At 35.9% G+C, this 68,624-nt stretch overlaps 9 protein-coding genes and 1 pseudogene across 14 annotated transcripts; 8 read left to right on the top strand and 2 right to left on the bottom strand.

Moving 5' to 3' along the window:
- Positions 1-5,647: 5,647 nt before the first annotated feature.
- On the top strand, positions 5,648-10,411 carry LOC125201724 (MLO-like protein 4). 4 transcript variants are annotated; one of them, XM_048099953.2, is made up of 15 exons: positions 5,648-6,075; positions 6,196-6,253; positions 6,358-6,590; positions 7,091-7,207; positions 7,297-7,375; positions 7,452-7,561; positions 8,068-8,142; positions 8,250-8,335; positions 8,810-8,859; positions 9,067-9,107; positions 9,190-9,360; positions 9,461-9,496; positions 9,604-9,671; positions 9,745-9,805; positions 9,877-10,411. In XM_048099953.2, exons 1-15 carry the CDS (start codon positions 5,956-5,958, stop codon positions 10,138-10,140), a joined length of 1,569 nt encoding a protein of 522 aa, XP_047955910.1. In that variant the 5' UTR covers positions 5,648-5,955; the 3' UTR covers positions 10,141-10,411. The 4 variants fall into 4 exon arrangements, with proteins under 4 accessions (XP_047955910.1, XP_047955913.1, XP_047955911.1 ...); XM_048099956.2 differs by having other exon boundaries at positions 5,649-6,075; positions 6,187-6,253; XM_048099954.2 differs by having other exon boundaries at positions 5,649-6,075; positions 7,455-7,561.
- Positions 10,412-11,439: 1,028 nt separating this feature from the next.
- LOC125201742 (26S proteasome non-ATPase regulatory subunit 4 homolog) lies at positions 11,440-15,491 on the top strand. The gene is made up of 11 exons (XM_048099980.2): positions 11,440-11,589; positions 11,703-11,816; positions 12,017-12,122; positions 12,490-12,604; positions 12,684-12,893; positions 12,972-13,269; positions 13,888-14,011; positions 14,139-14,242; positions 14,386-14,454; positions 15,092-15,165; positions 15,266-15,491. The coding sequence occupies exons 1-10, from the start codon at positions 11,578-11,580 to the stop codon at positions 15,134-15,136; spliced, it is 1,197 nt and encodes a 398-aa protein (XP_047955937.1). The 5' UTR covers positions 11,440-11,577; the 3' UTR covers positions 15,137-15,165; positions 15,266-15,491.
- A 1,693-nt stretch (positions 15,492-17,184) lies between these two features.
- Positions 17,185-18,970, bottom strand: LOC125201913 (epoxide hydrolase 3-like). Its single transcript, XM_048100209.2, has 2 exons — positions 18,434-18,970; positions 17,185-17,864 (listed from the first exon to the last, which is right to left on the bottom strand). Exons 1-2 carry the CDS (start codon positions 18,902-18,904, stop codon positions 17,376-17,378), a joined length of 960 nt encoding a protein of 319 aa, XP_047956166.1. The 5' UTR covers positions 18,905-18,970; the 3' UTR covers positions 17,185-17,375.
- A 10,444-nt stretch (positions 18,971-29,414) lies between these two features.
- LOC125211209 (Tetratricopeptide repeat (TPR)-like superfamily protein) lies at positions 29,415-31,462 on the top strand. The gene is made up of 4 exons (XM_048110930.2): positions 29,415-29,739; positions 29,817-30,029; positions 30,118-30,273; positions 30,364-31,462. The coding sequence occupies exons 1-4, from the start codon at positions 29,572-29,574 to the stop codon at positions 31,267-31,269; spliced, it is 1,443 nt and encodes a 480-aa protein (XP_047966887.2). The 5' UTR covers positions 29,415-29,571; the 3' UTR covers positions 31,270-31,462.
- Positions 31,463-36,594: 5,132 nt separating this feature from the next.
- LOC125223139 (protein ALTERED PHOSPHATE STARVATION RESPONSE 1-like) lies at positions 36,595-40,019 on the top strand. The gene is made up of 5 exons (XM_048126146.2): positions 36,595-36,731; positions 36,841-37,837; positions 38,113-38,315; positions 38,503-38,726; positions 38,929-40,019. The coding sequence occupies exons 2-5, from the start codon at positions 37,144-37,146 to the stop codon at positions 39,710-39,712; spliced, it is 1,905 nt and encodes a 634-aa protein (XP_047982103.1). The 5' UTR covers positions 36,595-36,731; positions 36,841-37,143; the 3' UTR covers positions 39,713-40,019.
- Positions 40,020-41,110: 1,091 nt separating this feature from the next.
- Positions 41,111-44,103, top strand: LOC125223149 (3-dehydroquinate synthase). Its single transcript, XM_048126157.2, has 8 exons — positions 41,111-41,601; positions 41,966-42,116; positions 42,217-42,384; positions 42,473-42,699; positions 43,084-43,207; positions 43,422-43,484; positions 43,562-43,705; positions 43,785-44,103. Exons 1-8 carry the CDS (start codon positions 41,276-41,278, stop codon positions 43,914-43,916), a joined length of 1,335 nt encoding a protein of 444 aa, XP_047982114.1. The 5' UTR covers positions 41,111-41,275; the 3' UTR covers positions 43,917-44,103.
- Positions 44,104-45,538: 1,435 nt separating this feature from the next.
- Positions 45,539-48,833, top strand: LOC125223158 (rac-like GTP-binding protein RHO1). 2 transcript variants are annotated; one of them, XM_048126169.1, is made up of 8 exons: positions 45,539-45,647; positions 45,862-46,004; positions 46,740-46,827; positions 46,962-47,071; positions 47,193-47,256; positions 48,035-48,099; positions 48,200-48,265; positions 48,347-48,833. In XM_048126169.1, exons 2-8 carry the CDS (start codon positions 45,906-45,908, stop codon positions 48,446-48,448), a joined length of 594 nt encoding a protein of 197 aa, XP_047982126.1. In that variant the 5' UTR covers positions 45,539-45,647; positions 45,862-45,905; the 3' UTR covers positions 48,449-48,833. The 2 variants fall into 2 exon arrangements, with proteins under 2 accessions (XP_047982126.1, XP_047982134.1); XM_048126177.1 differs by having other exon boundaries at positions 45,562-45,647; positions 45,826-46,004.
- Positions 48,834-49,468: 635 nt separating this feature from the next.
- On the top strand, positions 49,469-50,454 carry LOC125223172 (ubiquitin-conjugating enzyme E2 10-like). Its single transcript, XM_048126190.2, has 4 exons — positions 49,469-49,626; positions 49,704-49,831; positions 49,895-49,999; positions 50,092-50,454. Exons 1-4 carry the CDS (start codon positions 49,557-49,559, stop codon positions 50,233-50,235), a joined length of 447 nt encoding a protein of 148 aa, XP_047982147.1. The 5' UTR covers positions 49,469-49,556; the 3' UTR covers positions 50,236-50,454.
- A 412-nt stretch (positions 50,455-50,866) lies between these two features.
- Positions 50,867-58,061, bottom strand: LOC125201328 (vacuolar protein sorting-associated protein 35A-like). Of its 2 annotated transcripts, XM_048099390.2 has the most exons (22): positions 57,874-58,061; positions 57,697-57,793; positions 57,477-57,600; positions 56,830-57,015; positions 56,211-56,298; positions 55,966-56,022; positions 55,791-55,880; positions 55,592-55,714; positions 55,359-55,433; positions 55,222-55,281; positions 54,583-54,699; positions 53,724-53,963; positions 53,586-53,651; positions 53,353-53,439; positions 52,836-52,925; positions 52,678-52,767; positions 52,320-52,388; positions 52,160-52,240; positions 51,944-52,051; positions 51,681-51,784; positions 51,489-51,602; positions 50,867-51,412 (listed from the first exon to the last, which is right to left on the bottom strand). In XM_048099390.2, the coding sequence occupies exons 1-22, from the start codon at positions 57,967-57,969 to the stop codon at positions 51,199-51,201; spliced, it is 2,376 nt and encodes a 791-aa protein (XP_047955347.1). In that variant the 5' UTR covers positions 57,970-58,061; the 3' UTR covers positions 50,867-51,198. The 2 variants fall into 2 exon arrangements, 1 of the variants encoding a protein (XP_047955347.1); XR_007172875.2 differs by lacking the exon at positions 50,867-51,412 and having other exon boundaries at positions 51,934-52,051.
- Positions 58,062-62,865: 4,804 nt separating this feature from the next.
- On the top strand, positions 62,866-63,665 carry LOC148931614 (uncharacterized; annotated as a pseudogene).
- The last annotated feature ends 4,959 nt before the right edge of the window (positions 63,666-68,624 follow it).

The raw sequence follows: 68,624 nt of genomic DNA on the forward strand, positions 1-68,624 counted from the left end.
TTAATTTTATTATTTTACTAATTATACATAAAAATGTGTATTACTGTAAATATTATTTATTTTTAATAATAAAATGAATACTAGTAATCTATTTATTTTTTTTATATTTTTAAAACTAGGGACACTTAATAGGGATGGAGAGGGAAGGAACTGAGGAAAGAGTAATTGGTAAGTTAGTGAAAATTTTAAATTTTCTATTTATAGTATTTCTTGTATTAGATGAAAGTTGTAGTACATCAAAATTGCCCAAAGGAGTTATCTCAACACTCATTTAATAATAACTAGTACTCCTACTATATAATTATCACTACTCTTCCGTATAATACAAATGGGGTGGGGCACTTGCCCATGAATGTGTTTAAATGATAAATTCTCATTAGAGTCGTCGTTTTCATCTCAAACTCAAAAAGCAATTTCGTAACGTATTCCTTTCTTCGTCCATATCAGAGTCCAACTTTAATTATTATATGATATTGAAAGTTAATGGAACATGAGTCGTAATTTTATATACTTTTTTCATTTAACTGAAGATTATTTATTTTCCTTTTTAGTTTGATCAAACCAAGATGACTCATTACTAAAAGAATACAAATACTTTTATCTCTACTATATTCTCTTCACATAACATACAAAATTAAATTGCATAAAATCTGAGAAAGGGTCATCTTTCTTTCTTAGGATGAAGAAAGTATTAGTTTTATAGTAATAAAATTTGAGTGAGAATAAATTAGTGGAATGTGAAGTTCATGATTAAAAATAATAATAGATAAATTTGATAAGTATCGACGAATAACTAAAAATAAAAACTAATGACGGAGTACTTGTACATATGTCAAATAATATTAATGCAATATCCAAGTACTAAAAATGTAGTAGTTCTTTCTAAATTTTAAGAAAACCACATTTTACTTTTAAAAAACTAGTAAGTACGTACTACGTATTTTGATAGAGGCATAGAGCATGTTTGTGGTGGGGGAGCGATCATGTATTTGACTAAATTAAAACAAATGATAGCAGAAAATTATGTGAAAGAAAGACATAAATAATTAGGCTTAATTAATAGTAATACAATTTGCTATAGTTATTTGAGGGTATGATTTGGACATAATTTGCTTTGGATTTTGTAAATACTTGAAATAAGTATAAATTACTTAACTTATTCAGATAAATAACCTCTGATTTTAGGATCTAGCCATGTTCAGTTTGAACTATAAAATTAATTTCTATTTGTAATGAGACACGGATGGAAAGGCCACAAGAGTATTGCTATATAAGGCCCAAATGTAAATACAGAATATTAAAAAAATATCCTTTTTATGAACATTATCTAAAAAAATATTAGTATTAAGATTCAAACTTCAAGTTCATAAAAAAATAAAAAATAATCATTTTCAATTTTGTTAAAAAAATCAAACTTCAGCCTACGAGGAGTTAGTGATGGGGCAGAGATTGCCAAATTTTATACAAGGTGGCGAATCTGGAAATGGTACGGGCCAAAGTTATTTTTTTGGCTTCTTCTGAGTGATAGGTGTGTTGTATAATGAGGAAAGCGCAGCTTTCTTCATCAGGTTCTTGTTGTATGTGTGGTTATATATCTGAGAGTGGACTTCATATGTTGCGTGATTGTTCTAAAGTGACGCGAACATGGTCTGGCCTGGTAAGGCATGGTGGAACGAAAGACTTTTTTGACAAGTTCTTAAACTTGATTGACTGGGTGATCCGGAATATCAGCTCCAAAAATGTGATGGGTAATGTCTTAAGTGGTGTACTGTATTTAGCGTTGATTGTTGGTATATTTGGAAGAAATGATGTGGATTTATTTTCAAAGAGGAAAAAGTATGCCCAGAAGTGATTATGAGACATATTATCAATATGGCTCCGTATATAGAGGAGACTCACTCGATAGAATGTGCAAGGATGGGAGCCTCGCGATCGCCTATATTGATAAGTTGTAAACCTCCATTGAGTGATGCTCTTAAAATGAATACAGATGCCTCTCTTGGAGGAGAGTCGAGAAAAGCATTTGGGGGAGATTTATTTCGTGATGAGCTCGGAACATGGAAGTTTGGGTTTGTTGTCAAAATTGGAGTGTGCTACATTTTGACAGCAGAATTTTGGTGCTTATTCTATGGATTACAGTTAGCAAAGTCACGAGGAATTAGAAAGCTAGAAGTGGAGAGTGATAGCCTTGTTGAGTCATTATGATTCTAGAAAATTTTGATATCTCTGTCAATTGTCACTCCATAGCACACAAGGTATGAGACCTACTCCAGAATTTCGAGTTTGGTGTGGTCCGTCATGTAAAAAAATCGGAAAGGATCACCTAATTCTTTTCCTAATGCATTTTCTAATCCATCCCTCACAAACATATAATATGATGGTGGGATCCATTTTACGGAAAAAAATCAAACTTCAATTAAGCTTTCCAAATCATTCGGCTTCTGTGAAATAGGGCCTGATAAGATACTTTTGTTCGTCTAAAATTTGCATATTTTAGAAGTTAACAATATCACTATTTGGGAGTAATAATCTGGGGGTAGTTAAACAATATCTGGGGTAATTATTTGACAGTGGGGCCATCTTAATATGTATTTAATATCCAATCTACAACGATTAAATCTAAAAATGAATGGATGAAATTAAAGCATGTATTTCAATAAATAGTATAAATAAAATATCAACAAAAGAGTGAAATTAACATAATAATTTTTACGGTTTTTTATATCAAAATAGCGTTTTACAATTTACAAATATCAATATGGTGACGTGAGAAACACAAGTACCACAAAATATCAATACGGTTTTATTGATATTGTGCATTCATTATATTGAGATTGTTTGATGCATTTATTGATATAAAATCTGATTATCAACATATACGAAAATTGAATTTTTTTAAATAAAATTTCATCATCCGATAATCGTCGGAACATATACAATTGATATCTCGTTAGAATCCTTATGAAATTACCTTTAATTTGATACATTTTTTTACAAAAAAATATTTTAAATCGAAAGAGTTACGTAAATTTAAAATTTTAAAATGATTTTGAGGAGAGAGAAAGTGGTTAATTTTAACTAAAATTACCTTTTAAATTTATTTTAGTAATTTTTAATTCAAACTATAATCACAATTAGTTAGCAATTTATATATCATCCAATCATAAATGTGATCATAGGGGAGTGTTATATTGCTAACTCAATACCTAATTGCTAACTACAACTAAATAATAGCAATTAGATATTCAAATTAAGGGCCTAGATCATCAACCACGAAATGTCAATACGATCAACAAAAAACGTCAATAAAACCATAGGATTAGTTCCATAAAATATCAATAGGGGTATTAATGTCAATTAACTACATGTTTAGTTATAACTAACTTTTAAAAGAAATCCCAAAACGTTAAATTCATATAACATATATCAAATTAAAGATAAATTTTATAAGGATTCCAACGATATCATACATGCATATGTTCCGACGTCAAAATTTTAAAAAAAAATCGAAATTTTTTCAATTTTTTCGTAAAGCAGAAATGTCAACATACTATATAAAATATGTCAATATAATACATGTAGAATGTCAATATAAGCAATGGGTTAACATTCTTAAAGCATTGTGTTGACATTCTCAAAGCATTGTGTTGATATTTCCGAAACACTATATTGACATTTTCATCTAAAACTCTAATTTGACGTTTTTTTTATCTTTTTTGATTTTATTAATAAAAACGAAAATTATACGCGGCAAATTATAGACCACACGTTTTCTAAAATCCTATGGCCTTAAATTAGTTGTAGTTAGCAATTAAGTGATGAGTTAGCAATTGATCACTCCCCTGTAATCATGTACCACGTCGAAAATAAGTGAAATTGCAAACAATTAAATTACGCCAATTACCAACGGTGACATTGGTTGGTATTTTTACCCCCTTTGGCATTACAAAGGGATTTGCCGTTGTTAATTGTTGATTTTTGTTTCAAATTGCCATAATTTGTGTCAGTACTCTTTTGTTCTTCTATGTATCTGTATATCATATGCATAGCTAAATCATGAAATTAATAAGAGAATCTCTAAGGGAATGGGTAAATGGAGGGGTAAAGGATATAACTACCATATTTATCTTTTCTATATAAAAAGTTACTCCCTTCGTCTGCGAATAGGAGTCCTGTTTTGCCATTTTAGTCCGTCCGCGAATAGGAGTCACGATTCACTTTTACCATAAATGATAATAGGGTCCACCTTCCACTAATTCATATCTCTCACATTTCATTCAAAACTATATACTAGTGGGACCCATGTTCCACTAACTTTTTCCCCTCACTTTGCGTAACATTTCTTAGAACTCGTGCCACCAAGAAATGGTACTCCTAATGGCGAACGGAGGGAGTATTCTTCAAGAGAAGGGGTATTTGAGAAGCTACTTTAATTTTGAGAAGGTACTTTCTTTAATTTTAAGAAGGTATCTTTACCTCAGTAAAAAGTTAGTTATTTCTATTTACCTTTCAATTTACCTTCTTCTCTTGGAATTCGTTACTCCCTCCGTCCCAAGGAAGATGACTCCTTCTTTGGGCGGCATGAGATTTTATGCAACTTTATTTTGTGTGTTAAGTGGAGGATATAAAGTAAGAGAGAGTGAATAAAGTAGAGATAAAAAAAGGTGTTTTTATTTTTAGTAATGAGTCATCATAGTTAGGGACAAACTAAAAAGAAAAGTGAATCATCTTCAATAGGACGAAATGATTACTTTTTAAGAAGATATAATAATCTTAAGAGAAGGTAAATGAGAAATATAACTTCTCAATTTATCTTTTTCCTTTAAAACATTTCCAAGGGGAAAGGTAAATGAGGAGGTAAAGTCATATAACTGCTATATTTATCTTTTTTTATGAAAAATTATTTTCCAATGAGAAAAGGTATTTGGAAGATATTATTGGAAAATATTATACATTTTCCTAATTTGAGGAGGTATCTTTACCTCTCCATCAATGGAGAGGTAAAATCCTATAACTTGTCTTCTTTTCATGTAAAAACTATTCTCTAATGGGGAAGCCGGAAGGTATTTGAGAAAATATTACACTTTATATTTTTTTTAATGCATTTTAGACAATTATTTTATTTTTTAAAAATAATTTACCTTTCTGTATATACTCCACATTTTTTCCCTTGATACGTGATACTTTTTGAAATTGTATATTTCACTTTTTTATGAGGTAAATAAGTTATATACGTCTTTCATTTACCTTTCCTTGTTCGAGATGCTCTAACCGCTAATAAAATAAAAATCTTAATAACCAAAACCTTAAAAATATTAGTCAAAACATAGTCAACAAACCAAGCAAATAGACAAAATAATAAGCAAGAAACAAGCCGCGGAAATTTGTGAAATTCAAATTACTTCACACCATGTCAAAAAAATGTATAGAAGACAACTGTATAACAAAATAATTTTATTTTATTTAACTTTAATGATGGCTTTTAGTGAACAACCTACTGCCTGCCAAGTTAGGAATTAGATGTAGGCATGTAGCAATAATTTAATCGAGAAAAATGGCAATAATTCAGCAGATCATTGATTTCCACGTTACAAGAGTTAGTAGAGTTAGTTGAGGTGAAAAGTCAGAAATTCAATAAGCAGTAGCAGAGCTAATGCTTTAGAACCCAACAATTTTCCACAATCCTATTGATAAAATTTGGAGCTAACCAAATTTGACGAAGAAGGGGCCCCATTTTGCATCGTGCTCCACTTTTTAGCAGCACTCCATGCAGCCAATTTTTAATGCTGAAGGCGCCATGGTCGACATATAAACAAAACAATTATGATTCCATAAATGGCTTCGTCTAATCGCCCAATTACTCGACTCCCTTTTGGCAAGATTCTCTTTTTCGGAACCCGTTTTGCTGAGACTCGGTAAAAGATTCTTCTTTTTTTTTTTTTAATTGATTGTGAGATGAAAAGTAGGGAGGGGAGATCTTTGGCAGGGACGCCCACCTGGGCTGTTGCCACTGTTATCTCCCTTTTGGTTGCCATTGGCTTCTTGCTCCATGGAGGCTTGAAGAAGTTTGGGAAGGTTAGTGTTAATTTCTGCCTCTTTATATGTGTGTGTGATGGTGATGGATTTTGAAGTGTTCATGATTCTTGAATTGTTAATGATTATGTAGTGTGTTCTTGTGTGTGTGAGTTTGTATAGTGGTTGGATAGGACTAAAAGGAAGCATCTTCTTGCTGCCTTGGATAAAATCAAAGAAGGTGAGAAGATGAGGTCTTCTAAGGTTTATTTGTTGTTGGATTTTTGATGTTATTGTTGAATTTAAAGTTTTGGTTTTATGAGATGCTTCTTTGGTGTGAACCAGAGTTAATGGTATTTGGGCTCCTGTCATTGTTGATGGGTCATTGGATTGCCTTTGTGGCCAAAATTTGTGTGAAGCCGTCGGCATTGATGAGCAGCCGGTTCTATCCATGTTCTCCCACTAAAGTTGCCGAACAACAAGCTCTTGCTAGACATGCGGTTGTTTTTAGGACTGATCATTTTAATTCCTCAATTTCACGGTTGTTGGAAGGCCAAAATCACAATTATTGCCCCGAGGTATTTCTTTCACGCTGTATAGATAGTTTCTTATTTCAGTTTCATCATGGATCTGGATTTTAAGCCTACTTACTCAACAGCTTTGTGTGCTGTTAATAGTTGTGTTTAATGTATCTATCAGGATTATTTATCTTCCTTAATTGATAGATCCGAGTTCATAGACATGTAGGACATGATTTTTTGTTTTTAATGATGTGCTTTGGAGTTTCATTCCCGTATTTGATTTTAGATTGAATGCATTTTGCACTCTCGAATGAAGTTGTATTAATAGCATTCTGAATTTTAATATTTGCCTCAAATTCAAATTCTCATATCTTGCTAAAATTTAAGAAAACCATATTAGATGCATCAGAGTAATATCTGTCTTCATCATTATTGATGTTTAGATGAATGTTTCTCATCTCTAGTGTGAAATGCCAGCTAGTTAATGTAACAACTAAGGTTGTTTTTCTGGCTCCAATTCCAAAGGGAGGTGCTAAGTATCTACCTCTTTCTTCCAGGATCGTGAACCATTTGCTTCACACGAGAGCCTTGAGCAGCTCCATCGGTTCTTGTTTGTTTTGGGTGTTACCCATGTCTCATATAGTTTCTTAGCCATTGCACTAGCCATGATCAAGGTGGGCATTTTCAGTGTCATAGTAACCTCCCACAACTCTTGCAGCATTGCTTCAGTCAACATGCTCAAAATTTGCTGTCCTGAATGCAGATCTATAGCTGGAGAACATGGGAAAATAATGCCAAGACATTGGCTCTTCGAGGCCTGCTAACTGCGGATACGTCTGCTGGTAGTTGATATGATCCTACTTTATGTTGGAAAGTTTTATTCTCGTCACCAATAATTATTTCCTTGCAATATTGAAGCAGATTCTCAAGACGCCGGAACAGATGGTGTGCCAATAAGGCGCCTATCGAGTTTCGTTGCTCATCATACATCCCATCCTTGGAGTCAGAACAGACTTCTTGTTTGGCTGGTATGCACACACAAAGTCTCGTAGGTTTACTCAAATGATTGCTTCGAGTCATCACATACTTCATGTTTGGATGAAATCCACATATCAAGAGTCTCATATGCATTACTAATTGACTTCTTAGTTAAGATTCTGTTGGTATATAGATCAAACTGGTCTGCATAGAGCTGTCTTGATATCTTCGCGATGTTACTGAATAGTTGCCTATTGAATGTGTACATCTAGTAATGATAGATATATTAACATGAGTTAGAAAGAAACAAGGTCAATCTGCTATTTAGGACTTATCTTGTACATCAAATATGTTACCTTATGTAAATGCTGCATTATGAGATTCAGTCGTTAGGAACTTGACATGAGTGATACCAAAGTCTTATTGACAACTCTACAAAATCGCTTGGTTTCACTACCTACTTCATGTACTCTGCAACATAATTTTGAGTCATTATCCTTTGTGTGTATGTTTGTGAGTTGGCACTTGAACATTTCATAAGCCAGTTTATGCTCAGCTTTGTTTCAGCCGCCAGTTTTGGAGTTCTATAAGCCAAGCTGACTATATGGCACTACGACTAGGCTTCATTACTGTAAGTTATCTCCTAAGTTCAATTGGTCGGATCCTACTGCTGATTGCATAACGTAGTTTGGATGGATTCATAACTTTCTGTTTCTTTATTATGGCTTACATTTTCAGACCCATCAATTACCTTTCACTTATGATTTCCACAATTACATGCTTCGGAGCATGGAGGAAGAGTTCCGAGATATTGTTGGCATTAGGTACAAGAATATTCATTGGTTGCTAATATCTCTTATAACAATTATTATCCTGTTTCTAATATATTACTCATCTACATGACTCCGATGTGTAATTTTTTTACATATATGCTATACACTATAAGTAGTCTATAAGTATATTATCTCGTAATTCATTCACAAATTTAGATGGATTTCCAGCAGCATTTAAGCTTCATGGGTCGACTTCTTGAATGCGTTCAACAGTGAACTTTTTTTAGATCTATTGACCGATGATGCTCACTATTCTCTCTTAACGCTGCATCTGTCTATTTTTTACTTTCTAAAAAAGATGGTAAATATCATTTGTAAAGGGTTCTATAAAAATGGATCTTTTGGCTCGCCTTATTCACTGAAGAGAGTAAAACGCTTCAGTTTCCAGCAATGATTAGTCTATGAAGCTACGTTAGCTGTAGAAATTAAATGAAGTATCTAATATTTCTTCCTTATCTTTTGTAGTATCCCGCTATGGGTTTTCGCTATTACCTGCATTGTTCTAGGATTTCATGGTAAGATCTTACCGAAATGAATATTGTTTATGAATCTGTAATTAATGAATTGTTCCTGTCTTACTCGCTTGAATGCATGTGTTTGGCATTGGTTATTTCTTGTTGCTGATGAACCTCATAGCATTGATATGGGACATCGTGAATCGTAATCGATTCTGGTCTTCTGTTACTGTTCTAAAGTGTATTGTTATACTTATCTGGCATCAGGAACAAATATATACTTCTGGCTCTCTTTCCTTCCCACCGTTGTAAGTTGAAGACTTTCTTTTTGGGCTTTCTGAACCTTCCAGATGTATCGTTTGCTTACATATCTGATTTACGCTTGAGCAGTTGATCCTTCTACTCGGTACAAAGCTACACCGCATAGTTGTCAAGCTGGCCGTTGAAATCATGGAGTCAAGTCAGTGGACAGAAGTCCGCACGTTCAATCTGAGGGATGAGCTCTTCTGGTTTGGCAACCCCAGGCTGCTTCTCCGGTTGATACAATTCGTATCATTTCAGGTTGCTCAACACATGTTATTTCGTGGCTTGGATTTAGATTTAAAAGAAAAGAAGCAATATAGGTCACATTCATCACCAATACTGTTGTATGTTTTTGCAGAATGCATTCGAAATGACAACGTATATATGGTCACTAGTAAGACTTCACCAATCCAATCCGATCTTCTTGTTTCCGATAAACAAGTTTATAATGTCGATATATAACTCAGTTGGATGCAATCTGTTTTGGTGTATTTAATCCAGTGGGAGATAAAGGCATCGTCGTGCTACACTGAAGACCGCACTTTCCTGGTGATTCGCTTGACATTCGGGTATGCTGTGGCTTGCTATCTTTGCAGTGATTGTCTGTTGTGGTGTCTAAAGTAAAATGGTGCATCGGTGCAGGGTGATCTCGCAGTTCTGGTGCAGCTTCATCACTTTCCCTCTCTATGTCATTATAGCCCAGGTAGGTAGAGTTCTCGTGTGCTGGCCTCATGCATCAATTTCCATTCGCGTGTTTTAACACAGTCGTTGCAGATGGGGTCAAAGTTCAAGAGGACCATAGTGTCCGAGAATGTGAGGAAATCGCTGCATGGATGGCGGAGAAAGGTGAGGACTAGACACGGACCGAGTCCTACCCTGCCGTCCTTGGAGGAGGGGAAGGACACGGGCAACTCTACTGGAGAAGTAGAAGGGAGCTCAAGCATGGCGGGACGTAGCTTGGCTTCTGATGAGAATGGCTCCTTGCCTACGTCAAACGAGGAGCTTCGGGATCTGGTTCGTTCGGATCCGGAGGTATGATAGCTGGTGGTGGTCCAGTAACAGATGACCATCGCTTCCTGAAGGTGTATGTTTTGTGGTTTTGTATAGAATGTTGTTACTTGTATTGTAGCAGCAATAGATGTCATTTAGTTAGCGGATATTGGCTCACAAAGGTTCTTGCCAATTGCATTTTATCTATTTATTGGTATGTTACAAAATTGGGAGTAATACTTCCTCAAAATATTAAATATGAGCCGGCCTAAGAATTAGTATTAATACATACTTGATACTCCTATTGCATTGTTTCGAACTATGCGTCTAGTATTTTCAAGAATTATTTGTATAGTACATTATAAACTTCTTAAGTTAATATATAAAGTAATAGGACTATAGATATAAACTTCTTAAGTTAATATATAAAGTAATAGGACTATAGATAAGTAACATGTAAATAAAACATACGCCCTTTGTTCCAAAGAAACATACGCCCTTTGTTCCAAAGAAGATGATCCATCCTGATATGTCATGAGATTTCATGCAATTTTACATTAAGGAATCTAAGTAAAATAAAAAAAGATTGTTGAGTGTATTAAAGTAGAATAATTGAATAAAGTAATCGGGCAAAAAACTATTGGATATTTTGAAATAGAAGAGATAAAAAAAGTATGAGAGAGAAAACATAGTTAAATATTTTATTTATTTCCAAAATAAGTAAAGAGTCGTCATAGTTCGACAGAAAATCATCTTTGGTGAGACAAATGGAATAATAACTGTTTTAGATAGAATCGGAGAATTGCATACTGAAAAAATCACAACTCTTTCTGTCCCCAAACAACAATCACATTTTTCCATCACAAAAATATAACACACTAATCACAAAATTATTGCACACTAACCATATAGTAAATGCAAAATATAATATAATTATGAAAGAAATCTTTTCATCCCATATTAAAAAGAAAAAGTAAAACATCCAAATATTAGCATGTAAATATATATTCACAATTTATAGTCCCACTCCCAGCAATCAAGTTTGGGTCGTACAATTCAAATTAGTATTTTTTTTTTTTTACTTGTTAATAGAGTCATTTTATTATTTTGGGGAGTGACAAGTTAATTGAATATTTCTATTTTTAATAAAAGTTAATCATCTCTCTTATTTTATTATCCATTTGTCACACTATTCTTAAATTTCGTGCTGAAAAGAAACACCTCTATTAACAAAAACGGAGGGAGTAATTGGTCTTGGACTAAATTTGATAGTTAATTAAATTATAAAATTGGAAAGTCCATGGGCCTATTTATAATTGTTGAAACATGAAGGGCCAGATTATTCAAATCGGAAAGTGTTCATATTTTGTGCCCCTCTTCCCAAGTAACCTCAAATTCTCTCACAAAACAATTCTACCATTTTCTCCTCATTTATTTGTTAGCTTTGTTTATCTTTCCATAGTTCGATCTCAATTCTCTGCAATCATGGTGCTCGAGGTTTGCGCTTCATTTCATTTCATTTCAATTGGTTGCGTTTGCATATCAGGGCTCAGTTCCCCCCTTATAGTTGCCAATCGCGCTAACTGTTCGAGTTTTAAATGGATGAATAGGCTACGATGATCTGCATCGATAATTCGGAGTGGATGCGTAACGGCGACTACTCCCCCACTCGATTCGATGCTCAAAAGGACGCTGTAAGCCTAATTTGCGGAGCGAAGACTCAGGTTTTCTTTTTCTTCCCCCTTTTCAGTTATTTCGTGTTCTAGGGCTCTTCAATTTCTTAATCGTTAGTGTTTGTCATGTTGATAAGCGCACCAATTTATGTGCCACGTTTACTTATTGATTTGGGGAATGGTTTAGGTTTAGTCGTGGTAAGGTTTGTTCTGATTTATGTGCGTGTCCTTTTTATTATTATTTTATGTAGGCGAATCCAGAAAATACAGTGGGAGTGTTGACAATGGCCGGAAAGGGGGTTCGTGTCTTGGTCACTCCAACCAGTGATCTTGGCAAGATATTGGCCTGTGCACACGGTTAGCTTCTACTATCATTGTGTCAGCTGTATTAGGGAATTCAATTTTATCAGTATGTGATGATTGGAAGATTCTAAAATTGTGAACTGGGATTTTGATAAAATTGTCCCTAAGTTGAAATTTTGTTAGCTTATCTGGAGACTTTAGCTTTAAGGTGATGGATGGGCACTCAATGAGCTTTTGGGTTCTTTTATATTATGCATGTGGGACTATGAAAGTTTAGTGCATTATGGTACTATTGAAGATTCACAAGTTGTTTTTAGTCAATTGTGGAAGCATGTGCCTGTGAAATTGTAATTTCTACGTCATAATGTCTATTTTTCCTCTGATTGTCTTAGTTTAGCATAGTGCTTTGGTGATCATGCAGGTGTTGAAGTAGGTGGTGAGATGAACTTGGCAGCTGGGATCCAAGTTGCACAGTTGGCCCTCAAGCATCGCCAAAACAAGAAGCAACAGCAAAGGATAATCGTGTTTGTGGGAAGGTACAAATCATTAAGTTATGTACTTTTGAAGTTGATTTTTTAGCATTAGTTTCTGAGGGAGTCATGTATGTTGTGGCAGTCCTGTTAAGTATGACAAAAAGGTGTTGGAGTTAATTGGAAGAAAATTGAAAAAGAACAGTGTAGCTCTTGATATTGTAAACTTTGGCGAAGAAGATGAAGAGAAGACAGAGAAGCTTGAGGCATTACTTGCTGCTGTAAATAACAATGATAGCAGTCATATTGTACATGTTCCTCCCGGTCCCAGTGCTCTTTCAGATGTGCTTATCAGGTTTTTCTCTATTTTGAGTGGAACTTCTGTCAAGATGAATCTATTTTGTTATATTTTCTAATATTTTTCTTTGTGCAGTACCCCAATATTTACAGGCGATGGAGAAGGAGCAAGTGGCTATGTTGCAGCTGCGGCAGCTGCTGCTGGTGGCGGGTTTGAATTTGGCGTGGATCCAAACTTGGACCCTGAACTTGCTCTTGCACTTAGAGTGTCAATGGAAGAGGAGAGGGCAAGACAAGAAGCGGCTGCAAAGAAGGCTGCAGAAGAAGCTGGAAAGGGGGAAAAAGGAGAGCAATCCAGTTCACAGGATGTAACCATGACGGAGAATGTGATCCCTGTAACATCTGAACCTGAAAAGAAGACCCATGATCTAACGGTTTGAGTTCTCTTTTTACTGAACTCTTGTTTAGCATCTCGGTGTGATGGTCAACAGTGGACCTAAGCTTTTTACTTAAGTGTAGCATAGTTTCCATGACTGACAACTTGGTACTTTTGGATTTCACGTATTTGTTGATTAAATCTTTAGAAGAACTTATATGAATACGAGAGTATAAGGTTTTGATATGTGTAACTTTGCAAGGAGGGTTGAATGGTATACGAGTCCAATTAGGTTGTTAATATATGAACAGAGAGAAACAGGATATGGTAACATAATCTTGTGCAAATCTGATGTGGCATGTTAAGAAATGTTGAATGTTTACACCTATATTTTCCATGTAACTATCCTTTGGACAAATTAAACTCACTTGTCTTTGTGGAAGAAATTAAGAGAAATTTGTTAATATTTGGTGCTAAAAAGTTTGCACGGTCTTATGTGTATACAATAAGGGAAAAAGAGAAATGCTCAAAGATATCCTTTTCTTTTAGATCTATTTTCTTTTCAGGTTTTGAATTTCTAAAAATCAACCTGGAGCCTCTGTTGAATGCATTGTGACTTCTGGTTCATAATTCAATATGCAATGAACTGAAGATAACATAAGATATCTTCTTACAGGATGATGAGAATGCATTGTTACAGCAAGCCCTAGCTATGTCCATGGATGATTCTTCATCCACAGTTGCTGTGAGGGACACTGACATGTCCGATGCATCTGCTGATGACCATGATCTGCAACTTGGTGAGATCTAATGTTCATATACTTTTATCTTGCATTGACCTGTTCTCTGGACTTCTTTCTGTATACTGGATCTTGGTAGAATAATCTGCAGATTATTTAATTACGAAACGTACTTTTTTCCTTGTAGCTCTTCAATTGTCAGTGCAAAATGGTCAAGGTGATCAATCAAACCCGGATGATGCGAATAAGATATTTGCAGATCAATCCTATATGTCCTCCATGCTGGCTCAAGTGAGTCTATCTTCATGTTTTATTCTTGATTATGTGGCTGCCTGAGTTAATTGATTCTCAAATATGTACTAACATGGTAAACAAATTCGAAACATTTGACTGCCAGTTTTATCATTTATTTAATGGTTGGTTTGCTTTAACAGCTTCCAGGCGTTGATCCGAATGACCCCGCCATCAAAGATTTGCTTGCTTCCATGCAGAATCAGTCTGAGGTAAGTTGTAATAACTTTGGTAGGAGAAAAGGGTCAAATTATATGAAAAAAAATCGTAAAAATTAGATATTATTTGGTTCTGTCTCTGTATTGATAATCGCTCCTGTTTGTGAGAGAGATACTGTTCTTCTCTTCTTGTGAGTACTCTTCTTGTATTGGAGATGAGATGGCATGAAGGTTATGTTTGAAATGAACTCCCTGTCTATCAGTCATGTTTGATTGATTGCTTAAGTCTTACCCCATAATAATTGGATCTTTGTTCAAACTTTATGACTGGTGCTTTATATCGTTTCTGCCTTCAATTTTAGTTTCTTCTAGAATATGTTTCGCAACTAGTTGCCTCTGTTTTAATCATGTATAGTTTTACTAGAATGTACACCTATTGCAACATGAAAACACTCATTGTATGTTACTTTGTTTCACTAATAATATAAATACTCTCTCTCTGTGCTTTATTTACTGATTGTATATGAGTTCATTTTCTTCTGCTAGTGGAAATAAATACAATTTATAATTGTAGGTGTTCATGATAAGCATATGTATCACCTGGACAAAATCAACGACTGGTTTTCTTTTAGCTTATGTTGTTTGTACTATTGTACTCTTTTTACGTTTCTAACATTTGTGGTTCATGCAGAAGAAGGAAGAAGACACAGAACCAAAAGAAGAGGAAAAGAAGTGAACACACGTCTTGTCTACTATCACCTTCAGGTTTATTTCCAACCTTCAGCGGTGTTGTCCATTTTGATCTTGTTGCGATGGCCTTGTTATTTTGTGTGTCACCGATCACTTAATTATATGTGTTGCATAGGTCAAGGGGATCTATTATGCAGAAACTGATGAGAAACTGTTGAAGTTGGCAGTCAGGATGATATGCCATGAACCATCTATATATATTATGAAGAAGGATGATTGTTGTGAACTGATCCAGCATTACCTAGTGAACTTTGATGTCAAAATTATTGCATTTTATTTCAGATGGTATTGTGGATATATGGCACGGCTTATTCAATCATTATGTGGAACGCTGTTTTTTCTTTGCTTTGTTTGTGTCATGATTTCTTCTGTAAGGTCTTTAAGGCCATCCACAACAGGTGAGAAAAAAAAAGGGATGGGGACTCGTCTCGGTGAGATGAGGAACGAGCGAGATCTCCCAGCGAGCTTTGCGCTGGGGGGGGGGGGTCTGTCCCCCATGTGGCATGCCCACTGAAGCGCCACTGTGAGTGGTAGTCATTTTTTTTTATTGTTTTTTATTTTAAAAAATTGAAAATTAATTAAAAATTAATTAAAAATTATGAAGTTATCTCACTTTCTTTCCCGTGAAAATAAGTCGTCCGTCGTATAAAATTATCTCATTTCCATTTATGGGACTCATTTCCATTTATGAAAAGTTCTCCCAAACTTATAATCTATATGCATCCTACTGAGTGGGATGGAGGGAGTATTGTATTACTGTTATTCGTTTTTTTAAAATATTTTATCCTTCAATTGATTCCAAAATCAATACTTCATTCTACCACGTACAGTAATTTTTTTTAACCCAAAAAAAGTTCTCTTATTCCATTCTCTTTAATTTTCATTCTCAATTCAAGTATGATTGACGATGAGGAAATAGCTCGGTTGATTGCCTTAGTGAAGCAACGTAGTAAAGAGCATTGTGATCGGGAGGAAGATTCCCGAAGGCTTCTTCAAGATTAATTTTTTGAGCAATCATGGTGGGGAGAGGAATACTTCCGACGTCGTTTTTGCATGCGCCGTAAGTTATTTTGTGCATCACAAATACATTGGTGGCTCGTGACGATTACTTCCAAAAACGACCAGATGCTATCGGTCGATAGAGTCTTACGACACTACAAAAGTGTACAACTGTTATTCGACAGCTTGCTACTAGGCAAACGTCGGATATCTTCGACGAGTACTTGCACGTTGCTGAATCCAATAGCAGCGAATGCTTGAGAAAATTTTGCAGAGATGTTTGCGAAGCCTTAAGTACTGAATATCTTCGGAAACCCACACCACATACAATGGCCGATAGTTGCTTTGTCTTGATGAAGCACACCACGGCTTCCCGGGATGCTTGGCATCATTGACTGCATGCATTACAATTGAAGAATTGTCCCACGGCATGGAAGGGAGGCGTACCCAAGCTGCTATAAAGGCTCACACCCAATGATTGTGCAAGAGGTGGTTGCTGACATATTGATTTGACATGCATTTTTCGAGGTCCCAAGACCGAACAATTATATCAACGTGCTCAACTACTTGGACACCTTCGACGATATTATGGACGGTAGAGCACCGACATTATCCTTCACGGCCAACAATGGACGGTACAACATGTGGCACTATCTCACCAATGGGGACCGACTTTTGTGAAGATGCTCAACATGCCGCTAGACCCCCAACATGTTCTTCTTATAATGATGCAAGAGTCTACTCGAAAAGATGTGGTAAAAGCGTTTAAGATCTTACAAACATGTTTCACGATTATCAAAGCCATAAGCTATTCTTGGTATATGGACATCCCTACCGACATCATGCATGTGTGTACTATATGCACAATATGATAATTGGACCAAACACGACAAATTTATTCGACAAAGAAACTGGCGGCACCTCAACCGCAAATAGTTTTGTTACAATCTCATAGTATTAGTTTTATAATAATAAAAAAAAGAGTGAGATAAAGTTAGTGGACGAAGAGTCCATTACCAAAAGTAAATAAGACAATTATTCATGAACGAACGAAAATTTAGACAATTAATGACGATCACGAGGAGTACATCATATTTGTATTAGGGTCTATATTCATAATCACTAAATTCCCAACAAAACAATCTTGTGAAGACTGAATCCATTCATATAAGAAGAAACGATAATTGAACGATACTGCTTATTGAAAAGATGAAAATTAAGTGTAACTAAAATTTGTTGATAAAAGTGAGTATGTGTTGGCTGAGCTCATGAGGGCTTTCTTCATTAAGAAAGTGGCCAACTCCTTTCATCACAACAATCTCCTCCAAAAGTGGAACATATTTCTTGAATCCACCATTAATGAACTCCTCCACACCAGGAAAACTATAGGTTAAGTCCAGATCACCAATCACAAACTTCACCGGCACTTTGATCTGAGCTCCGGTCCACGGCGCTGTCAGCTCCCAGCTCAAATCCATTTGGCGATAGTAGTTCAACCCTCCGGTGAAGCCAGTTTTGTCGAATTTAGCTGCATAATAGCTGATATCTTCCGGAGATATCCATGGCGGTAATTCCACTGCTGGCCCCTTGAACAGAACGTCGAGCCCTAGCTCCACCGGAATGCATGGAGGCTTCGGATCTCTCGTTGTCATAAATGCGGCCATCACGGTTTTAGTGTCTACCGATGCGAATGCAGCCTCTGCTTTTCCTTCTTCCTGAAGTTGATAAATGTGAATAGGAAAACCTAAATGGAGAAATTCAAATTCGAGAATTCCAAACACCAGAGTTTCAAATTGAAGCTCATACTCAAGTTCATAAATGTGAATAGGATGAAGAAATTCAATTCCGAGAATTCAAACACCAGATTTTCAAACTGAAGTTCATAATTAAGTTGACAAATGTGAATATAATTGAGAAATTTGAAACTCTAAACCAGAGTTTCAAATTTAAGTTCATAATTAAGTTGATAGATGTGAATAGGATGAAGAAAATCGAATCCGAGAATTCCAAACACTAGTTGTTCAAAGAATTGAAGTTGATAAATGTGAATATGCGATGGAGAAATTCGAATCCGAGAATTCCAAACACAGATCTTCAAATTGAATCACATAATTAAGTTGATAAATGTGAATAGGATGAAGAAATACGAATTCGAGAATTCTAAACACCAGATGCTCAAACTGAAGTTCATAACTAAGTTGAGAAATGTGAATCGGATGAAGAAATCGGAGAATCCGAGAGTTCGAAACACCAGATTCTGAAATTGAAGTTGAATTGGGGATACCTGAAACCTGCACATGTAAAACGCATCACCAAACGCGTCTCTGTAGCCCTGGATAGTCTTGACATTAGGGTTTCTAGGCTGAAAAATGACGCTGGTATTAACGAGAGCCTTAATTCGATCGGGGCGGAGCAAGCAGAACCACCAGGCGATGATGGCGCCCCAGTCGTGGCCGACGAGGAACACCTGCTCGAGGCCGAGCGCGTCGAGAAGCGCCACCAGATCGGCGACGATGTGGAGGAAAGTGTAGCCGGCAGACGGCGGCGGAGAGTCGGTGTCGCCGTAGCCGCGGAGATCGGGGGCGATGGCGCGGTAGCCCTTGGCGGCGACGTCCAGCATCTGGTGGCGCCAGGAGTACCAGAGCTCGGGAAAGCCGTGGAGGAAGAGCACCGCCGGCGCGGAGGCCTCCCCGGCCTCCGCCACGTGCATACTGATGCCGTTCACCGTCAGCTGCTTGTGAGAAATTTGATCCATCTTTGTTCACGGGGCTCACCTGCTGCCTCAGTCCTCACCTGCATATGCATTTATAGGAGACCAATTATTTATTATTTTAATCTAATTAAAGAGCGTCTATTCATTTCGTTGCCGAATGCCGTCTATTCATTTTCTTTGTATCAATCAATCCATTTTGTCTTCTTCCCAATTGAAATGAGTGTATTCACATTGGAAAAGTTGTATATTTATGTCGTTATTTGACGTTCGATTATGTAATTAATCATTTGGGATATGTTGAACAAATGAATTTATGGTATACTAGGAGCCAGGGTTCGTTTGATAGTTGCTCACTCTATCCCAAATAATTCGTCCTAGTTTTCCATTTCGATCGGTCCCACATACTTTGTCTCATTTCACTTTTATCATTTTTGGTATTGGACCTCATATTCTACTAACTAATTCCTACTCACATTTTATTATAAAACTAATATATAAAGGTAGAACCCACATTCCACTAACTTTTTCAACCCACTTTACATTACATTTCTTAAAACTCGTGCACAGTCAAAATTACCCGAATTATCCGGGACAGAGGGATTATATTTTAAGGTGATCATATTTTGTCTCCTTGATTATACAAATTATTTGGTTTATAAAATAAATTAATTACAAGCTCGTACTATTTCTTTAGAGTGAATTACATATTTAGGACCTATACTTATTACGACGCACGTTTGCGGTCCCTATACTTGCAAAATATCATTTGCGGTCCCTATACTTGTATTTATGCACGCTTTAAGGTTATTTTCTTTTTTTGACATTTTTTAGGATAAAAATACCCCCAAATAAATGAAGGGCAAATTATATACTATTTTCTCTCCTTTTTCTTTCTTCTTCATTTTTTTCTCTTTCTTCTTTCGGTAAATGACTTGTATAAATACAAGAAAAATTGAGATGAGACATATTTGAAGAAGGAAATAAGACAAATCAAATGTTCAGCTAAGAAGTTTAGTTTACATTATTTTGTTAGAATGGGAAGAGAAATTTATGATGAAAGAACCCACGCGGGCGCCGCCCACTTGCTAAATACACACAACCAAAATTACCATAATTTCATCCATTCCATTTATCGCTTATTATTCCTCACTTTACGAATGATTAGATTAAGATATTCACTTGTTGAAATTCGTCATTCAAATTTTTAATCTTTTATTTACGGGATCATTAATTATAATACTCGAAATTTGAAGCATAATCACAAATACTCTAGTGTGATGAAGGAAAATGACGTGAAAATATAAAATTATCATCATATGATTAAATTTCTAAAAAAATTTAACAGAACACAAGGAGATAAGAATAACAAACCCATAATTTTAGTTCTAATTTTATTATAGATAAAGGAAAAAGAAAGGAGGAGGAGGAAAGAGAGAAATAGTGTACAAATTTTTCCTTTAGCCATTTGGGGGTATTTTCGTCCATAAAAGGATAAAAAGTGAAAAGAACTTTAAAACGTGCATAAGTATAAGTATAGGAACCGCAAATGATATTTTGCAAGTATAGGGACCACAAACGTTCATCGTGATAAGTATAGGTCCTAAATATGTAATTCACTCGTTTCTTTATCCCGAGGTGGCCTGTGTTTCTTCTCATATTTTGATCTAGGAATTGAACCAACTAATTAGATGGATTTATTCAACTGCATTAATCATCAAACTAAGTTAGTTGAATTTAATCACCTAATCACCCTCAATTAAATGTTATTAGTACTATATAAAGTTAGATTGCCTAAAGTCAAATATTATCCTCAATTAAATGCTATTTGTGGCGCATATTTTTCTCTCTCTAAATAAAGAAATCATTGCCTCTTCTTAATTAAATGTTAGTTAGATTGTCTAATGTCAAATATTATCCTCAATTATTAAAGGCAATTTGTGGCGCATAATTTTCTTCCTCTAAATAAAAGAAAAAAAATGTTTTAGAGACAGAATTTTCTTCCTCTAAATAAAAGAAAAAAAAAGTTTTAGAAACATAAACAAAGTGACAATGCCATAATGAGGTTTAAATAGTAATTGTATACCATAATTTATTTTTTGTTAAATAATATATTTTGTATGTTTACTTTGTTACCCTTTAGTCTTTTACATTTAATTATGAATGGGAGTAATTTGCTTTCTTGGGATCCACATTATTTATGATCGACGTTTTTAATTTGTTTCTTCCTTTTATTGCATTTATTTATGAATATATATTTAAATAAAATATTATAATGTCATTGTATTTATATATTTTGTTGTTCATTTTGTTTACGAATAATTTAATGATGTACTACTATCATTTAGCAAATGAATAATGACGATCAAACTAGTCTCCATAAATTTTAGTTTAAAAAATTAATAATTTTATTAAAAAATATAGTTCTTTGTTTGCTCAAGTTTTTCACTTCCAATTTGATTTCATTAATTTGTTACTCTACTACTTACGAATGAATTTATTCTTCTGTTATGTTTTATATACAATAAAAATAGTTAATTTCTTATTAATTGATAAATCAGAGTAATTTAAATTTAAATTGAACAATTTTATTTTATTTATAAAAATATAGTTAAAATTATTATCTACTATAAGAAACTAAAATTTTATGTTAAAAAATTCGCAGCTTTAATTTTAAAAACAATAATTTTATTCAAAATAGCAACAAATTTTATTTTGAATAATAATAATTTTAAATTACAAAATTAATTTTTAGCAAGAAAAATATTTTTTATTCTCAAGATCAATGACTTATTTATTAAAATAAAATTTTATACATAAAAATTAATTTTTATTCAAAAAATAGTACTACTAATTTTTATTCTAACTTTAGTTTACAAGAATTGTAATTTTTTTAATTAATTTTAACGAATAACCTTTTTTTATTAAAACACCAACTTTATTTACAAGAAAAGAACGTTTTTGGCAAAAAATTAACTTTCATTAACATCCTTTTTTTCAGAAAATTAATACTACTAACTTTTTGTTCATTAGATCAAAATTATTTATCCATAAGAATAATAAAACTATTATGTACAAAATAGTAACTAATTTTGATTTGCAATAACAATAACTTTTATTTACAAGTATAATAAATTTTACTCATAAGAATAATAACTTGTATTTATTGGATCAATAATTTTATTTTAGCTGAACTATAACTTTTATTTGTTACAATAATGCTTTTATTGTTAATAACAATAGAACTATCATTTTTTTTAGTACTAGCATTTTATTAATTAATATGATTATTTTTTCGCCATTATAATAACTCTTGTAAAATAGCAAAAATAAATACTTTTTCCAAAATAAAAAATAACTTTTGGTTGCAACAAACTATATTAGAGTAATAAATTTTATATATTAAACATTATGATTTTTCATAATAAATGTAAATTTATCCCCAAAAACAATACTCTTGATTCGATAAAGAGGTACAGTTAACTAAGTAACAAGCTCCCTATCTATCCAATAGATTAAATCGTTTGAGTAATCATGTTTTAATGTAAAACCATTATAGATCGTTTGAAAATAATAAATTTTATTGATTACAATAATCATTTTTATTCAAAATAATAATAACTTTTCTTAAAATAACAATATATTTTATTTATTAAGATAATAAATTTTATTAATAAAAGAATACAATAAATTTTATTAGTTAAAATAATATTAATAACTTTTATTCACAAGATTTATAAATATTATTAATAAACTAGGTAATTTTTTTTATAATAACAATAATTTTTTAATAGTATGTACAAAAATACTCTAATTATAACTACAAATACTTTAAATAAAACCATGAATACAAGAAATATGTGCATAATAAGCATGTTTTAATTTAATTATCATAACTAAGATATATCTTTCCAAAATAATACTATAAAGGTATATTAGTCCATATTTAAATTTAAGTGTATGGCAAAGTGACATAAAGGCATTATGGCATAGAGATATTATGTCTCTAAATCACTGCTCATAAAAGAAATCATTGCCTCTCATAATGAATATCACTTTTATTAGAGTAGATAATTGGATTGGTCTGCCAATTGAATATTTACTAAATAAATTAATTAACTCATGAGTTAATATAGTATTTAATACTCCCTCCGTTCCATAGTAACGGAGGCGTTTCTTTTCGGCACGGAGATTAAGAAAAATTGTGTTAGATGAGTTAAGTAAAGGGAGAATAAAGTGGAAAATGAAAAAGGTAGAGAGATGAAGAGAGAAAAAAGTAAGAGAGAGTAAAGTAGAGGTGGAAAAATGGGTTGACTTTTACTAAAAAGGGAAATGACTCTATTACTATGGAACGTACCAAAATGGCAAAATGACTCTATTACTATGGAACAGAGGGAGTAGAATACTTATTTTGTACCATTATTGAAAATAATATTGATCTTTCATCCAATTTTCAAATCTATAATTCTCTATCTGGAAGGGGCAGAATCGTAAATGCAAGAGAAGGGACAGCCTTGGGGGTTGGGGCAGACCGCCCTATAAATATAAGATCAACCTTGACTTTGAAGGACCCTTTTTTGGATATTGGCTCCACTTCACTCTCAGAGCTCATTCTACTCAGTTTGGATCTCACTTGAAGTTTCTGGCCATCTGCCGGAAGAAGGAATTAGCAGTGCGTTCCAGCCAGTTTATCACCGTAGATTCAAAAGTTTCAGCAGTTCCATCGCTTCGAGGAGCCAAACAATCTTTACTTGCTTATTTTTTCGACCATTTTCTAGTTTAAGTACTTTGTTATCCTTTTGGTATTTGAAGTTAATGGTAGTTACTACCTCGTTTTGAACATTTTCTTATTTGATTCACGTTGAAATGAAGTTTTCGTTTGTTTTGCCTTGTGTTTCATTTGCTGATGGATTTCTTGCCGCCTAGTGAGATAGATCTAGAGAGTTAGAGTTGATTTCGTTGTTTGCATGTTTAAATCTGTCTAGTTAGATAGATCTAGTGATTTCTCAAGTTTTTGCAAGGGTTAATAGGTGTAGTTTTCGCTAATGCATGAGATCTGAGTTTCCCGCCACCTTGCATGTTGATCTGTTTGTGTGTTTGCCGATTTTTGCATTATTTAGCTCTGTAGTTTAAATTTGAGTTAGATCTAAGTTTGTTGAGTTTGACTTCAAGCATTCATCAATGGAAACCAGAGTTTCTGATTTTTTTTCATTTCTTGGGGAGGAAGAGAATGTCACAATCCAAGTTTGGGACCACTTTGTTGCTTTTACCTTTTGTCCTTTGCTTTTTCAGCTTTTTCTGCATGTTCAGATAGTTAGTTAGTCAGCATAGTCTATTATTCCTTTTTTACTTTTGTTGACCCATTTTTAGTAAGTTTACCGTTTTCACATGCACACTAGTAGTCTAGTCCTTTCATTCACGTACGCAGCCTACAGTATGATGTAGTAGTGAGCTACTGGTCAGGAGAAGCATAGGTCCGATTTCACTTTCCATCTAGTATAATTCAACCTCAAAAAGCTGGTAGCAAACCAACCTTCCAGAATGTCATCGCAAGTGTATTACGCCTACTTCCATCTCTGTGGAATCAATTCTTTACTCCATTATACTAGCCAGTAGCGTTGGTTGAGGTTTCGATAGGGATTATAGCCACTGACCCAATGACACAACTAGGTCTACGTACCCTCCTAGCCAGTTGGGACAAACTATTCTGAGTCTATGTCCTTCTACATCTCAAGAGATCAACGCTACATGATGATTGTAGATGACTATTCCATGGGTGTATATCTTAAAGCAAAAAAATAAGAGGTTTTTTTAAAGTTTAAACAATGGTGTAAGGAAGTTGAGCTTGGGAAAGGCAGAAGCTTAAAGGGGTTGCAGAAAGAATGAATAGGAGAATTCCGAGAAGAGTGAGGTGCTTGTTGTTTGCTTCTAGTTTGGGCAAGAAGTTTTGGGCAGAAGTTGTCTATACTGATGCATATCTGATAAACAAATGCTCTACTTCCAGTATTAAATCAGATACACTTGATTATAGGTGGTATGGAGTTCATGGTGATTATTCTAACTTCATAACTTTTGGATGCGCTGCCTATGCCCACATCAAGAAGGTAAAACTTTATACTCGAGCTCTCACGTGTATTATGCTAGATATCATAGAGGAGTTAAAGACATGCTCTGGTGTATTGAGTATGCAAATAAAAAAGTTATAATATGTAGAGATGTTTTTGTGGAGGATCAGATGCCTTATTTGGATCAGGAGAAGAGAAAAGAAAGCTTAGTCAGTGATCAGTTTAAGGTGAAGTTTCAGAATCTGTAACAAAGTAGAGGAGGTAGCAGTGATACTGAGAACTCTGATCAGCAAGAAAAATCTGCCTCGGATGTAGGTGGAGATAGCACACAACCTGAAAATAATCTCCAAAGTTACCAACTTGCAAGAGATAGAGTGAGAAGAAGCAATGTTTAACCACCATGAAGATATGTAGAAACTGATATGATTTTCTATGCTTTTTGTGTAGATGAGAGTGTGGAGTATGTTGATCCCTCATCATATGAAGAGTGTTGGGAATCGACAAGTGGGCCGGTGTGGCCCGCGAGCCCATACGTTAGGGTGTACCACACAGCAACGCTAAGATGCTTCATGCATTTGGTACTACCCGCGAGGAAGAAGCCCATCATTGTCGTGATATGATTGAAGAGATTTGGGCACGTAACCATTGATGAATATATGTATTTTTTTTAAAGTTTGTTTCTAGTTGTAATTTTTTCCAACATTGTAATACAACGAAGATTTTCATATTATATTATTTTGGTATTTCAATTTATTTTATTTGACAACGTAATAGACAAAAATTATGCAAAATAAATAAAATAATGGTGATGTGGGAAATAGAGATGGCTGATATAAGGAATAGTATTGCAAAAATTTGGGCTGAATGATAAAGTGCTGACGTGACATGAAGAAAATGGAGATAGGATGGATAAACTACTATTATTATGAATGCTCTAAGAGTGTCCACAATAGGAGAGGCCCGGTGGCGCCGCAGCTCTCTATTGCGGAGGACGGATGCGCTGGGGCGGACAGCCCTCCGAGTAGTTGGCGTGGACGGGGCAGGGGGTATGAGCCGCGGCCTGCCGGAAGCATTTTTTTTTTTTTTTTTTTTTGGCATTTTCGGATTTGAAATACTTAATTTTTGTGGTATTTTGAGAAGAGAGAAGAAAAATGAGCAAGCATCGGCAAATAAGCAAGAAGAAGAAAATATGCAAATCAGATCAGAAGCTGCGAGGAAGAAGATATTCCAATTAAAATGATTAATTTAGTAAATTACATTGGGCTTATATGAATTGCATTGGGCTTTTTAAATGGGTATTGATTAATTTGGTCAAATTACTCCAATTAAAATGTTTGGTTTAACCCATTTAGTACTACTACTATTTAAAAAGTTAATAAACAAGTTTGGTCACCTGGTTTTAATTTTTTTTTAATTAAAAATTCTGTGTTTTTTTCTAGTTATTTTTAGTCCGATAATTTTAATTCTAATTGAATTAAAATATACAAACAATTGATTAAAAAAAAAAAGAAAAGTGGCTTGGGAGTGTCCACTATTGTTGTAGACTTTTTTTTTTTTTGGTTATGGACAAAAAAAGTGGCTTGTTCACCTCCTTATTGTGGATACTCTGATTCATCGACATGATATGACATACAATTAACAATTGAATTTTACCCTGTAATTTCATCCCTGTTCGTGTGTATATTACTTTTTGTATAGCTACTTTTTCTTTCTCTTATTTTACTAATTTATTATTAAAATTTGTGTCATCTATAAATGAGATTATTTTTCTTGAACAAAAGTGTTTATTATAAGAGTGAACTACAAAAATGGTCCCTGGACTATGGGTTTATCTCGCCCATAGTCCCTGGACTTTAAATATATCGTCAGTAGTCCCTGGACTAAGTGTTTATCTCGAAATTGGTCCTTTTGGCTTTTTCTGATATGAAAAATACCCTTTGATATTATTTTGGGGGGTTTGGGCAATTTGGTCTTTTTACACTTTTAACGTTTTAAATCTGATATTTTATCTCAGTTATGTACTAACTTTGATATTATTTCAAAATTATCATTCTTCTTCCATTTTGTTATCCTTCACTGAATTTGTTTTTTTAATTTCAATATTAGATTTAATTTTATAAAATTAAATTTAATATTTAGATTTTTAAATATCAATAAATTTTTTTAATGAAAACTATTAATTCATGGACACTATAAATATTGATTAAAACTATTAATTTTTTTATTTAATATAATATTCAATTGAATTAAAGAAGTACAGAAAAATAATATTAATCAAAATGGAAAAATAATTATTGTTCTATTTAGCCTCCGTTCGGTTGTTATAATTGCTTGTGCTTAAATATTATGAAGTTGACTAAAAATTTGATCCTACTAAAAATTTTATATAGGAGTATTTTTGTTGAAATTTTCTAGTAAATTTTGATTGTTTTCAAATTAATAAACGAAAATTATATTAGTCTTACATTAAATGCATATTTATTTCAAAATAAATTTTGTTATATAATCTATTTATGAATAAAGCTAGTATTAAATATTGATTAAAACTAAGGCGTTGTCATACCTTGTTGATTACATAGTACTATACACTATCAAATATTGATTATAACTGTTAATTTTTGCTATTTAATAATTTTTATAATTAATAAAATTTATTGATATTTAAAAATTAACATTTCAAATTTTATAAAATTAAATCTAATATTGAAATAAAGAAACAAAGTGAAGGATGACAAAAGGGAAAAAGGATGATAAATTTGAAATAATATCAAAGTTAGTATATACCTAAAATAATACTCCCTTCGTCCCAAGATAAGTGACTTGTATTCCTTTTTGGGGTGTCCCACTATAAGTGACCTATTTCCATTTTTAGCAAAAAGTCATCTCTCTTACTTTATTCTCCACCTACTTTATTCTCTCTTCTCTCTTCTACTTTTCCCTCTCTCATACTTTACTTTCTCCACTTTAACTTATTTAAATACCATTCCTTAAATCTCGTGCCCAAAAGAAGTGGGTCACTTATCTTGGGACGGAGGGAGTATCAGATTTAAAATGTTACAAGTGTAAAAAGACTAAATTGCCCAAACCCCCCAAAATAATATCAAAGGGTATTTTCGTACCAAAAAAAGCTAAAAGGACCAATTTCGAGATAAACCCTTAGTCCAGAGACTACTGACGATATTTTTAAAGTCCAGGAACTATGGGCGAGATAAACCCATAATCCAGGGACCATTTTTGTAGTTCACTCTTATTATTATGAAAGTGACATTCTTAGTTTTAATTTTTGAAAGCCGTGCGTGCCTATTTGCCTAATGACTACTTACATTTAAAATTGATTGTGTTCTTTAATCAAGTAAGATAAATTGTTTCAATTCGATTTTATTTCTAAATAAAACTTTTCGCTCTTTTTATTTTTTCTTTTTGGCAGTTCAATGATGTAAATATTTAATTTATTACTACAATTTTTAGTAGTTGCGTAATTGTAAGTACTTAAATTGGAAAAATGTTATCTGGGCAATAAAAAATATGAAAAAGTAACTCAAATGAATTAAAACTTTATCTAGATGCCAATATGCAATTTATTATCATAAAGCACCTCAAATATGCATCCTATATTGTCTAGATATCATTTTTGCGGTTCACTAAGTGGGATTTATTTCATAGCTTTTGTGATCTATTAAAAAATAATTGTATTTTGCATTTAAGTACATAAGATGTTAGGGTTAGTGTTTTTTTGAGCTAGGGTTAGAATTTTGATGTGTTCAAGCTGTATAATTTGAAGCTGTCTCAAATAATATTTACCATATTTTATACCTATTGCAAAACACCATTTTCATTATTCTATTGGAATTCTATTATTTAATTAAAATATAGTACTTTCTTTATTCGTGATTATTTATTTTAATTTAATTTGACTTTTGCTCAGGATTTAAGAATTGTAAAAATGTGAAGATAAGTAAAAAATTTAGTAAAATTGGAGTCATATTTTAATATAGATACTTAATTTTAAGTGAGAGGAGTTAGTAGAATTTGAAGTCTAATTACTAAGAATATTAAAAGTATAAATGAGAGTATTCGTAGACGAACAAGAAAAAAAAATAGGACAAATATACACGAACGAAGAAACCGAGGAAGTACATATATATAATGCAGCTCTTACTAGAATTATTTTCTTCTTCCTCCCCTATCATCACATGTTTTTTATTTATTTATATTTCTAAAATATAATGATAGAAATCGTATAATGAATTGTACGCCCCTGTCTATCACATGTTTATTATTTATATTTCTAGAAAATAATGTTAGAATTCGTAATAAGGAATTGCTATGTATCATTTGCAAAAAAAATATAACGTGGGGTGTTTCCGAGAATACATATGCGAAAAAAAAACCACCTTGCCTGTAGAGGGCACAACGGCTAGTTTAAGCAACGGTAAACTTCAACGGTCGGAATTTTTAAAATTTTCCTTAGAAGCCAGTAAAGCTGCCCCACCCCTTCACTTCTTCCCTCCCTCTCTCACTGTCTCTCCCTCACTTGTCTTTCTTTCTCTATCTTTTCGTGTGTGAGTGTGAGTGTAAAACCTGCTCACTCCACCATTTCCACAGTCTTTCAATCATCTTAAAAAACCACAAAAAAGCAAGCACAAGATGATGAAAGAAATGTGCAATGCGCCACCCGGTTTCCGGCCAACAAAATCTGCTCCTGCGTCACCGGCGAAGCCACTTGGCATCGCCCGAACCCATTCGGATACCTTCCACGTCGCCAACAAGGTCCCGGCCGGCGACACCCCCTACGTCCGTGCCAAAAACGTTCAAGTGAGTCCAATTTCTCGATTCTGATCTAATCAATCCGTTTAAACAAATATCTGATTTTGGTTTTTCGACATGATTAGCTAGTGGAGAAGGATCCGGAGAGGGCGATACCCCTATTCTGGGCCGCCATTAACGCCGGCGACAGAGTCGATAGCGCGCTCAAAGACATGGCCATCGTGATGAAGCAGCAAAATAGGGCTGAAGAAGCCATTGAAGCAATCAAATCATTACGCAGCCGTTGCTCCGATCAAGCGCAGGAATCCCTCGACAACATCTTATTGGACCTCTACAAGGTTCCTCTCATCCCTTCTCCCTCAACGATCGATCAAAATTTAAACAAAAAATCATCAATCATCACCTTTATTTTTATAAAATGTGCAGAGATGTGGGAGATTGGATGACCAAGTAGCGCTCCTGAGGCGCAAGCTGTTCCTAATCCAGCAAGGCATGGCCTTCAACGGCAAGCGCACCAAAACCGCCCGATCGCAGGGGAAGAAATTCCAAGTCTCCGTCCAGCAAGAGGCCACGCGACTACTGGTAAAACACACACACACACACGCTTAATTGAATTAAATTGAATCAAATTAGGGTTCAGAAATCCCCAATTTTAATTCATCGATGGTGCAGGGAAACTTAGGGTGGGCGCTGATGCAACAGAACAACTACATCGAAGCAGAAGAGGCGTATCGGCGAGCGCTTGTGCTGGCGCCGGACAACAATAAGATGTGCAATCTCGGCATTTGCCTGATGAAGCAGGGCAGAATCGGCGAGGCTAAGGATACGCTGCGGCGGGTGAAGCCGGCGGTCATCGACGGGCCGAGGGGCGTCGACTCGCACCTCAAGGCCTACGAGAGGGCTCAGCAGATGCTCAGAGATCTCGAATCGGAGATGATGACTAAAGGAGGCGCCGATCGCGTCGAGCAGAGTAAGCTGTTCGACGCCTTTTTAGGCTCCTCCGCGATCTGGCAGCCTCAGCCGTGCAAAGAGAGCCGCGCCGCCCCCGCCTTTCCTGCTGCCGCCGCGGCCTTTGCTGATGAGAATGTCATCAGCAGAAACATAATCGCTGCTCCGGTCAACCGTTTAGCCGCCTTTCCTGCTGCCGCCGCGGCCTTTGCTGATGAGAATGTCAACAGCGGCAACATAATCGCTCCGGTTAATCGTTTAGCGGCGAAGAATAGTAATAACATAATCGCTCCTCCGGTTAATCGTATAGCGGCGAAGATTAGTAATAGCAGTGTGGTGAATCTGAACATCGACGCGCAGCCGTTCTACTCGTCTAAGGTGGCGGCGGAGGGATTGAAGAGGAGCAGATCGGGCAGTGCAGCGGATCTCGCGGCGGCGATCGAGAAGGAGGATAATTGGGCGGATATTTTGCCGGATAGCAAGGATTTTGAGGATGCGATAATGGCGGCCGTTTTGGGAGGTGAGAGCGATGTGTTAAAGAAGAAGAAGGTGGTGGATAAGAGGCTCAAGGTTTTTCAGGATATAACGACGTCGTTGAGTCCTAAAGCAGCAGCATCGCGGATTTTTTAACTGATAAGTGAAAACTTATGCTAATTTGATTTAATTTAGTTACAATTCCAAATTTATTAATGTTCATTTAAGGGCTAGAGATGGAGATGAGCTTGTTCTCCTTGAGTTTATTACGACATGTTCGTGTAATCCCACACTATAATAAAATGGTTTATTTCAGTATTTTCAATAAAACACTGTCTTTTTTCGTTTATCTTGATTTTAATTAAAGACTCTGCCAATTGCATCATGATTCATGAGATTCTGATTCATTACACTGACATATTGTGAAAGGGTCATTTAACAGTAAACTTATGATCAATATGGTTTATAACACTACTACTAGTTGGACACAAAAAGACATCATGATTCATTAGTTGATTTTACTTGCATGTATTCAAATAATGGAAGAAATCTATTTTATGTCGTAGTTATAATTGGTTTCCGAATTCACCAAATACTACGAACTATGATGATGACATGGATCGTTGATTAAAAGAACATCACGTTTTAATTCTGGAACTAATCGATATAATAATAGCATTAATTAATTTTCAAAATGTATAAATATATATAGAAAAATGTTCAAAAAATAATTTATTTATAAAATAATACAGAGTACATCTATTTTAAGATATTTAATCTATACACTGATGAATCAGAAATTGTCATGTGACAAAAAATAATGTCAATTAATGTAAGTTTCTTTTTCAAAAAATGTAGATATATAGACGTGTACCCTGATGTCTACTATACAAGTTTCAGTGTCACAAATTACATATAGTTTAATACTTCTTCAGAACTATGCTTGTGTCTGCATTTTGCATTCAACTATTTTAACTCGTATGAGAAATTGTGTTCGAACAAAGCAAATTGACTAGATCATACAAGTGATTAAACTTTTCACTTTTTTAAATTATAAAATATTGAATTGATCTACATTTCGAAAAATGATTGTAATATATTCCCTCGTCCCAATATAGTTAAGGCATTTCTTTTGTGACATAGTTTAAGAAATTGATTTGTTAAAGGCTAATGTAGATAGAGAATAAAGTAAGAGAGATAAAGAGAGACTAAAATAATAGAGAAATAAAGTTTTTATCAAAATAGTAAATAACTCAATTACCTTGAAACGAATGGAGTATTTATTTTCTCAAAATTTATTCTAATTAAATAGAAATAGTGAATTAAAGTTTGGCAAATGATTCAATTAATAACATTGGAAAATAAGCCTCCGTAAATCAAATATATACGCTTTATACACACCACTTGATAGCTCCGAAATAAGCTGTTTAAAAAATGAGCATGAGATGGAGAGTTATTAATTCATTACTCTAGCTGGATTGGATCAATAAATATTTTGATTATATTCGTAATAAGTACTCCGAGTACAATAGATTAGTGCATGCGTGTATTGGAGTACAAATTGATAAGATGTGTATTGGTGAGGACTGAGGACGATTTGGTCAGAAAATTGATTGTACTAAATATTGTGTGTCAGATAGTGCGATTCCAGACTTCACCAATACATACATGCACATGCTCATGCATTAGTGTTACTTGTTGTTAGTGTTAATACCTCCGGGTTTACGGTGTCCACTATAATTGATCGGGCCAAGCCACAAAGTGTGGCCAGGCTATAAAATCATGGCCGAACCATCAACGCCCATATTTTTCACTATAGTGGACATGGCCAAGCCACCAAAAAGTTTAATTTTTTTTTATTTTGTTTATATTTTAATTCTACTACAATAAAAATTATTGGACTATAATAATTGAAAAAATGCATAATAAGAACTAAAATTAAAACAAAATCTCCGTTGTATTATACAAAGGGGTAAAATTATACAACGAAAATTTTCGACTTCTCATAAACTACATTCCCAACGCATATCACGCTCTACCCCCTCCTCCCCTACGATTCCAAACCTCTTCGATCATATCAGCCTGCAGTGTCGTATGTGATGTTTTCCTCCGCATATCGGCGAACCGTTGGATCAAGTATGCATCACTACGCGGTACACCCATTTGCAGTGGGGCGGTTGCAACACCGTGACTCGTACTTGCACCCTCTTCCGGTGCCCAGTTCTCTGCAGAATATCCTTCGTCCTCTATTATCATATTGTGCAATATGATACATGCATACATGATGGAGGCGACATCATTTTCGTGCCATTGTCGAACCGGGCACCGTAGAATGGCCCATCGCGATTGGAGGACACCAAAAGCACGCTCAACGTCCTTCCTAGCACTCTCCTGTTTGGCCGCGAAATAGGATTGTTTCGGCCCAACCAGCTGTCGGGTCGTCTTGACAAACACGGGCCAACGAGGGTATATCCCATCGGCTAAGTAGTATGCCCTGTTGTACTGCGTCCCATTGGCAGTGAATCTGACAGTCGGACCCTCACCCTGACACTCATCATTGAAGAGATGAGACGAATCCAGCACGTTGACGTCGTTGTTCGACCCTGCGACACCGAAATATGCATGTCAGATTCGCAATCGGTAGTCAGCAACAGCTTCCAGTATCATTGTTAGGTGTCTCCCTTTGAATCCAGATATGAACTGCCCCTTCCAAGCAACCGGGCAGTTCCTCCACTCCCAGTGCATGCAATCGATGCTGCCCAACATCCTCGAAAAAGTATGCACTCTCCCGTGCATATCTATCAATCTCTGGCACTCATCGACAGTTGGCTTCTGTAGATACTTCGGACCGAAGATGGCCTGGATATAATTACAAAACTGCCTCAGCGTCGTGAGGGCCGTTGTTTCACCCAACTGTAGGTATTCGTCGAACATATCAGCGGGTCCGGCATAGGCAAGCTGCCTAATTGCAGCGGTACACTTCTGATATGTCGACAACCCGGTTCGGCCGCTAGCATCACTGCGCAATGTGAAACACCTATACCGCTGCGCCAATGTGGTCGCTATACGGATGAATAACCGTTGCGACATTGTGAAGCGGCGACGGAAAATCTCTGCTGGGTAACGGGGGTTGTCGCCAAAGTAGTCTTCCATCAACCGCTGGTCTGCCCCGACATGGTCACGGCAGATGGTCCGCCGATGATAGAACGGGCGAACGAACGCCGCCGCCGTCGCCTCCTCCTCTTCTGCTTCCCATTGCACCTCTTGAACGAGTTCATCGAACTCCCTATCCACCAATTGTTGGAACTCATCGTCGGAACTCATTTTTCAAACGCAGAATTGGTGATTAAATGAAAAGAGTGGAGATTGGAATGGTGTAAAAAATTGGGGAAAAATGATGTATATTTATAGAATGAATAAAAAAAAATCGAAAATAGGGGAGCCGCGGCTCGTGGCCAATGCAATAGGAGGGCCGCGGCTCGCGCCCATGCGCCGTGGCTAGGCCACGATCGTGGCGCTCCCGTGTCCACCCCCCCGGCCGCGGCTGCCCACCCCAGTCACTATAGGGAGCCGCGGCTCGCGGCTCTCGCGTGGCCCGGCCGCGGCTCCCCTATAGTGGATGCTCTAAGAGTGTCCACTATAGTTGGCCGGGCTAAGCCATAAAACTTGACCGAGCCATCAAAAAACTTGTTTAACATTATGGTGGACAAATCCAAGCCACCAAATAAATTATTTTTTTCAATTTGTGTATATTTTAATTAAGAAAATGGGAAAAAATGTATATATTTATAGAATTTGTGTAGAAATGGGGTAAAAAATGGATATATTTATAGAATTAAGAAAATAAAAAAATTAAAAATAGGGAGAGCACGCGGCTCGTGGCCGCTGCAATAGGAGAGCCACGGCCCCCACCCAAGTGCCGCGGCCAGGACACCGGAGTGGCGCTCTCGTGGGCACCCTCGCCACCAAAGCCCATGGCGCTCACTATAGGGAGCCGCGGCTGGACCACGGGAGAGCCACGAGCCGCGGCTCTCCTATAGTGGATGCTCTAATATAAATTCTACTAAAAATAGTATTTATCCAAATTGCATCACCAAATAACATCTACGAAATATCCTCGTTAATAAACAAAAACTAATTGCGCAATAAAATGAAAGATTGGTCTATTATATACTTCATATCATTAGACTACATAAGATAAAAATCGTAGATTTCATAATTATCAATGATCATTCATAATTTTATGTAGTGGAGTAGTAGTATTTTATAAGAGTAGTGCTAAATGAATATTATGTGACAGTCATACAAATAAAACATTAATAAAATAATGAATTTCATGCTGATTAACTTTATACATATTGCATCTAATTAAAAAGTAGTAGGAGTATTAATTTTCTTTGAACTATTTTATCCTCAAGCATAACTAGCAATAATAGATTAATTACTGGACTATAATATATAACATCTTGTTGTTTCTTTTTATATTTGATTTCCTTTCCTTTTCTTTTATTTATTTTTTATGTATTGTAATTAGAATTGTTTAATACTATATGTAATTAATTATCAAAAAAATGAAACATAAAAAATGATTAAATGAATTAAAATTAAAAACAACAGAACCAAGTAGAATAGAAAAGGGTTATAGTGCAACAGTATTTAAGCTAATAAGACAATTAAATTACCATTGTTATCTATAATTTAAAGTAATGTTATTTTATGGCTAGCTATATTATGGCTATATAGATTTATTGTTTTTTGTAATAGATTAACATATTTACCTATTGTTACAACAGCATAGTGCGATTAATGAGTCATTAATTACAACATGGAAACAAACAAATTAAAAAAGTATTTGCCCGTTGATACCATAAATTAATTAGATCCTAATCTGTACCATTAAATTTGCTGTACCATTAAATCTGTCGTCAGAAGATTACAAGATTATTAATATTAAGCCTTTTGAAAAAAAATTAGTAAAACGTTGTTAACATATTTTTTCTACAGTTAAATCTTAGTCCTGAAAATGAGGCAATAAATGACCCTTCCACGTCCCTGCATTTTGAATTTTTTTATGGCCCGTTGAAACCTGTGTTCCCAAACTACCCTTGCCCATTTTTCCTCTGAAGTAAATAAAATCAAACAATAAAATAATATAGTTACATTTCTATATTTAATATTTATCCAAAATTTTAAATGGCAAAATTATTCTATTTTGTCTTCGCATTTTCACAATATACCGCCAAATGCACGCACTTTTTTCACTCCCTCGGAAACATAATACTCCATACCCTATGATTTGAATTAGATATGGCAAATATTTAATTTTAATTAATACTTCAATCTACGTGTACACATTTAATGTGAATAAATTATTGAGCAGCACAAACAAAATAAATATGGGAGTATAATTAAACGGAGAATGTTGGTAAATTAATGGCGTAACAGTAAAAAGGAAATACGAATGATATATAAAGTGAGTAAATAAAATTAATTGCACTCTGCCCAACATCAAATTCATTTTTGCTTTTGTTGTGGCCATCTTCCGCTCACTTCAACCTTCATCGATCTCTCTCTATCTAAAATGGCGATGGATTGGTTGAGAAATGCTGTTCCAACAGGTCTCCTTCTTTCTTCTGCTGCGTTTTTTGGATTGTGCGATTAATTGTTTAATTGATGGATTCGTGAATCTAAATAGAAAAAAAAATGTTTTATTTTATTTTTTTGTAGGTGAATTCAGCTTGATTTTGCACTGAATCTCTCTCCATTTCTGTGTTTCCGTATAGATTTAAGTTGTTGTGACGTCTGTGTGTGTTCAGAGCTAAGGAAGTGCAGTAGAATAGTACTGAACCACATAATTTTAAAATTTTCCTTTTTTTTTAAATTTTTTTATTTCTGGTGTATTTAACTCCGATGATTAGATGCGTAGTAACGAAAGGTGATTGAAGGAATTTTGAATGCTGTATGCAAATTCCAGTTAAAGTAAAGTTGCATTGATTTTGTGTACACACAGAGAGTAAAGTGGGGGGGAAAATGGGTTGTTGGTATTCAAGGTTAGAGAGAGAGGAAATGGTGTCTAGATGTAAGGCTAGAAAGAGATACATGAAGCAGTTGGTGAAGGCGAGGCATGCCTTTGCCGCCGCCCATAGTATGTATATAAGGTCCCTCCGCAACACCGGCTCCGCCCTTCTCCAATTCGCCACGGCGGAGACCAGCCTCCACCACCACCCCCTCCCGCCGTCAAACCCTTCCCCGCCTCCACCCCCGCCCCCGCCTAACAACTTACCTCCTCCATTCAGCCCTATGTCCTGGACCACCACCTCCACAACAACCTCCTCAGCTATCCGCCCGCCACCTCCTCCTCCTCCGCCCGCCCCCTCTGCGTCCACCTGGGATTTCTGGGACCCCTTCATGCCGACCTCCAGGCGGCCGGAGGGCGAGGAGGAGTGGGAGACCACTACTGCCACTGCTTCTGAGGCGACCGTCACCCACACCACCACGGTGGCTTCGCAAAATGTGGCTGCCCCTCCTTCTGTGATCACCGCCACCACCACCGACACCAGTGCCAGCAGTGAGCTTGCGGTGGTGGTCTCGACGAAGGGTAAAGATCTGGTCGAGATCATTCGAGAACTGGATGACTACTTCTTGCAAGCTGCCAATGCTGGTGGTCCACTCTCTGCATTGTTGGAAGTTCCGGTTTGTAATTTCAATCGCCAATCTTCATTAGGTAAAATTAATTACTGTTTGTAAGTTTCATTTGCTCTATATTTAGAAAAAGAAAAAGTTTATACTGCCATATTATACTTGTTCAATAGAAGGTTTCACATCAAATATTGATCACAATCTTTTTATTTATTGCATATGTCATTTTATGCATAAAACTATGTTATCATTGCCAGTTTATCGTTCGCATAGTTTCATAAGAAACTGTAAACCCGAATCTGAACAAAAAAAATTGTTGTGAATGATTGCCATGTGACTCATAAATTTGGTTTGTTGTAGGTAAGGATAATGGATATGGAAAGAGTTTGACTCCACTATTATGGAGTTGGGGTTCGGGCAGTGCAAAGTGGAATGCGTTTGGAAAGTTCTGTGAGGATCCTATCGGAAACTCAGCTCAGGTTGCTGCCAATGGAAATGCCACCCACTGTTCAACAGTCGAGAGGCTATATGCCTGGGAGAAGAAACTTTTCCAGGAGGTTAAGGTAAATCTAATTATCTAGTTTGCCTTTTGACTCTGTTTCACATAGTGTCTTGACATGGTGCGCCTATTTTGCTCATTCAGTGCCTTCGTTAAACGATATAGTTTCGTAGATTTTTTATTTGCTTTGAACATTTGGATCTATATGCATCTATATGAGCTAATTTAAATATTCTGTGGGTTTATTTTAGAATGCTGAGTATTTGAAATCAGAGCATGAGAAAAGAGTGGCAGCTCTCAGGAAGCTAGAGATGAAGAATGCAGAGTATATCAAGAGTGAGAAGGCGAAAAAGGAAGTCGAGAAGTTGGAATCGCAGATGATGGTTGCTGTCCAAGCGATTGAGACTACCTCCATAGAGATTGTCAAATTGAGAGAATCTGAGCTTCATCCTCAACTTCTTCAGCTCGTCAAGGGGTAAGTCCTCTGCATCGTTGCCCTACATTCTGCTCATCAAGTTACAAATATGTCGTGGAAACTTTGATGTGCTACTATCTGTTTATTAAAATAACTGCAACTTAATGTGCGCTGTTGCTCGAAAATGAATAAAATAATGTAGGAATGTTATAAACATCACATAAAAATTTTCAGTGTCTTATAATCATCATCTTTGTTTCAGGTTAATGATCATGTGGAGAAGCATGTATGAATTCCATCAAGTACAAACACACATAGTCCAGCAGCTCAAATACCTCAACTGCATTCCATCAACGTATCCCACCACTGAAATCCATCGACAATCAACACTTCAGCTTGAGCTCGAAGCCCAGCAGTGGCACCTCTCCTTCTGTAGCCTCATCAAAGCTCAACGCGAATATATTCAGTCATTGACAGGCTGGCTCCGTCTCAGCCTATTTCAAGTAGGTAACAATCCCATCAGCAAGTCCAAGCATGGCTCCACCATGTACTCTTTCTGTGAAGAATGGCAGCTTGCAATGAATAACGCTCCAGACAACGTGGCATCTGAGGGAATCAAGAGTTTCCTAACAGTCATCCACGCAATTGTAGTGCAACAAGCGGAGGAACAAAAAGAGAAGAGGAAGTCAGAGTCGGTGTTCAAGGAGCTCGAAAAGAAGGCAGGCGAGCTCCGGTCGTTAGAGAGCAAGCACGGCCCATCATATGCAATGCCAGAAACCTCCGGTGACACAAGCAAAGATCCCGTGAGAGAGAAAAGAGCCAAGGTGGAGGCCTTGAGGTCCAAGGCGGAGGATGAGAAGGCCAAATATGAGAAGTCGATCAGTGTGACGAGGGCGATGACCATGAACAACCTGCAGATGGGTTTGCCTCACGTTTTTCAGGCGATGACGGGTTTTGCCAATGTGTGCACTCAAGGTTTTGAGTCCGTGATCAACCAGTCGAAGAGCACTAATGATTTGCACAATGTTAAGATGATATTACCTTGAAATAATAGATTATTTGCAGATCTGCTGCAGTTGGCTTAAGCTCTGAGAGGCTTAGTTTCAACACCATGTAAAAAAAAGCTCAACCCCTACAAGGAAGGTCTGTTCTCTGCAAATCACATCTTCTCTGAGTGATCAAAACGATTTTCAGCTTGTGTAATTATTCTTTGCTAGTGTAGTATTTAGGTGACTAGTGTTGAATTTTAGATTTTTGCTTTGAATTCAGTTGTGGAATATGGTGTTTCCGACCTGGATTGTTCTTGTATCATTTTGAGAAGACAGAGATCCATTTCTTTGACAGTTTTGAAAATTGTGCTCGAGTTCTTTTTAAAGTCTATTCATGTCGATGTTCACTTAAAAGTTACAACTTACAACCAACATTTGGATGGGCCGTGCTTGCTATTAAGCCAAAATTGTACACCTAAAATCAGGTTGATCGAGTAGCAAAGCTACACTGATATACTGCTTTCTTAAGGCACTATGACGGCTCTTTAGTTGCTCGCTATCCCACCAATAATGACTCAACAAATGCAGCAATGCATTCTGCCGCAGAACTCAACAAAATTCTAGCAACTCGCGAAGTACATATTCATCCATAGGAATTTTAAAAATGTACTACTACTACAATTTTCTATTCTCAAAATTCAAAAACATCAATCAGAAAATAATAGAAATAGCTACAAACTGACAAGTAAAAAACTAGTAATACTATAAACAAAAGAGAGTGATGGAATTTATTTACCTTTGAGAATGTGAGAATTTCATGAAGCAATTGAAGATTTTGTCTCTTCTTCGTGTTTTGAGTTTTTGCTTGCTTTATTTTTTGTGTGTAATCCTCTATTTGTTACTTTCACGTAGTTGTATATTATATCCCTCGCTACAAAAACATACTCATACACTGTTCATATACTTTTGAGTGTTGTACGATTGCAATGTTTATTTGTTAATTTCCATATAATTTTAAGATATTATAAATATGATATATTTCTTATACACAGCATCTTCAAAATTTCAATATTATTCTATCTGTTTGCAATATTTAAATGAATATGTCATTTATTCCTGATTTTTCAAGATGTTGCAATTTCAATTTGCAACTTTTTGTTGATTCATTTATCTATGGTAATTACAATTTATTAAAGTATTACTAGTGGAAAAGAAAGAAGTGCAATCTATTGAAGTATTACTAGTGGAATGTAATTTAATAGAGCAATCTAACTCAATAAAGAAAAGTTTAATGAAAAGAAACTAATTTTAGTGAACAACATAAAATAGAAAAATATACTTCTACTTTTTTAAACGGAAAATAGTCTTAAATTCGAACTTAGCCGAAAAAATGGGAAAATAAATAAAAATAAAAATATAGCACAGGCTCACCTACCGAATTTGGTTTTTTATGTCATCGTCTTAACCAGAAAACACAGAGAATTCACCACCTACCACAAATATCACCAAACCAAACCAATTCAACCAAATCACATTCACATAAACCGGCTAATCGCACAAATCTCCCAAGCTCTAAATTCGAGAATCCATCACTGATACCCGCCGCCACCGCCGCCGCTAATGGCTGCCTCTTCTTCCTCCTCTCTCTACCCTAACCGCGCCCTTTCTGTCTCCGCCTCTTCACGCAACCGCCACCCCCAGCTAACATCTCTCCTGCGCCTCCCTGCCTCCACTTCCTCCATTTCCTCTGCCTCTCGCATCTCCTTCGATTCTAAGAAGCGTAATTTCGCGGTGAGGGCTTCGGCGCCTCCGGTGATGGATCACTCCACTTCTGCTTCCTCTTCTTCGCCCGCTGTTCCTACTCTTGTTGAGGTCGATTTGGGGAACCGAAGCTACCCGATCTACATAGGCTCTGGACTTCTAAATCAACCCGACCTGCTGCAGAGGTAGTTAATTCCTGCACACTCTGTTAATTTGAATTCCAATTTAGTAAAACTGCTTGATAAGGACTTTGTACGATGCTGATTAGCTCCATTATTGTGGTTTGATAATCATTATGACCTATATATGTTTCTGATTATTCAATCAGTGTTGGTTTTCTTTATGATATTGATCAAAGTTCATTTGTCAATTTATACCTAAAGCAAAGTGATGAGAATGCCTGATTTATGTTAAGAGTATGGGATAATGTTGATGTTTATCAAAATTTCTTGCTTCAATTGAAATATTCATCTGTTTCCTTCTTAATATGTTTTGTGGCGGTGTAAAGATAATTCTCTATGTTTTTGATAAGTTTTTACTGTGTTATAGGCATGTTCATGGTAAGCAAGTCCTCGTGGTCACCAACACAACGATAGCGCCATTGTATCTTGATAAAACTATATGGGCATTGACGGAAGGAAATCCTAATATAAAAGTTGAGAGTGTAATTTTGCCAGATGGGGAGAAATTTAAGAACATGGTGGGTGTTGTGCTTTCTTTTGTCCCCTGGGTTGGTTTGGGGGTAAATAACTGAATTATTCTGACTACGGTGAGGGTGGTATTGTTTCCTGCTTTGACAGGAGACTCTAATGAAAGTATTTGACAAAGCTATCGAGACACGAATGGACCGGCGCTGTACATTTGTTGCCCTTGGTGGTGGAGTCATAGGGGACATGTGTGGATATGCTGCAGCTTCGTATCTTCGTGGAGTTAACTTCATTCAGATTCCGACTACTGTGATGGCACAGGTTTGAGTAGTAATGACTAACTGGCACATATATGCAATTTGGTTGGAAGGTAATTGATGTTTATCAGTTACATCGTTTTCATATTTAGGTAGATTCTTCCGTTGGTGGTAAGACTGGAATAAACCACCCACTTGGGAAAAATTTAATCGGAGCATTTTACCAACCGCAATGTGTGCTCGTAGACACTGACACTTTGAACACATTGCCGGATCGTGAATTGGCATCAGGGCTTGCAGAAGTAATTAAGTATGGACTTATTAGAGACGCTTCATTTTTTGAGTGGCAGGAAAAGAATATGGCCGCACTGATGGCAAGGTAAATACACGCATTAGATTAAATTCTCCTTGTGCATATATAATATGAGGATACTTCAGTGTCATTCTTTACTGTTTCTTCCTGATACTTGTAAACATGTTAAAATGTTCCAAGTGATTAATTAAGAAATTTGCATTAGCTCATGCTAGATAAGTCTACTTACTCCACAAAATATATCCCTTCCTACTCCCTCCAGTTACCAGTTACACCTAGTGATCCTCTGATTAAATGATTTATTCCATCATTACAGATCTTGGCATGCACAGTAGGTGAAACCCTTGCTTTGCTAATAGATTTTCCTTATTTATCTTTCATCCATAATCATGTCTTCTTATTTCCTTTGTTAATTTGATATGTAAACATAAAGGGTTTGCTTCTTTGCAGGGACCAAGATGCATTTGCTTATGCAATCAAACGCTCGTGTGAAAATAAAGCTGAGGTTGTTTCCTTGGATGAGAAGGAGAGTGGACTAAGGGCAACTCTCAACTTGGGCCACACTTTTGGCCATGTGGGTATTTTTTCCTCAATATAATGACCTTAAGGCTAAACTAAACTTTTGCTTTGCTTTGATGCATCCGAATGCATGAACTTTATTCTCTTGGTTACTTGATTGAAATATTCTTTCCTGCTTTACCCACTTAGTGGCAATGCTTTCTAACATCTATGTCTGGATCTCGATGAGCTATTCTTGTTCTTAATTGCCTTTCTATGCAAATTGACAGGCAATTGAGACTGGTTTTGGATATGGGCAGTGGCTTCATGGGGAAGCCGTTGCTGCTGGCACGGTATGTTACTGTGTAGACTGCTAATTCTTGATCAATTTTTCCTTTCTTGCTGAAAGATGCCATGGTGCATATTTCAGGTAATGGCAGTTGACATGTCTTACCGGCTTGGCTGGATCGAGGACTCACTAGTAAAGAGAGTGCATAAGATTTTGCAACAGGCCAAATTGCCTACATCACCTCCAGAAACCATGACAGTTGACATGTTCAAGTCCGTGATGGCGGTAAGATAGCATACTGCACAAACAAAAACACCCCGTCCCTCTTTTTGTATCCCACTCACACATGTTATATGCAATGCAGGTGGATAAGAAGGTAGCAGATGGGCTGCTAAGGCTTATCCTTCTAAAAGGTCCTCTCGGAAGCTGCGTTTTTACAGGCGACTACGACAGACAGGCCCTGGAGGACACCCTGCAGGCATTTAGCAAGTCGTAGTTTATATAACTGGTGTTGATGGTGTAAGCTATTTTTTTTTGTTTCTTGTGTATCTTTTCTCATAAGGTGTTTTGTGCCAAGACCAAAACTTAGTCAGTTTCTTTGTATTGCAAATGTTACCGATATTGCAATGATGTCTATCGATAGCTGTACCAGTAATAATATCACAAATTTTCTTGTTTGATCATTGCAGTTTTTCTTTTGTTACAGTATACATTGAAGTTATGGAATTGGAATTGGAATTGGAATTGGAATTGGAGTCTTGGATTTCAAATTCAATATTTGATATCACAAAAATATTTAGATTTTGAATTTAATTATAATTCCAAAATCTTGTCCGTTCTACAATTTGAATTTTATATCCAAAAAAGTAAATATTTGAAATTTCAAATAGTAATTAAATTAAGCATTTTTACACACTATATACTCATTGGCCACAAACTAACATAATACATGCATACACACATAGTGCCCACACTCACACAATACACACACAACATACTGCATACACAAAAACACACACAAAAAACCACCATCCTACATTGTACACACACATACACAACACACACTAAATATGCACACTCTTATACACAAAAACACACACAAATTGCAAAATTAGTATCCTTGTACACACACACACTGTCACACACTGAATATGCATACACAATAACACAATGCACATGCAACACAACTCATCTCACATTATTTATAATTTCTCTACTCTCTCTATTCTCCGTATTTTTTATTTCGAATTCTCATTTCTCTCTCATAATTTATTCTATACAGCAATTTTTATTTAATTTATTTTCCATTTATTATTAATATATTAACAAAATTAGTTTTATCTTACAAAATTTTATATACATTGTTATATATAGATAATCATATAATGCGAGATTATATCCATTATTGGTATAAATATAGATAATACCTTTCATAATTTTATTGTGTTAATCAAAATTTAATATTTTAATCTATAGATTTAATATATTGGATACAAGATAAGAATTTTTTTAGACAAATATCTTAAAAATTGTTATGAAATTTATCTATTTTTGGCTATTTTCATTTTTTTATAGGGACAACAAAATAAAAAATACATGTAAAATTAGTGAATAACTATCCAATATATTGGATCCTTGTCCAATATATTAATTCTATATTCCAAAATATTAAATTTTGTAATAAAAATAAAAAATTATTGTAGATGTATAACAATAATACATAAATAGATAGCTATAAGTAATAAGATCACCTTATACTATCATCTATATATAACAATGTACATAGTAAAATTTTGTGAAATAAGTACTACTACAATTTTATTGATATATAAGAATAAAATGAGAAAAATATATTTAAAAAATGAAAAAAAGAAAGAAGAAAGAGAAAAATCAAAGATAATAAGGTGAGATGATATGAGAAAAAAAATAATGTAAATGTATCAAAAGTTTTTAGGGCAAAAAAGATGGTTTCGAAAAATGAGAAACCAATACGAATGATAGTTGTATTGAACATTACTATTTTCTTAGTTTTTAAATTGTAATCATATTAAGAATTTAATCAATAATTAATAGGGCCCACAAGGAATGAATGATACGAACATAAATGCAATGATAGAGGAATGATATAAATGGTGACTGTGTTTCAATTCCAATTCCAATTTCATTTTCATTTTCGAAAGAGAGAGAGAGAGATTGAATGGCAGCAGCATTTCCCGGCTAAATAAGGGTATTCCATTACTAACTGCCCATCCATTACTCTCTCAATAATCCTAGATCTCGATCTCCAATTTTCTCTCTTCTTTCCCCTTGCAATGCATACATTTCCCCAATTTTCAATGCTTTTGATTTGATTTTTTCTGCCGCTTCCAAGTTTTTCAATTCTGCTCCTCTCAATACTGATTTAGGTGTATTTGATATTTGCCAACTGCTGATCCGATCAGGTCTTCACCGGAAGATCTGAATACAGGGAGAGAGTGGAAGAAGAATGAGCGCGTCGAGATTCATAAAATGCGTCACGGTCGGCGACGGCGCCGTCGGGAAGACATGTCTATTGATTTCCTACACCAGCAACACCTTCCCCACGGTCACCCTCTCTGGATTTTTTTATCGTCTTCAATAATGTGTGCATTGGATGCTGGAATTGATTGATGCATTATAATCTTTTTTGGGTGTTTGTTTCGCTTTTTATGTGTATTTGAACAAAAAAGATGGTTTGACTTAACTTTCTTCATGATCATGGACCTCCATTACTGTGTGATTGGCTGGATGATCACGGAAAGATTAAATGAAAGAAAAGAAATATTCTCATATAGATTCTTTTCCCTTTTTCTTGCCACCAGTTATGTGTATTTTAGATATGGAATCAGGTTTTATTTATCTCAGTGGCTTCCTTTCTATGTGCATGAGAGTCTGGAGGGTGAGAAAAACAATGAGCATGTCCAATTTGAATGGTTTATTGAAGATTTGTCACTTTTGTTTTGCTGAGGATGATATAACTGGATTATATATGATTTGGTAGAAATTGTAGAATCACTTGTTTGTTTTTCTTTTCCATAAATCTGGTTTGAAATGTATAGTCCATAGTGCTTAGAATTCAGTCCTTATTGGTAGATGATTTCCATCTCGGCAAGAAACTGTTGACCACACCACTAGAATTGGGATGGACCCTGTAACATGTACTGAATATCCTGTTTGTCATGTATTATGTGGCCAACGCTCTGAATAGTCCCTGAGCTATGATGTTATGCTATTCTCAGGTTTGAAACAGCATTCCTAATATTTTCAACTTTTAACACATTTTTATAAATTTTCAATGCAGGATTATGTACCAACTGTATTTGATAATTTCAGTGCAAATGTTGTTGTTAATGGTGCTACTGTCAACCTAGGCCTATGGGATACTGCTGGTAAATACTACTAGATATCCTTCATTGACACATCTACATATAACATTGCAAGCATATCTGCTAGCAATAGCATTATTTATTTATATGTGTAATATATGTGCAATCTTTGACATACGTTTTACTTTATGGAACAGGACAGGAGGACTACAATAGATTAAGACCATTGAGTTATCGTGGAGCTGATGTTTTCATTTTGGCATTTTCTCTTATAAGCAAGGCCAGCTATGAAAATGTTTCCAAGAAGGCAAGGATTTGGCTGCTCTTATTAACTTCTATCTAGCTCTGATTACTTTCCTTTATTCTAATTTCCCCAGCAAGATTGTCTGTTTTCTTCTAAGATTTTTTTGTTTTCATTTGTTTTTCAGTGGATTCCTGAATTGAAGCATTATGCTCCTGGTGTCCCTATCATTCTTGTTGGCACAAAACTAGGTAAGGTTTCTGATTAATTTTTATAATGCACACCCCCTGTTATAACAGTGTCAAAAAATAATATGGAGTTTGATAGATGAAGGATATAGAATCCCAGAGATATCATTAGTTCTAAAGTTCCCTGATGCCACAACTTGATACATATTAAGGTCTTTTCTTTTTTGCTTTGCTCTTTACATTTTATGTGTATCCTTCAATCACCCTTTAGATTGAAGATTTACCTGGTATTGGTAATAGTTAAGAAGTGGCTTACCATCATTTCAGATCTCGGTTACTTGTTTGTAACCATATGAATTTTTAGCTTTGTTTTTATGTCTATCTGTGTAAATATTGCATAATCCCTCACCTTCTGGTTTAGATTTTTTGTAGAAATTAAATCTTACTACTACTATTTGATGTTTCTCTCCCCTCGTGCATGCTACTCTTATTAGAAACAACTTGATAACATTGAGTAGAAACTGTATCTAGTTTTCATTCATGTTATCATCATCTGCTTTTCTTATTCTGGGTACAGATCTTGGTCCTTTTAAATAATTTCTTCTCTTATCCTGCCTATATATACAATGTGTCTGTCGTTAAGTTGGATAGTCAAGGACAATGACCTCGAAAGAACTTGTTCTGGTAGATGGTGTATATCCATTATATACAATGACCTCGAAAGAACCCTAAACCCTTAAGATTGTCACTTAACATCCAGATACATGCACAAAGACTTGAATCTTGTAAAGATACTGTATAAACAATGTTTCTGATCTTTGGATTATTGATATCGATTCAGATCTTCGAGATGACCAGCAGTTCTTTGTTGACCATCCAGGTTCTGTACCAATCACTGAAGCACAGGTGAATTTATGCACATTTCTTTTCCTGAATCATATGTGTGGCAATGCTTTGTGAATTTTACTCTGATTCCCGAACATAACCTCACCTCTTAAACTTCCAGGGGGAGGAGCTGAGGAAGTTGATTGCGTCTCCTTCTTACGTTGAATGCAGTTCAAAGACCCAACAGGTCTTTATCGATTCAATCTCTCTGCATTGCTTACAAAATATGTACTCCTACTAAGCTGGCATTCTTGATATGCTCACGCAGAACGTTAAACAAGTTTTTGACGCTGCCATTAAAGTTGTACTCCAACCGCCAAAGACAAAGAAGAAGAAGGGAAAGGCTCAAAAGGCTTGTGCTATATTGTGATCAGCATATTAGGTGTAATGATATGACCACCAATATAATATCTCTCTCTCATGCTCCTCCCTGCCACATCGTGCCATTTTCCGTTTCTTTTGCCACAGAAGAGAACTAGGAGTGCCCCTTCCATCAAAGCTCGCTTCCGTCAGTGGAAGTATAGGTGGATCAAGTCTCTGCTTTGTGCTTTGATATCCAAAGTGTTACCTCAATACTTTTAGGCCTGCCCTCTTTTAATTCGTTCTTTTCTTTCATTCGTTAATCAGACCAAGGTTTTGTGATGTTGGCTACTGTTAAGGGTTCTTACATGACATTCTGTCGTCTTCGACTTGATTTATATTTTTATATATATACATATATAGAAACACACATTTATACAAATTCCTTTTGTCAACTCATTTGATGCAATTGTGTGACATGCTCACCACTGAAAGTGGTGGAGCTCATCTACTTTGGTAGTATATTTTTATTATTGGATCATGTTTTTTTTTTCTTAAATTGTTGGCTTAGTTATCACGCTTAGTACTTACTATTTGTGCACCATTGTCTGTTTCTTTACAGATGGGGAATAAAGTTTTTCAACTTAAAAAGCAAAAAGATTAGATTCCTTTCTAGAATGCGTATTGGCCAGTTTCTATATTTGATTATACTTTTTGAGAGAAATGGAGAATCCACCGTTGAACTTGGCCATATTCTAGGCATGTTTCATTTTCATTCTGCTTTTATTACAAGGTTCTATGAACTACAGGATAATAGGATTGCAGAAAAGGGCAGCTAGGAAATAAACTAAAAATAATAATATAGGAATAAATTCCTCATAATTAAGTAATGAAATTGCCCCCTTCCACCAGCTGTTGGAGATATACTTGAAAACAAAGTCCATCCATTTGAATGGGATGGGATCTGTGGTGTTGGAAAGCAATGAGAATTGGGGGATTTTGATGGTCCCTCTATTAAAAGAAAACAAAAGGAACTAATTATGAAAAGGTGAACGGAATTAGTACCATAGACCATACTCTCTTCTCCTCTATATAATCACATTTTTTACACTGGTTGGAGTATTCCATTGTATGTATAACTGAGAAAACTAGTTCCTCAAAGACCTTCCTCAAATCGAATGGCATCCCGAAGAATTCTCAAGGAGCTTAGAGAGTTGCAGAGAGACCCTCCAACTTCATGTAGTGCAGGTAGAAACATCAAGAGAAATGATCAAATAATTTTTGTTGAAATAGAGTTGAGTTTGATTTTTATGATGTGGAAATAGGTCCTGTGGCTCAAGACATGTTTCATTGGCAAGCAACAATAATAGGACCAAATGAAAGCCCCTATGCTGGTGGTGTTTTCCAAGTTACCATCCATTTCCCATCTGATTATCCTTTCAAACCTCCCAAGGTACATCCTTTTCTGTTTAAATTACTTTAAATTTCAATTTAATTTAGGTTGAGAATGATACAGGTAGCATTCAGGACAAAGGTATTTCATCCAAACATAAACAACAATGGGAATATATGTTTAGACATCCTGAAAGATCAGTGGAGTCCAGCTCTTACCATTTCTAAGGTATTTTATTTTACAACTAGCTAGTGTTGTTAGTTGTTTGTTTGCCATGAACATGTACATGATCATGAGTTGGTGCACTGTGATGTATGTAGGTGCTGCTTTCAATATGTTCGTTGCTAACAGATCCGAATCCAGATGACCCTCTTGTTCCGGAGATTGCCCATATGTATAAAACCGATACTTCCAAATACGACTCCATGGCTCGTTCTTGGACCCAAAAATACGCCATGTGCTGACCAACGAACAAATATATAATTATCATATAGCTATAACAACAAGCATGTTTATAATAAGAGCGAGCAACCACTTTGTTATGCATTTTTTTTGATGAGATATGATTGTTCTATCTTTTTTATGCCAATTGTATTACTATCAACCAATTGTATCCTCTCTTTTCGAGGACTCAATGCATTTCTACTCTTCATTCATCTATAATATGTTTCTTCTTTATGGAATATGCTAAAAATGTTATTCAAGACTTTTCAGTGAGTTAAATTGGAGTACTTCATTTCAACTGTTATTGAAAATGGAAATTCTGATTTATTTATTCCATAGCAATAGAGTCATTTTGCCATTTTTGCACATTCTATAGTAATAGAGTTATTTTCCTTTTTAGTAAAAGTCAACACATTTTTCCACACCTACTTTACTCTCTCTTACTTTTTTCTCCCTTCATCTCTCTACCTTTTTCATTTTCCACTTTATTCTTTCTTTACTTAACTAACCTAACACAATTTTTCTTAATCTCCGTGCCGAAAATTTTTACCTCCATTACTATGGAATGGAGGGAGTAGATTATAACAGTTCGAAACCTCTCTTCTATCGCTTTAAGGAAAATCTGATGTTCAAAGAGAGTACACATTTGCCTAAAAAAGAAGCAAAAATCAATAAATACAAAAAGAAGTAAAATAGGGGATGTGAAAATTACACAGGAATTATGTACCACTCTCTTATTAAAACCAATTTTCAACAACAGACATAACACCTCAAACGCCGTTGCCAGCTAGTCAGCATTGAATCAAGAATTTACTATACTTATCAACACTTTCTATAGCACTGCTCAGGAGACGTTAAAATTGGAGTCGGTCAACAAAAAAACAAAGGTCACGCGTTCTCCTCGCCTCAAAACCAGAACCGACCAGCAACATTCTCTCCGGTTGGCTCAAGTAAAACCTGGTGCTGAAGATTCGACGTGAAAACTAATCTGTAATGAGCATGTATTTATCCCCCACAGCGCCGCCTTTGTCCTTCTGGAACTGTATATACCGTAATGTACTTGCAAGGAAGGCGTCTGCTGCTGGATCTGATGATGGTGAAGCGTCACCTTGCATCTCGTTTCTGATCAATTTAATTAGGTCCTGAATTGATTCAACAGTAATCTGCGAGACCCCTTTCTCGTAGAAGTAGAGATACCTATATTAACATAAACTGCAAATGAATATTCTCAGAAACATAATGAGAAAAGAGTGTGAATGGTAGTGATCATCACTTGTTTAGTATCTCTATAAATAGCAAAGCTGATCCGCTGCTGCCTCTAGTTGCGTTTGCCATTTGTTGAACAGCATTTGCGATTCTTAGTGCGCGCTTCAGGCAAAGCAAGACCCTAAAGAGAAACATTTAAATTCAATGATTATATTTTTTCCAAACAGATCTATCACAACTTGCTAAAAAGTAGTAATACCTGTCTCCATCTCTGATACTATCATGGTCATCGAGCCAGAACAGGTGTGAGCAAGTATAAACAGCTCTACACTGGTCGGGTTTCTTTAACAGCTTTGCAGAATACTAAGGATATTAAAGATGAAAGTCAGGTTCTTAGAGTGCAGCTAGAAAGATCTTCTATATAGGATTAAATAGAACAACTCTATAGTCCATACAGTGCTATCCCGTGGTTATTAGGGATAAACATAGTATTGCTATAATATAAGGCTTACAATAATTTACCCCTGTGGCCTTGTGTGTCAATGCATCTCTATTTTCAACACCAAAGACATGCATCCTTTGGAGTGTCCCAATTATCAAGTGTATCGAAGTCACCTGAGTTTTTGAATCCTAGGGAAACAAATTCAGGCAAAAGTGAAGAGTATAAATATCTGAGGCAGGCAAACAGAATTATTGCTGTTAATCAAAGAATGTGATGTTCGGAAACTGAAAGCTTACCGTAATTTCTTCTTCATACAATATATAAGCTTGGGTAAAAAATTCATATGCAACAGGTTCGAGGTCACAGTCATTTGCAGCCTGATAATCCACAAATCAAAGACTAGTCAGACAAAATGCAACACTTCACCTTAGTTTTCATTTCAGGTTTAAGAAGTACCTCAGCACATTGCAAATATAACCCCAGAGCCAGTTCAGGAACCGGAATACTTGTCAGTGCCTCAATTGTCTACAGTTAAAAAAGTAATATAAGGCAAACTATGACAATCTGCAGCTGGAAAATTAATGTTTAAAGCTCAACTTGAAAATCTCTACAATTCAAGACAATCTGCGTCTGGAGGAAATACAATATCCAGATGCATTGACACCACAAAACAATGTGCGATTTTTTAAATTTCCGACAAGGTGAATGAAGCGCAAAATGTTTTCGCAAAGTAGAAATTGAATAAGCAAATGGCCAAGAGCAGCAAAAACCAACAAAGAATGTACAGAAAGTTGCAGGTTAAAATCATTAATACCTGTGTCACTAATTGAAAGATCTTTTTTGGTGTCGTAGATGCCTCATCACCAGAGACATTTTCTTCTTGTTTTTCCAGTCGACGTACCAGCTGCATAGAAGATAACCATCATCATATAGAGCAACCTAACTCATGTAGAGGCAAAAAGGGGGAAATACCTTTAGAGAACTAAATATAAGTGGAGGAACAGTATAAGGAAGCCGCTTCCGCCCTCCAGTCAAAATGTGCTTCCTCACAGTTTCAATAACCTGGAATGGAAGAAAGAAATGATTTTCATTCAGCATAAGGCCAAAGGAACCGTAATCTATAAATGTATAGGACATAAATATCATTTATTGATGACCTCATGCAACCATTGGAAATTATAAGTTTCAAATGATACTAATGAAGAGAGAAAATAGAAAGAAAAGGAGAGGAAGAAAGAGATGTGGTAACTGTAGATGAGACTTCAGTTTCAAGTAAGAAGATCTTTCACAAATAGAGCCACAAACTGTGAAATAGATAATAACTTGTACTGCATCATTTTAGTGGGATAAAATTGTATAATCATTGCCTGGCAAATGAGTAAAATCAGAAACAAAGCCAGCTAATGTTGCTGATGGAAAGGGAAAGAATCACTTAAATAGTAAAACTGTAGTATCTTTGAACTTCATCAAGAATAAACATTGCAAATACCTTCAACATTTCTTCAGGATCATCACTGTGCAGTATTTGTATAAGACGGGCAACGGAATTCTGTTCCTCTATGAAGTCCTCATCAAGCTAAGGAAACAAGGAACAATAAACTATCAAGAATGAAAGCATATAAACTGACTTAGAAGGAAAATAAAATATTTCAGGAAAAAAGAATTATCTGTTAGCTAAACCAAATAGTAGTATTAACATGATATATATCATCTCCAAACTACCTCATCATGAGTATCTCCATCAAGATCTCTGATAAGCCCCTTTATCAATTCAAATAGCGCATCCACCTATAAGAACGATAACTGTCGGTCAGAAAAGGACCAATCCTTCTATAATTGGAATAAACTTTTAAAACAGACCTTCTCTGCAGTTGATATGCAAGTCTTGTTTTTCATTATGTTTTGTACAATGACATTGGCCATCTCTTTATGTGTTCCATCATTTAAACACTCCATGATGCGGGGATAATTAGACAGGTTCAATGCAGTGTCTATATCCTTATATTTCTCAAGTGGAGCACTTAAAAGTGCAACAATCTGTTTTGTTGCTTTGCTATCATTAAGCTTTTCTCTTCCTGAAAGTTTCTTAACACATGCTCCCTGCAGGAAAAAGCATGGTATCTGCTTAGTAATATAGGCACAAGACATATTAAAACCAACAAAAGGTTTTTCCCGTTCCATACGTCAACCATCAGGCAAGTCAAAACTGAATCTACATAGACTAGTGCAGAAACAAAAAAAGCCACACAATCTTTTATAGAGAGATGTTCAATAATCGCAGCAGTTTCTTATGTTCTGCACATATGAGTTATAGACTTATAGTGGATTTAAAAGGATCCTCATGACCAACTTTTTCAGACTTCTTCACTTAACAGCTTTTGAACAAGAAGATTCTAGGTATACTAGTTGGTAACTGTGATTTAACTTATTAACTTTTTTTTCTTGGATAAAGAGGTACATCAAAAGTGGCTTTCTTTATACGTTCTATCCAATAAACATAATGTAGGAGTTTACTCCTCTCATGATAAATCCACTTAAGGCTCCTGCTAAAAAGCTGCAGCTTATGTCAATGATACCCAAAACTGTTGATGCAAACAGAATATGACTATTCAAATATTACCAAAATAATCATGCTAAAAAGGATTGGACAACTGATAATACAGGATGATGCACCTAAACTAACCCTAGGAGATATCATTGCCAGCTAAGAGAAACATACCAGAATCTGGTCAATATAATCAAGCCGATCAGGATGAACTTGTAGTGTAAATGTCAAAAGAGACGCATATAAAGTAACAACTCCAGCAATGGGCATATTTTCTTGTGCTTCTATCACCTGCATCCAGAGTAAACAGCTACTGGCTGGGTAAAACTCAAAAAAAAAGACGGGGGAGCTGGATATCAAACTTGCATAAAGCAGAAGCCAAGTACAAACACATATTCAAGTAAAAGAAGAAAATCTGGATGCTGGCTTCACAAGCACGGATATTTATATATAATCACATCCCAAAAGCCAAATCAAGCCCGAGGAAACTTAGTAACAACATAGTTGGCAAACCCTCGTGCTTACTACTTAGAAGTTAGCACCAAAATCAACTTCAATGTGACTGTTAATAAAATAAGAAGCATAGGTAATTAATAAATATAAGTTCCATAGAAGAATCTTACTATCAACGTAATATATCAATAAGATGCATTGCAGATTCTAGTTATATTTTGTACTTAGACCTATTTCCATTTCTAATCATTCAGTTTGAAATTCAGTCACAATGCCAAGCAACATTTGAAGAATTATCATAGCCCAAATCATCATTATAAATTCTAAATATCTTCTCAGGTGGAAACTAAATAGATTTACCTTGCCAATGGCATTATTCAGTTTTGCGAAAGCTTCTACTTGAAAAAATTCAGGTAACACCTGCAGAATGGTAACTTAGAGGTGGAGCCACAATTTCTCATGCTAACTTAACTTTCATGAAATTCTCGATTACTTACTTCTGAACCAGAAGCAGCATAATTTGAGAGTCTTTCCATTAGTCGAGAAAGCACTGTTTCAACATCAACAGAAGACTGCAGTAGAACACCATGATTGTTAAAGAAGTTTTGAAAGGTAAAAAACAGTAAAACACAATCGCTAGTCCAGGACTCCAGAACATTAGTGGATATGGAGAATGAACCTCCAACTTAGGTGTTGTGAGTCCATCATATCGAGCACAGAATCTACATACCTGAAGTTGAGGGCAGGCATTCAATAATGTTTCAAGTGTCTGCAAGTGATATTCATCTGGGAAGACTTGAATTATGCAATCCATCAAGTAATATTGGGCAAGTTCATCCTTGCAGTTGACAACCTGAAGCCCAATATGTGTAACATCAAAATATTAGCAGAAAAAATGTTATAAACAGTCTGGTACAAGCAATACTTACTTGCTCCAACACTCTGGGAAGCACAGTTTCTTTGTACATTTCAAGATCAACACCCTCAATCTGGCTGAGGACATGAAGGTTCTTACCAACCTAACCAAAGTAAGTGAAGAAAACAAGAATTCAGTGACAGTCAACCATTAATACAGATAACTATTAATTATATGAAGATGTTTACCAGATCACGTAGCTCACCCCTTTCTTTACCCCTCTTATCCTTTTCCCTAGCAGGTCCCTACAAATAAGCGATGTGACAGTGCAAGCCAGAGATCACAATCAGATTAGCATAGGTCATTCTGAAATCAAGACAAACAACTGCCCATATTTGAAAAACAAATCAGCTCTTGGAAAAGTTATTTTTTTCTTTTTCTTTTGATTCGTAATAAGACATGATCAGCTAATGAGAATAGCTTCTGATCTTACCTGGTGTTGCATTCTAACCCATAGTTTGTTCATTTCTGTGAAGTTTTGGAGCACAAACTCAACAGCATCCATGACAGTATCAGCATCCCTATAAGAGATTAGAGAAAAGGAATGTTTAGCGGATGAAATCTTATTAGGAGTGCTGGAGAATATGATCAAATCAATAATAGAACACACCAACGATAGAAATCAGCTGAGGAATTAAAATAAAGAAATGAGGTACCAACATAAGTAATCAGATACTTAAAGAGAACATTAAGATTTATGTGGATCTAAAGTATTTTCAGAAACACATGGGTCAGTGTTATGAGAACTTTCTATCCTTACTTCTTATTAAAACATGTGCGTAAAACACATAGGCAGACAAGCCTCAGTACAGTTCAATCCTATAATGAAGACTTAATCCCTAGGATCAAACAATTAAACCCTAAATTTCGAAAATAATACAGGACACTGAATATAAAATTGAAAGTTCTATGCTCAGCTACTGGATTCCTTACTCATGCATATAATTATAACATTAATTGCAAACAAGCACATAACGAACTTAATGCAACCATAATTTCTATGAAATCGATCTAAATTGACAGAAAAGCATATAATGACTTTATATCCTCACCCCTCATATTCAGATCCAATGTCCGGCAACTTATCTCTACTGACTTGAGATAGGTAACTCCTTAGAAAAAGACCACGCAGAGGATGTTGGATCCCGCGACACATTTCTACCAGATCTTTGAGAACATCCTTTGCTGGTGCTTCTTTAGACTTTATGTATACAGAGCCAACAGTACAGAGCAGATATCTGAGAAAAGGAAGACGAAATTACTAAGAGTGGTCAGCTCTATCATGCGCGTACACTATGGAAAAATCTTTGCATGACAAAGATTAACAACTTAAACCTTAACAAACTATGTTGCAGGGGGGCATGGTTAGAATGTAACCTTTAGATCAAATTTTCAATATGGAACAATCATCAAGTTATTGGCATACTTGAGAATTTTCCCAAAGGAAGCACATACAAAAAAATTGAGAAGGAAAAGAAAGCATATCTTTCATCAGTCAGTCCTACAGAAAAGTCTATTTCATTCCTTCTGTCAGCATAGGGTCTTCTAAGGTCCTATTCTACAAGCAGTAATGGGGATCCAAATATGCAATTTAACATCCAAGATACATACATAATCAAGGAAACCTGGACTTTTTTAAAAATTTTGCACATTAAAACATACAGGAAAAATAAAAAAATATATATAAATGACCGCTTACAGTCTAGGCAATATGTTTCCAGCATGCTGCACGAGTTCATAGAGCTCAACAATGGAGCAACCGCGACTAGTCTCCTCCTTGAAGAAGATCTCCAATTTCCTTAATTCATCAAAAGCCCTCATATCTATGCAGCAAACACGAAAAAAAGAAAATATTTTCGAGGGAAATAAAAGTAACGAAATCAAATGCAACAGAAAACAGCCAAAATCTAGTTACACACAAAGTTCGTAGTATTTGTGAGGGGAGAGCCTGGAAGTGCGGAGCTCGGAGAGCATCTGAGCGGAGTACTTGAGAGCATCCTTCAAATTGTTAGAATCCTAAAAATCGAAAAGCAATTGCAATTGAGAATCTAGGGTTTAACTGAATCGGGGGCAAATTAAATGAAAGATGCAAGTACGAGAGCGCGATGCATGTGGAAGGCATTCTGTTGCAGGCCGGCGATCCCAGCTGACAGCCATTTTTCTTCGTCGTCTACGACTCCGTCACTGATCATCCTTCCCTCTCTTTCTCTCTCTCTCTCTCTCTCACACGCACACACACTGTGACGGACAGATTACTTCAACTAAAACTATCAAACCCCTCAACCCAGCTCATCAAAATAGAATTAAACTGAAATGGGAAAAAATAAATAATCGGGATTTTAAGCATGATTTAAAACTAATTGTACTAATTATAAATAAAATAAATACTAAGGTGGTCTTCGGTTTGGCAAGATAAAATAATACCAAGATATAAATTTAATCTAGGATTATCCATCTAGGATTGAGTTGTGGGGTTGAATCTCATAAACCAAACACACTACAAATTTAATCTCGATTACAATCTTGCAAACCGAACACTCCCTAATTATATGGATAAAATAAACACTTCAGGCCGAGGTAGTTCGAAAGGGTAGATTACTCTTTTATTTTCGAGTTATATGACAATAAAAATGTGTTTTTATTACTATGTTTTATTTATTTGTATTTTCTACTTATTGTGTATACTAGACAAGCGTGAGCAAATTATTCGAAATCTGAACCAAATCAGAATTTAAAATTCAGTTCAGATTTTTTAATCGAATTTTAAAAAAAAATTGTATGTTCGGATAAGACCGGATCGAATTTTTTCATATCCAAAATATATATATTCTCTATATAAAGGGAGTGATCAATTGTGAACTCATCATTTAATTGTTAACTACAACTAATTTAAGATCATAGAATTTTAGAAAACTTATGGTCTACAATTTGTCACGTGTAATTTTCATTTTTATTAATTAAATCTAAAAAGATAAAAAAAAAACTACTCCCTCCATTCCACAGTAATAGAAGCATTTCATTTTCTGCACTTGTTTTAAAAAATGATATTAAATAGTTAAAGTAAAGAGAGAATAAAGTAAGAGAGAAAATAACGTAGAGAAGAGTCTTATCTACAATATTGTCTCTCTTACTTTACTTTTTCTCCACTTTAACTATTTATAATTATTTTTTCAAATGAGTGCGCAAAATGAAATGCCTCTATTACTGTGGAACGGAGGGAGTACTAAATTAGGGTTTTGGATGTATCAATATAGTGTTTCGAAAATATCAACACAATCCTTTGAGAATGTCAACATAATGCTTTGAAAATGTTAACTCATTGCTTATATTGACTTTAGACATGTATTATATTGACATATTTTTATATATTGTTGTACGAAAAAATTGAAAATTTTCGAATTTTTTTTCAAATTTTGAAATCGGAACATATGCAAGTGAGATCTCGTTAAAATCCTTATGAATTTATCTTTAATTTGATATATATTGTGCGAAAAAATAATTTAAATCGAGAAAGTTATATACGTTTTAAAGTTATGAGATTTTTTTCAAAAGTTAGTTACAACTAATTTGTTGTAAATTGACCTTACGGTTTTTGTTGATCGAATTGACATTTCAGGATGATGATCTAGGCCCTTAATTTGAAATTCTAATGCTTATTATTTAGTTGTAGTTAGCAATTAAGTGTTGAGTTAGAAATATAACACTCTCCCTCTATATAATATGTATAACCCCCGCATATATAAACATTTTGTGTTAAACAATTCTAATGATATTTAGTGATTTTTGGATTTTTACTTTTTAGTATTAGATTTCCAAAAATTTTAATGTCCTAAAACTAGAAAACTACTTCTTTGACCTTAACTTGGCATGAAGCATGACGATCATGTCGTTGTGCATCTCATGCTCCATCTTTGACATCAACGACGTATACCGCTTCATCAGTTCCTCAACTGGTATAGTGATCTCATTTTGCCCATAGACTCATTAACTTTATCTAGATTCGGGTAGAGTGAGAGTGGTTCAGTGCTATGACCCGCCAAACCCTCTGCTCACTTTTATCATTGTTTCCTTATTCCCCTCGGACAACTCTGAGTGTTTGGGAGATGTGACGGGTTGATAAACTCACATAGAACTCACAAGCATTGTTGGAGTTGATATATAATCTATAAAAGGCTTCTAATGCAAAGTTTACTTCTCTAATGTTACAATAAAATATAATATTCCATCCGTCCCACAATAAGAGTCACATTTCACTTTTATCATAAATGGTAGGTAGGTCTCACATTCCACTAATTGGTGTTTTAAAACCGGACTGGACCGGCTGGTCGCACCGTTTCGGCCGCGAACTGATGCTCAGTCTGGTCCGGTCACTGTGAATGATAAGTGGCATAAGTGTTTATGCTCTTAATGTTTTACCATTTTGCTGATAGATCTTGGCATCTTCTTGCTTTCACATCTTTCTCTCCTTTTGTTTCACTATTGCTGCACAAATGAAGATTATATTGTTATTTGTTGATGTTAATAATAAGTGGACTAAGTGTTTAATCTCTGAGTTTATTACCATTTTGGTGAAATATATTCTTGGCCTTCTAGAACCTTGCACTGAAATCTCTCCTTTTGTTGCATTATTTCTGCACATGTAAACAATGTATTATAATTGCTTGCTATCAAGACCAGTTGATACCCGAATGTTTAATCTCTCTATGTCTTACCATGCTGCTGAAATCTCATTTTGGCCTCCTTTTTCTTTCTCTGATGTCTTCCCATTAGTTGGGTGGTTTCTGCATTTGTGTAAAGGTTGTAGTCATGAAGAAAGATGTTCAAAATCAGTAGACTAAGTGTTTCATTTTCAGTTGTGAAAATGGTGTGATATAATTTCTTATCAGTTTTGTTGAAGATCTTCTTGGCATCACACTTTCTGAAATTCTATACCCTCTGTTGCTTCTTTGTCTGTACCTCTTTGTATTGTATTTTATACCTGCAAAACTTTTGTTATTGGACAAATTATAGTCAGATTTATTGTTTAATAGAAAATTCTTCTAAACAGACTAATGTTTTATTGCATTTTACAGGTTTGTTATCCAAGCAATGACTCCATTTATTACATGTTTTAATAATCTGAGCAAGACAATAACCAATTCAACTGTTAAAGTCAGATGTGTTTATTTGTATCAAGGTTTATCAGAGGACAAGAATGACTGTTTGTAGTGTGTTTTACATGATTTAAAGGTAGATACTATTTGTAAAATCGCCCTTTTATCTTTGTCTATAAATTGTTACTACAATTGATTCTCAGTTTTTATAGTTTGAGTTTTAAATGTGTTTTTTTTTTTTTTATTTATTTATTTTCAGGGAACTAGAATCCAAGCCACTTTTCCAAATGGTTTGCTCCAGAATCTTGGTTCTAGACTTAAAGAAGGAAGAATCTTTAGTATAAAGAACTTCTTTGTCAGGCCTAACACTCTCAGAAAACCACTAATCATCAGTTCAGACTCTTGATGAATGTGAAGACAAAAATGGTTGACGTGAATGATAACAGATTTCTGAGATGTATGTATGATTTCAAGTCTTTCACTGAAATTTCACAGCTTGAGCAAGTGGATGATACATCCTTCTTTGGTATGTTTTTTGTTGAGTTTTAATTGACTGTGTTAAACAGCCCTTTTGTAATATTATGTATATATTGAATCTGATTGTTTGCCAATCTTAGGGCATGTTCAAGGTCCTAGATATGGGAAAAGCATAACAAAATCTGATCCATAATCTTATCTGACTAAAAACTGTAGGGCCCAGGATTGAGAGAGTCATTTCGTGTGTTTGAGTTCCAAGATTTGGGCCGTCCACTTCACATTTTCAGATTTTTTATTAATTAACTGACTAATGCAGATTTCCGATCATACAAAAATGCCCTTTTAAAATTTTTGGCCATTCCAAACATCCCGCCAAGTATTGCCGCGCGGCAATTGTACATTTTTGAATGATTTCGGATGAAATAAAATTGGGGAAGGCAGACGCTAATTCACTCACCCATTTGAAGACAGTCACAAACTCACTCACCCAAAAGAAGACATGGAATCGAGCCTCCTGCGGAACAGAGGTACGAATCACAAAATTCAGCGCCACTCCATATTATTGAAAAGATCTTCGATTGAAACGTTGTATTGGCTCATGTTTTGGTTGATGATTTTTGTGTGCATTCAGGTGTGATTTCTGAAACCCACAAATCTTCTGTTAGCATTACGTTCGATGATGCAAATTTGGGCGACGTGTTGATTTATCGAGAGATCGATGTTTATTTTTGGTTTGATGTCATGGGTTTTTGTTTATCTCTCTATTTTGTAGAGGATATACTATATTATTTATCGAGTGGTCCATAATGTATACAACCTTTTTTGTGATGTCAAGCTCTCAAATAGATGCCAAAAAACTGACTTGCTCTCCGTGTGCACATTGTAGGTGATAAGGCACAAGGGAAACGACCATGGAGCAATCGTTCAATTAGCCTGGGATCTGACAGTAGGTTTTACAGTTTACAAATATTGAATCAGCTGTTTTGCAAGACATTCCAACAGAATATGTATTCCAATGTCTCAATTTTGTGTGTTTTGTTGGTTTTTGTCAGTGCTTGCTGAGTCCTCCCGGCAGAATTCCGCAAAGGGGACCGTTCTCGTCGAATGTGGACCCAAAGGGAAGAGAAAATACTTGCGGCAACGCTGCTCGAACTCGTGGCACGAGGTTGGAAATCAGACAATGGTTTCCGGTCTGGATACCTAACCAAATGTGAAGATGCAATCCGTGCAGAGTTTCCCAATAGCGACTTGAAAGGTAACCCTCACATACAATCCAAAATCGGTGCTTGGAAGAAGCATTACGGATGTTTACGAAACATCTTGGCGAGAAGTGGGGTTGGGTTTAGTCCAGATGGTGATTATAAGATAGATTGCAGCGATGATCAATGGGACCAAATTGTTTCGGTATGGTTTTTTTTTTTAGGCATCTGCCATTGCTATTTCAGTTATATCCCACACCCTCTACTTCTGATACTAACTTGATTGTCAACCACCTAGGCTGATAAGGACGCCAAGGGAATGCGCTCGAAGTTGTGGCCTCTTTGGAAACCTGGAAGTTAATCTTTGGCAAAGACCGAGCATCTGGAAGAGGGTTAGAGGATTTAGAGGCTGCCGCAGCTCAAATGCGTTCCCAACTGGCCGGTGGTAGTCAATGCAATGACAACGATTACTACCCTTCGTTTTCAGATTTTATTGATCCAAACAGTCCCCTGGCTGGTAACACTGATGTGAACGACACTAACTCGGGCAATGGCGGCAAAGAAGAGTCAATCAACAAAACAAGTCCTGGCCTTCGCAAGAAGGAGTCAAGTGATGCAGTTCTCATGGAGTTCCTGGGGAACCTTCATGCCGAAACAAACGCGCGTCTGGAGATGATTTCTACAAGAATTGGGTATGACTTTGAAATGGGGAAAGCAAGGCAGGACGTCTTTGAAAAGCTTGGGACGGTGGAGGGCCTCACTCTTCCCCAATGCTACCTTTTGTGCAACATTTTAGGCGACAAACCTCAGCGCCTAGAAGTGTTTATGGGGATGCCAGCCAATGCTCGACTTGGCTATGTTCTATGCCTCATTGATGAATACCGCAAGGAAGGTTAACGGGACATGCGTTTGGTAATTAGTATGCCCTATTAATGCATGCCTCTTTTTGCATTTTATTTTGCTGAAACTGTTGCTGCAGTTTGTATGTAAGTAGTAGTAGAAATTAAGCCATCTGTGGCCCTTTTTACCTGACTTTTGGTGGTTTAGCCTGGTTTGTATGTAAGTAGTAGTAGAAATTAAGCCATCTGTGGCCCTTTTTACCTGATTTTTGGTGGTTTAGCCTAGTTTGTATATAAGTAGTAGTACAAATTAAGCCATTTGTGGCCCTTTTTACCTGACTTTTGGTGGTTTAGCCTTGGCTTATGGCATTATATAATGAATGGATTATGTATGCAACATAACTGCATTTGTCTAGAGCTTCTTGTTTCACTTGAGTGTTTTATTAATTACTCATAATTAATTGGTAAGTATAAGGATCACAATATTTAACTCTATGGAATTTCTTTGAACAAATTCAAACCACAGCCATAGTTGTTTAAGTCCAGAGTAAGATAATGCATTACACATTTGAGCACTAGGGTAGAATGTAGATGCCTTACATTGATCGTTGTTGCATCTGTGTACCGAACATGGAAAATTGCAGCTAAGGACTATCACATCATACCACACTGGACAGCAAAATACCATTACTACTAGTACATACAATAGTTGCCATCACAAGCTACAAAATATGTTAGACAAGTAGACACCATATAGGATATATATATCACAGTCATTACTTCGGGATATCAAAAAATACCGTCCACCCACTTGAGCTTCACCACAACAGCCTATATGTTGCACTGACCAAACACCGCTGCGCGATGATCATTTTCGAAGATTAAGTTTCCACCCAAACGGGGAGTTAGAGGCGCAAGAACTTGCATGAGGTGAGAGAGTCGACACCCCTGCCCCATCCTTTGCCAATATGGGTTGTTTTGGCAAGTCCCTCCCCTTCTCAACCCGTGTTCTCAACTGACCATCAGACGTAAGGTCGATGAAGCATATACCTGGCTCAGAACTCGACTCGCGGTCTTTTGACTCTAAGCTTTCGAGGAACAGCTTGCGACGAACTTGTGGGCCCGGAAACACAGCAGGAGAGTTCACCTCTTCCTCATTGTCGCCGTTTTGGTTGATCATGATATCGTCATTTGGAATTTCATCGGTGTTGTCCGAGATGACTACGATTTCCTTCACTCCCTCCACCTTAACATCGTCCATGCCGAACAAACATGCCAGCTGCGAGTGTATTGGGTCACCATTGTAGTAGTAGGCCCCTGCAAAGGCATTGATCTGCAGTAGGAAAAAAATCAGTAACGCTCACCGCACATGTTTCATTTGCTAAAAAAAAGACTTCACGGACAAATAAGTATGCTACCTTCAATATCTTATTCCACACCTCGTCCAAGGCTATGACGATATTGTTCGGCATGTCCCAAGTTGATCCACGTTGGCGGGTCACAGATTTGAAAGTTTTGTACCTCTTTCGCAGCAACTCCACACGATCCATGAGCTGCACTTCACTGAAGACGACACCCAGCTCGTTCCTTATTTGTTCAGCCGCGGTTAGGAGGAACCAAGACGGAAAAACCATCTCAGACCATTGTGTTTCTCCCTTTAGCCTGATCAAGCACACAACTAGTATGGCATCACACGAAGGAGACCAATCGCCTTTGTAGAGAAATGCGGACTGGGGTGGGAGTCTCATTTTAGAGTTAAAGAAAGATCAGTGGTACGAGAGAGCTTGTAGCTGAGTACACGGTTAAGGCATATATATTTGAGGACTTTGTCTTAATTATGAGTGACAATTATCTACCCTAATCCATAATTACATTAGCTGCTACTTCATTTATTCCTCCCTCACCGGCACAGCTGGATGCACTCATTACCAATGCACCGCCAAAAATGGATTTGTGCAGATTAGTATGCCATTTCTTCTTGAAATGATGGTGATACACTCAGCTAAATAAATGATGGTGATCAAAGCACCTAAATAAATGAGGGTTGGTGTTAAGTCTAGTGCATAGGTGGTGTTGCTATTTATGTGATCATCACCTACAACATTCGGGAGAACCACATTAAGCTAAACATGTCATATTTTATGGGTGTCTTAATTAAAATAGCATTGTTAAAAAGCTTCAATTAATGCTATAACATTTTATATATGCTTGAGGAGCGTGCAAATCCCCATAAAAAATGTTAGTAGGTTAATAATTTCTTAATTTTTGTTTGTGAAATGATTTTTAGTTTTGCAATTTCTACACATTTCTAAATAAATGTATCGAGTCATCCATGAACAATATTTTGCGGATGGAGGGAGTATGTATTCAATTGCAAAGCATTTAAATTATACTTTTAGGAAAGTAAAGAATGTAATTTAATACTCCATTCGTCACAACCAACGGCGTATCCAGTATAGTTGATTCGAGAGTACGAAATTTTTGAAAAAAAATTAATTAACTCATTCAAATATCCCGCGCATCTAAGTTCCATTTTCTCGCTGCCACAGCAGCATTCCGGTATTTCATCGATCATATTCATTTTGCTGAAACAGATAAAAGCTTAAATGAAGACACAAAAACAAGCACAATTTACAAATTATACCATAAATCATTCATTACATCACTGTCTGCCAAATGTTTTGAAATAGTTCACACTTTTGTTTAACAACACAGAAGCATGGAAATACAAAATGGGTTTAAGCTAATAGTTATTTCACATGCTCATTGCAATGCTATCACGAAACTGCGTCCACGCTGCAGTTGGCTCAACACAGTCAACATAATCAAGCCCAATGTTCTCCTCTTCTTGGATTGTGTTTGATGCCGTGCTGTCTAGTGCAAGTTCTACTGGATCAATCTCCATCTCACGGCGAATGAAATTGTGGAGTAGGAAGCATGCCATGATCATCCGGATTTGTATCTTAATTGGATAAAACGAAGCACTCCGGAGGATTCCCCACCTCATTTTGAGGACTGCAAAAGCTCGTTCTATGATATTTCTTGCCTTTGTGTGTCGCATGTTGAATAATTCCTCGGCATTTTGTGGTGTCTCTGTACCTGGACCGAACTCTTTCAGATGATATCGAACTCCCTTGTAGGGTACTAGAAACTCGTTGCTGTTAGCATATGCATTATCGCAAAGATAATAACACCCTGAATAGAATTGGTGGAAATGTTATCAGTGACACCTTGGAAACATTATCAATTTGCAAGACATTGGAATAAACTATGCAGGTCAAGTAAGGTGCACATATGACGTACCCTGTGGTACTTTCAACCCATTGGGTCGTACTACCGCATCTCTAAGAACACGGGAGTCACCGGCAGACCCTTCCCAGCCAGGGAGTAAGTAAACGAACTGCATGTTACGGTCGCAGGTAGCGAGTGTATTGGTTGCTATCTGCCCTTTCCGGGTTCTATACCTTGGTTTGTCTTCGTTACTCACTAACACATTGACGTGGGTACCATCAAGGGCACCTAGACATCCCTAAGTAAGTCAACAAAATCACACAGCTTAGGAAGTGTTAGTGCACTTTATAAAATGACGAATGCATTCAATTTAAAAGATAGAACAGATGATAACCATTACCAATTGATGTAAGGAGTTTTACCTTAAACCATTTCCACGGTGGTCCGTGCAATCATCGGGGACAGGTATGGGCTTCGCTAGGAGGACAGAGTGTAAATTGAGTACAACACATAAAACTTTATGTACATAATAAGAAATAGTGCCACCCGAACGCCAGAAACTAAACCCCAAACTACGATTTTTCCTATGGTGCGCTAAGACTGACACAAATATAGCTACTTGTTCTTCAACCCCAACGCATTTTCCCATCTTCAGACCCCCACGCTCACAGAGTATATGACATAGTCGACCAAACGTGTTACGATCCATACGCAGGTTGGAGACACAATCTGCATTTGACACATGCAGTAGGCGATTCAATCGCTGCAACTGTACAGGGATCTTGCTCAGCTGAACCGGCGAACATGCTCAACAATCCTGCGTTTTTTCCGTGTAGAACGTGTGCGCAGATATCGATGAATAAGAGCCGTCGTCTCAACTCGATAGAGCAACATAATATCCTCGAGCATCAGGCACAAGTGGGCTTGATTTGTATGACGTGTTGGCATAATTATTTTTGCCTTGGTCTACTAAATAACAACTATACCGAGCAGGGTACAATCAACATTAACATAAATGTAACAAGCTTCATCATTTTCAAACAACTGAGAAACGTAAACACAGATACGGATACTACACACAAAGTGATAAATAATATTCTTATGATCGAAAACACCCGCAAAAATTTGGGCTTGACGGAAAAGAGCTACAACTAGAGACACAATGAAAGCTCTTTTCAAAATTGCACACGGCATAAAAATGCAATTAGGCCATGATTTTTACCTGGGGATTAAGTCAATCAAAGCTCGCCTCGAAAGATAGGTGATGCAAATTCGCGTCTGGAGATGAGATGAGGCGGACTACCGCTGAGCTTGTCTGATGAATTTGAGTCGTTAGAGTCACAAGTTTTGTGTCCCTTCTTGCGTTTTGCTCACGAAATTGTAGAAAATTCTGCTTGTCCGGTATTGAAACCCAATTGCTGAACAAACCTCACCCACAACCGCTGATTAACTGCTTCAGAACAAAAAGATCAGGATACGTATTAGGGAGCCCTCAATTAGTCGATTGGTATAAGCTAAAAATCTTTACCGGAGCGAGCTCAAGCATGTCACTGTTGTTGGAGAAGTGGGTAGTGAGGAATTTAGGGCTCCTGTGTTTCTCCGACGATTTGGGGAAATGAGAAATGGGTTTGAGGGTAATAAGCTCGTTTTGGGGTGTGAGAACTATTCAAAGGGGTATATTTGGGATTTTGTGTTCATTTCTCGGTGCATTGACTGAGGCAAAAATTAAAAACCACAAAAATCTCCTGATTTGTTTTATGCATATAACATATTGGAACAGTGCGCAAAATCTTGAAGCTTGAACACTCTATTAAGCCTAGAATTCAAGGCATTTCTGGCCATATCAAGGACCTTGAACATGCCCTTAATGTATTTCTTTTAGATGTTATTGGTGTGATAACTAGCCCTGGAAGAGTGATTGCTTAGTCCATATATAGGCTTACTGAAATTGAGATAGAATATGAGAAGTAAGTTCAGAAATATATCTTGAATCATGATTTTTATATTA

The sequence above is a fragment of the Salvia hispanica genome, chromosome 2 (genome assembly GCF_029641045.1).
Source record: "Salvia hispanica isolate PSC_SH4W2 chromosome 2, Shi_PSC_v1, whole genome shotgun sequence".
Lineage (NCBI taxonomy): Eukaryota > Viridiplantae > Streptophyta > Magnoliopsida > Lamiales > Lamiaceae > Salvia > Salvia hispanica.

Excerpts from the sequence above, each read along its gene's own strand:
- LOC125201724 (XM_048099953.2), top strand. The coding sequence starts at position 5,956 with ATGAAAAGTAGGGAGGGGAGATCTTTGGCAGGGACGCCCACCTGGGCT. Across the intron at positions 6,076-6,195 it reads GCTTGAAGAAGTTTGGGAAG|TGGTTGGATAGGACTAAAAG; the intron begins GTTAGTGTTAAT and ends GAGTTTGTATAG. Across the intron at positions 7,562-8,067 it reads ACAGACTTCTTGTTTGGCTG|CTTTGTTTCAGCCGCCAGTT; the intron begins GTATGCACACAC and ends GTTTATGCTCAG.
- LOC125201742 (XM_048099980.2), top strand. Across the intron at positions 12,894-12,971 it reads CTTTCAGATGTGCTTATCAG|TACCCCAATATTTACAGGCG; the intron begins GTTTTTCTCTAT and ends TTCTTTGTGCAG. Across the intron at positions 14,243-14,385 it reads TGTCCTCCATGCTGGCTCAA|CTTCCAGGCGTTGATCCGAA; the intron begins GTGAGTCTATCT and ends TTGCTTTAACAG.
- LOC125201913 (XM_048100209.2), bottom strand. The coding sequence starts at position 18,904 with ATGGATCAAATTTCTCACAAGCAGCTGACGGTGAACGGCATCAGTATG. Across the intron at positions 17,865-18,433 it reads TTTACATGTGCAGGTTTCAG|GAAGAAGGAAAAGCAGAGGC; the intron begins GTATCCCCAATT and ends TATCAACTTCAG.
- LOC125211209 (XM_048110930.2), top strand. The coding sequence starts at position 29,572 with ATGATGAAAGAAATGTGCAATGCGCCACCCGGTTTCCGGCCAACAAAA. Across the intron at positions 29,740-29,816 it reads TCCGTGCCAAAAACGTTCAA|CTAGTGGAGAAGGATCCGGA; the intron begins GTGAGTCCAATT and ends CGACATGATTAG. Across the intron at positions 30,030-30,117 it reads TCTTATTGGACCTCTACAAG|AGATGTGGGAGATTGGATGA; the intron begins GTTCCTCTCATC and ends TAAAATGTGCAG.
- LOC125223139 (XM_048126146.2), top strand. The coding sequence starts at position 37,144 with ATGGGTTGTTGGTATTCAAGGTTAGAGAGAGAGGAAATGGTGTCTAGA. Across the intron at positions 37,838-38,112 it reads CAATCGCCAATCTTCATTAG|GTAAGGATAATGGATATGGA; the intron begins GTAAAATTAATT and ends GGTTTGTTGTAG. Across the intron at positions 38,316-38,502 it reads AACTTTTCCAGGAGGTTAAG|AATGCTGAGTATTTGAAATC; the intron begins GTAAATCTAATT and ends GGTTTATTTTAG.
- LOC125223149 (XM_048126157.2), top strand. The coding sequence starts at position 41,276 with ATGGCTGCCTCTTCTTCCTCCTCTCTCTACCCTAACCGCGCCCTTTCT. Across the intron at positions 43,485-43,561 it reads AAGCCGTTGCTGCTGGCACG|GTAATGGCAGTTGACATGTC; the intron begins GTATGTTACTGT and ends TGCATATTTCAG. Across the intron at positions 43,706-43,784 it reads TGTTCAAGTCCGTGATGGCG|GTGGATAAGAAGGTAGCAGA; the intron begins GTAAGATAGCAT and ends TATGCAATGCAG.
- LOC125223158 (XM_048126169.1), top strand. The coding sequence starts at position 45,906 with ATGAGCGCGTCGAGATTCATAAAATGCGTCACGGTCGGCGACGGCGCC. Across the intron at positions 47,257-48,034 it reads TCTTGTTGGCACAAAACTAG|ATCTTCGAGATGACCAGCAG; the intron begins GTAAGGTTTCTG and ends ATATCGATTCAG. Across the intron at positions 48,266-48,346 it reads GCAGTTCAAAGACCCAACAG|AACGTTAAACAAGTTTTTGA; the intron begins GTCTTTATCGAT and ends ATGCTCACGCAG.
- LOC125223172 (XM_048126190.2), top strand. The coding sequence starts at position 49,557 with ATGGCATCCCGAAGAATTCTCAAGGAGCTTAGAGAGTTGCAGAGAGAC. Across the intron at positions 49,627-49,703 it reads TCCAACTTCATGTAGTGCAG|GTCCTGTGGCTCAAGACATG; the intron begins GTAGAAACATCA and ends ATGTGGAAATAG. Across the intron at positions 49,832-49,894 it reads ATCCTTTCAAACCTCCCAAG|GTAGCATTCAGGACAAAGGT; the intron begins GTACATCCTTTT and ends AGAATGATACAG.
- LOC125201328 (XM_048099390.2), bottom strand. The coding sequence starts at position 57,969 with ATGATCAGTGACGGAGTCGTAGACGACGAAGAAAAATGGCTGTCAGCT. Across the intron at positions 53,652-53,723 it reads GCATATCAACTGCAGAGAAG|GTGGATGCGCTATTTGAATT; the intron begins GTCTGTTTTAAA and ends TCGTTCTTATAG. Across the intron at positions 51,413-51,488 it reads TTTATAGAGATACTAAACAA|GTATCTCTACTTCTACGAGA; the intron begins GTGATGATCACT and ends ATGTTAATATAG.